The sequence below is a fragment of the Salmo trutta genome, chromosome 31 (genome assembly GCF_901001165.1).
Source record: "Salmo trutta chromosome 31, fSalTru1.1, whole genome shotgun sequence".
Taxonomy (NCBI): domain Eukaryota; kingdom Metazoa; phylum Chordata; class Actinopteri; order Salmoniformes; family Salmonidae; genus Salmo; species Salmo trutta.
Genome location: NC_042987.1, coordinates 35564090 through 35636178, shown reverse-complemented (window position 1 = coordinate 35636178; position 72089 = coordinate 35564090). Strand labels below are relative to the sequence as shown.

Genomic DNA, 72089 nt, shown 5'->3' with positions numbered 1-72089 from the left:
CTCAATCTCACACAAATTATTAATGAACCCACCAGGTACAACCCCAAAGCCGCAAACACTGGCACCCTCATAGATATCATCCTAACCAATGTGCCCTCTAATTACACCTCTGCTGTTTTCAACCAAGATCTCAGCGATCACTGCCTCATTGCCTGCACCCGTAATGGGTCAGCGGTCAAACGACCTCCACTCATCACTGTCAAACGCTCCCTGAAACATTTCAACGAGCAAGCCTTTCTAATCGACCTGGCCCTGGTATCCTGGAAGGATATTGACCTCATCCCGTCAGTAGAGGATGCCTGGTTATTTTTTTTAAATGCCTTCCTCTCCATCTTAAATAAGCATGCCCCTTTCAAGAAATTTAGAACCAGGAACAGATATAGACCTTGGTTCTCCCCAGACCTGACTGCCCTTAACCAACACAAAAATATCCTGTGGCGTTCTGCATTAGCATCGAACTGCCCCCGCGATATGCAACTTTTTAGGGAAGTTAGAAACCAATACACACAGGCAGTTAGAAACGCCAAGGCTAGCTTTTTCAAACAGAAATTTGCTTCGTGCAACTCCAACTCTAAAAAGTTCTGGGACATTGTAAACTCCATGGAGAATAAGAACACCTCCTCCCAACTGCCCACTGCACTGAGGATAGGAAACTCTATCACCACCGATAAGCCCACTATAATTGAGAATTTCAATAAGCATTTTTCTACGGCTGGCCATGCTTTCCACCTAACTACCCCTACTGCATTCAACAGCACTGCACCCCCCACAGCTACTCGCCCATGCCTCCCCCATTTCTCCTTCTCCCAAATCCATTCAGCTGATGTTCTGAAAGAGCTGCAAAATCTGGACCCCTACAAATCAGCTGGGCTTGACAATCTGGACCCTTTCTTTCTAAAATTATCTGCCGAAATTATTGCAACCCCTATTACTAGCCTGTTCAACCTCTCTTTCGTGTCGTCTGAGATTCCCATAGATTGGAAAGCAGCTGCTGTCATCCCCCTCTTCAAAGGAGGTGACACTCTTGACCCAAATTGCTACAGACCTATATCCATCCTACCCTGCCTTTCTAAGGTCTTCGAAAGCCAAGTCAACAAACAGATTACCGACTATTTCGAATCCCACCGCACCCTCTCCACTATGCAATCTGGTTTCAGAGCTGGTCATGGGTGCACCTCAGCCACGCTCAAGGTCCTAAACGACATCGTAACCGCCATCGATAAGAAACAATACTGTGCTGTCGTATTCATTGACCTGGCCAAAGCTTTTGACTCTGTTAATCACCACATCCTCATCGGCAGACTTAGTAGCCTTGGTTTCTCAAACGATTGCGTCGCCTGGTTCACCAACTACTTCTCTGACAGAGTTCAGTGTGTCAAATCGGAGGGCCTACTGTCTGGACCTCTGGCAGTCTCTATGGGGGTACCACAGGGTTCAATTCTTGGGCCAACTCTTTTCTCTGTATACATAAATGATGTCGCTCTTGCTGCTGGTGAATCTCTGATCCACCTCTACGCAGATGACACCATTCTGTATACTTCTGGCCCTTCTTTGGACACTGTGTTAACAACCCTCCAGACGAGCTTCAATGCCATTCAACTCTCCTTCCGTGGTCTCCAACTGCTCCTAAACACAAGTAAAACTAAATGCATGCTCTTCAACCGATCGCTGCCTGCACCTGCCCGCCCATCCAGCATAACTTCTCTGGACGGTTCTAACTTAGAATTTGTGGACAACTACAAATACCTAGGTGTCTGGTTAGACTGTAAACTCTCCTTCCAGACTCACATCAATCATCTCCAATCCAAAGTGAAATCTAGAATTGGCTTCCTATTTCGCAACAAAGCATCCTTCACTCATGCTGCCAAACATACCCTCGTAAAACTGACCATCCTACCAATCCTCAACTTCGGCGATGTCATTTACAAAATAGCCTCCAAAACAGCCACTCAACAAGCTGGATGCAGTCTATCACAGTGCCATCCGTTTTGTCACCAAAGCCCCATATACAGCCCACCACTGCGACCTGTATGCTCTCGTTGGCTGGCCTTCACTTCATAATCGTCGCCAAACACATTGGCTCCAGGTCATCTACAAGACCCTGCTAGGTAAAGTCCCCCCTTATCTCCGCTCACTGATCACCATAGCAGCACCCACCTGTAGCACGCGCTCCAGCAGGTATATCTCTCTGGTCACCCCTAAAGCCAACTCCTCCTTTGGTCGTCTCTCCTTCCAGTTCTCTGCTGCCAATGACTGGAACGAACTACAAAAATCTCTGAAACTGGAAACACTTATCTCCCTCACTAGCTTTAAGCACCAGCTGTCAGAGCAGCTCACAGATCACTGCACCTGTACATAGCCCATCTATAATTTAGCCCAAACTACTACCTCTTCCCCTACTTTATTTATTTTATTTATTTTGCTCCTTTGCACCATATTATTTATATTTGAACTTTGAACTTTCTTCAAACTACAAATCTACCATTCCAGTGTTTTTCTTGCTATACTTTATTTACTTTGCCACCATGGCATTTTTTTGCCTTTACCTCCCTTATCTCACATCATTTGCTCACATTGTATATAGTCTTATTTTTTTTCTACTGTATTATTGACTGTATGTTGTTTACTCCATGTGTAACTCTGTGTTGTTGTATGTTGTCGAACTGCTTTGCTTTATCTTGGCCAGGTCGCAATTGTAAATGAGAACTTGTTCTCAACTTGCCTACCTGGTTAAATAAAGGTGAAATAAAAATAAATAAATAAATAAAAATAACAAAATGTGGAAAAAGGGGTCTGAATATTTTTCCAAATGCACTTTATGCCAGGTGGAGAACATTCAGTCATATTGTTATTCTGTTTACAAATGCTCAAGTTAGTGGTTTGTAACAAATTCAACATGTAGATTGCAGTCTCTCCACAACTCCACAAAACTAGTTGTCCCTTTAACAGGTAGGAGGAATATGTTTTTCTTCAAGTTTCACTTTCACATTTATCTGTCCAGTGCAGACATTTGAAGGATGAAATGGCGGACGCTGCATCATTCAGAGACGAAGGTAAGAGCAGTAAAACCTCAACAATATATATATTGGCCTGATGTTAATACAATCTTGTAACGTATCATTCATATTGTTGGCCTACATTTCTAACTCAATTTGCCGAACTGGCTAAATATATTTTTTTGTTGGCTCATCTTGGGCAACTGCTCTTCGTCTAGTATGGCCTACAACAATCTCTATGCTGTATCTTTGGAAAATCATTTACAGGAAATATCTGAAACATGGGGTTCTGGAGAAATGCACCAGGCAGGCGCCATATTATTGTTTTCCAGTTTATAAAAATGTAATACCTGAATTTTAATAATGTAAATAATGTCACGGGTCTGTGTCAGAACTGATATGATTGTCAAGGGTCTCGGGTATGTGTAATTTTAACTGACTTGTCGGGAAGGGTCCATACAGATCCGCACACGACTGCTGCAGTAGAGAGAGAGAAATGTTTTCATTTATGCTGACAATCATACATCAAAGCGGCAATAGGCTACAGTCAAAGAGCCTCCGCTTGTGGCAAAAGTTAGGAGATATATAATAAATGGAAGATGGAATTAAAATGACGAATGTAGGTTAGGCAGCACCCACACCTTTCTGATTCAGATGGGTTGGGTTAAAATGCGGGAAGACACATTTCAGTTGAATGCATTCAGTTGTGCAACTCCCTATGTCACTAGCTCATAGTACGGCTAAAGACAGTTCAATATAAAGATGGGCTAAAACTGCTTCTCCAGTAGAAATCCCTGATCACACTTGTAGGAGATGTCATGGCAAGCTAAGCTCATGCTCAGCTCACGTCATTGGGTCTAAAGGTCGTCCCGCGCCAAACTGCGCATGTGCAGGCCGTCAAATCAAAGGCACTCCTTAGATATAAAGTCGTTTTTGGCTAAAATAAAAACGTGTCAGTTTGTCACTTAATAACATGATCAGCTACTTAAGACATTGGCTCAAATCTAGGTTGTGCCTTTAGATTTTGAGAAAATGAACAACTAAGGAATACTTTTTCACGTCTCTCATTAACTTCTCAAAGCCCAAACCCCAGCTTGTTCCACATAGTCTCCTTCGCAAGCTTTCCCCAAAGTCTTGCAATGTTGTATCTCTGGGTTTAGAAACTCTGCGGTACGGCCCCTCCCCTGCCTGCTAGAGCTTCAACAGCTACGGTTAATAAAGTGAGTATCCACATGAGTTAATGATCAATAGGCATGACTTGCACTTTACATTTTCAACATAGTTGGGAGTTAAATTGGTGGCGAAATTTACTGTGTTGGATAATCACTGTTAAAATATCCATCATTAACTAATTTACTGGAGTGCCGATGACAATAGTACAGTAACCGTGGCCTAGCTAGTTGGCTGTGGCTGCAGTGCCGTGGTCTGGAATGTGGAAAAGGGTCATGGGTACAGGGTTCGCCTCTCCCGAGTCCGTATGGGAGTTGCAGCGATGGGACAAGACTGTAACTACCAATTGGATATCACGAAATTGGGGAGAAAAAGGGGGTAAAAAGTAGCAAAAAAAATCATAACAAAAAATAACAAGTTAATTATTGCGAGTTTAAGAATATGTTGCAAGAGAAAAGATAAATCGCCCTTATTAAACTCTCCAGATAATTTTCCATCAATGGATGTTAATTTAACTTGTTTTGACTGCTATGATTAAGCAATAAGGCCCGAGGAGTTGTGCTATATGGCCAATATACCACGGCTAAGGGCTGTTCTTAGGACATAGCCCTTAGCCGTGGTATACTGGCCATATACCACAAACCCCTGACGTGCCTTATTGCTATTATAAACTGGTTACCAACATAATTAGAACAGTAAAAAGTATGTTTTTGTTTTTCCCATGGTACACGTCTGATATACCAATGTCTTTCAACCAATCATCTTTCAGGGCTCAAACCACCCAGTTTATAATTGGGAATAAATCCCTTTTGTGCATGTGCATAACTATAGATAAATCCGACAGGAGAGTTTGAGTGATGAAAGTTGGACAGAGGATCTCGAAATCTCTGTGCAAGAAACACTTGAACGAACTTCTAAAAATGAATGTTATGCTATTTTCTGACAATTGTGCCGTGATTATGTGACAGATGTTAAGACTACAAACCGTTATAAATGGCCTATTTGCGAGATTGACTTATTTCAATGGGCATAGAATACTGACTAAAATCTTGGTTTATAATTGCAATTCAATTTTGCCATGGTTTTCTGAGCTAGATGCAGGTAGCCTATTACACAACGCTACGACAACAAACTGAGTTATCGTATTTAATGGTAGGTTACAGTAGCCTGCAATGGCATTGAAATGAATAGCCTACTTGATGGCCAGCAGATGCAAATATAGCCTATCATCCTCCTGTCACACCCTGACCTGAGAGAGACGGTTTATTTCTCTATTTAGTTAGGTCAGGGTGTGGGGTGGGCATTCTATGTTATTATATTTCTATGTTTTGGCCGGGTATGGTTTCCAATCAGAGGCAGCTATCTATCGTTGTCTCTGATTGGGAATCATACTTAGGCAGCCTTTTCCCACCTGTGTTTGTGGGTAGTTGTTTTTTGTTTTGTGCTTCTGTACCTGACAGAACTGTGCGCTTTCGTTTCCCTTTGTTAGTTTTGTTCGGGTGTTTGTTTGATTCAAATAAACAATCATGAACACGTGCCACGCTGCATCTTGGTCACCTCTCTACGACGATCGTTACACCTTACATTTAATGTAATTTTCATTGTGGACTTTTTCCCATAACACAAGCACGTGAGGGAGTTCCATAACTTCAATTAAAAATGTCCACCCGTGCAGCGCTCCAGACCTTAGAACTGAGCATGAGTAAAACCCTTAACTTGATACTGTTATCCATAAGAACAGTGGACATTAGAATGCAGTTGACTTTAAACCACCTCTGAGCTAATTTATCTAAAGTAGGTTTCCAGTGCTTTGTCTCTGTTATATCAGTTCTAGCACTTTAATGTTTTATGGAAAAGGAGTGTCTCCATAATCAACAATCTAAGTAGCCTACCTGCCTCTGCTGCAGCACTCTCTCAACCAGTGTACTTTGAGCACACATACCCCTCCGGCCCTCCCCCTCTCCACCACTCACTCACTCACTCACTCACTCACTCACTCACTCACTCAGTAACAGCCTTCTCACTGCCTGATAGTCAGCAGCACAGTGAAATACAGTACCAGTCAAAAGTTTGGACACACCTACTCATTCCAGGGTCTTTCTTTATTTTGACTATTTTCTACATTGATGATTAACAGTGAAGACATCAAAACTATGAAATAACACTTATGGAATCATGTAGTAACCAAAAAAGTATTGTATGTAACATATATTCTAAAATAATTGTATACAATAGTTTTCATGTTGGTACCTACTTTCATTCAGAAATGATGGCTTGGTAATAATAAAAATGGTGCTCTGGTAGGCTACCCCAAAAAAATACCACTTCACCACTGGTTATAATAGATGCAAAGGAATTACCATGTATGGCCAACTGATAATTAAAGCACCGTTTTTATTGCGACAGCGTCATTGAGCTGCTTTGAGACAAGCATGGCAACTCATCTTGATAAATAAATCAATGTCAGATTTTTGTTTTCACTGAATCTCCGTTTGGATATTTGGTTACAATTAGAATGGGAATTGTTAGCTAAGTTGAGGTGAGTACTCATGATCATTAGTCAAGCAATTGAAAGCAATGCAGATCTTCTCTCTACACACACACACATTAGGCCTATTACTTGATGAGTTTCCCTGAACCAATACTTTTCTGATGCAATTCAGTCACTTAGCCTACTGATGAGAATACACATTTGTACACTTTTCCCATAGGCTATTCAAGTCATTTTACATCTTTTTTTTATTGTTTAAAAAGGTAATAAGGCCTACATCATTTCAATGACAATAGAGCTGAGACCGCTATTGGCTTCATTGACGTAAATCAAAATGAAATAAAATGTTATTTGTAACATACACATGTTAAGCAGATGTTGTTGCGGGTGTAGCGAAATGCTTGTGTTTCTAGCTCCAACAGTGCAGTAATATCTAACAATTCACAACAATACACATAATATCCTAGAGGTCGACCGATTATGATTTTTCGATGCCGATACCGATGCCGATTATTGGGGGGCCAAAAAAGCCGTTACCGATTAATCAGCCCTTTTTTTTTTTTTTTTTTTAATAATGACAATTACATAATGACAATTACAACAATACTGAATGAACACTTATTTGATCTTAATATAATACATCAATAAAATCAATTTAGCCTCAAATAAATAATGAAACATGTTCAATTTGGTTTAAATAATGCAAAAACAAAGTGTTGGAGAAGAAAGTAAAAGTGCAGTATGTGCCATGTAAAAAAGCTAAAGTTTAAGTTCCTTCCTCAGAACATGAGAACATTTGAAAGCTGGTGGTTCCTTTTAACATGAGTCTTCAATATTCCCAGGTAAGATGTTTTAGGTTGTAGTTATTATAGGACTATTTCTCTCTATACGATTTGTATTTCATATACCTTTGACTATTGGATGTTCTTATAGGCACTTTAGTATTGCCAGTGTAACAGTATAGCTTCCGTCCCTCTCCTCGCTCCTACCTGGGCATGAACCAGGAACACATCGACAAAAGCCACCCTCGAAGCAGCGTTACCTATGTAGAGCAAGGGGAAACAACTACTCCAAGTCTTAGAGCGAGTGATGTTTGAAATGCTATTAGCGCGCACCCCGCTAACTAGCTAGCCATTTCACATCGGTTACACCAGCCTCATCTTGGGAGTTGATAGGCTTGAAGTCATAAACAGCGCAATGCATTGCGGCGAAGGGCTGCTGGGAAAATGCACGAAAGTGCTATTTTGAATGAATGCTTACGAGCCTGCTGCTGCCTACCACCGCTCAGTCAGACTGCTCTATCAAATCATAGACTTAATTATAACATAATAACACACAGAAACACAAGCCTTAGGTCATTAATATGGTCGAATCCGGAAACTATCATCTCGAAAACAAAACGTTATTCCTGTTACATTGCACAACCTTCAGTGTTATGTCATAATTACGTAAAATTCTGGCAAATTAGTTCGCAACGAGCCAGGCAGCCCAAACTGTTGCATATACCCTGACTGCGTGCAATGAACGCAAAATGACCCAATTTCACCTGGTTAATATTGCCTGCTAACCTGGATTTCTTTTAGCTAAATATGCAGGTTTAAAAATCTATACTTCTGTGTATTGATTTTAAGAAAGGCATTGATGTTTATGGTTAGGTACAGTCGTGCAACGATTGTGCTTTTTTTTCAAATGCGCTTTTGTTAAATCATCCCCGTTTGGCGAAGTCGGCTGTCTTTGTTAGGAAGAAATAGTCTTCACAGTTCGCAACGAGCCAGGCGGCCCAAACTGCTGCATATACCCTGACTCTGTTGCAAGAGAAGTGACACAATTTCCCTAGTTAAAAGAAATTCATGTTAGCAGGCAATATTAACTAAATATGCAGGTTTAAAAATATATACTTGTGTATTGATTTTAAGAAAGGCATTGATGTTTATGGTTGGAGCAACATGTACCTAAGCGGTTATATGCAACGCAGGACAGGCTAGATAAACTAGTAATATCATCAACCATGTGTAGTTAACTAGTGATTATGATTGATTGATTGTTTTTTATAAGATAAGTTTAATGCTAGCTAGCAACTTACCTTGGCTTCTTACTACATTCGCGTAACAGGCAGGCTCCTCGTGGAGTGCAATGTGAAGCAGGTGGTTAGAGCGTTGGACTAGTTAAGCGTAAGGTTGCAAGATTGAATCCCCGAGCTGACAAGGTAAAAATCTGTCGTTCTGCCCCTGAACAAGGCAGTTAACCCACTGTTCCTAGGCCATCATTGAAAATAAGAATGTGTTCTTAACTGACTTGCCCAGTTAAATAAAGGTAAAACATTTTTTTTTTTAAACGGCCAAATCGGCGTACAAAAATACAGATTTCCGATTGTTATGAAAACTTGAAATCGGCCCTAATTAATCGGTCATTACGATTAATCGGTCGACCTCTACAATATACCCAACCTAAAAGTCAAATAATGGAATTAAGGAATATATCAATATTAAAATGAGCAATGTCAGAGTGGCATTGACTAAAATACAGTAGAAAAGAATACAGTATATACATATGAGATGAGTAAAGCAAAAATGTGTAAACATTATTAAAGTGACTAGTGTTCCATTATTAAGTGGCCAGTGATTTCAAGTCTATATATATGGGGCAGCTACCACTAAGGTGCAGGGTTACGTAACCGGGTGGAAGCCGCATTGTGATGGCTGTTTAAGAGAGTTGGGCCTGTAACCGAAACGTTGCTAGTTTGAATCCCCGAGCCAGCAAGGTGGCAAAATCTGTCGTTGAGCAAAGCAGTTAACCCCCCAACAACACTCACTCACCGGGTGCCGATGACATGGATGTCAGTAAAGCAGCCCCCCGGACCTCTCTGATTAGAGGTTGGTTATGTTAGGTTCTAAATATCAGAGTAAGAACTCGACAAACACTATGAAAGCTTAAACCAAGTTTATTCACCCCAAAGGGCCGAACAGCTGAACAGACAAAGACACATTTCAAATAGTGGTAATATATATACCCCAGTTTGGGTGGAGTCTCCTAATTCTCGCTAAACATTACATCTCTGTTGCTAGGCAGGAAATTAAGTGACATCACAACTATGAAATAACACATGGAATCATTCTTATTTACAAGGACAGCCTACTCCTTCCTCCCTGTCGGTCTCCCGTGTTCCTGCAATATGAAAGACTATCAAATGCTTCTCAAAGATGCCCTCTGGTGGTCAAACTAGCAAAAACTTGCATTAACAGAAGAAATTGCTGACAAATAGATAACGTTCCACAGAATGCTGCAGCAGCCCGCAAGGTGTGCCGCAGTATGACACAACTTTTAAAGGAGGAACCACTGTATACGCCTATGTAGATATTACATAAAAAATCTGCAGTTTCCAGCTACAACAGTCATTTACAACATTAGCAATGTCTACATTGTATTTCTGATCAATTTGATGTTGATTTAATGGACATTCTTTTTTGCTTTTCTTTAAAAAACAAGGACATTTATAAGTGACCCCAAACTTTTGAACGGTAGTGTATATAGTCATTGGTTTTGAGCTACAGACTTCCTGGATGTGTAATTGCCTCATCTATTTGTTCTGGATCGGCCCATAGCAGCCATTCACCTCTGCGGTAGACGGGAGCTACGTTACAACAGAGTTTGTGAGACAAGACAACATCCTGAAAACGGTTCTTCTCACGAAAACGTCTCTAAACTGAACGGTTTAAGCTACAGACTGTTATGACCCCATAATGAAAAGCTTAGACTGTTTTGCTCACAAGCCGCACAGTCAATCAATCAAATGTATTTTGAAAGTTTATTTTGTGCTTTATCCAGGTAGCCGGAAAGTAGAGAATTGCAGTAGTCTAATCCAGAAGTGACAAAAGTATGAATTCGCTTTTCTGCATTATTTTTGGACAAAAAGTTTCAGATTTTTGCAATGTTACGAAGATGGAAAAAAAGCTGTCTTTGAAATATTCTTGATATGTTTGTCAAAAGAGAGATCAGGGTCCAGAGTAATGCCGAGGTCCTTCACAGTTTTATTTGAGAAGACTGTACAACCCATGAAGCTAAATTGTCAGATCCAACAGAAGATCGCTTTGTTTCTTGGGACCTAGAACTAGCATATCAGTTTTGTCTGCATTTAAAAGTAAAAACATGTATTCCATTCACTTCCTTATGTCTGAAACACAGGCTTCCAGGGAGGGCAATTTTGGGGCTTCACCATGTTTCATCGAAATGTCCAGCTGTGTACCGTCCACATAGCAGTGAAATTTAACATTATGTTTCCGAATGACATCACCAAGAGGTAAAATATATAGTGAAAATAGTGGTCCTAAAACAGAACCTTGATGAACACCGAAACTTACAATTGATATGTGTTTGAGGACAAACCATCCACAGTGACGAACTGATATCTTTCCGACAGATAAGATCTAAACCAGGCCATAACTTATCCGTGTAGACAAATTACGGTTTCCAGTCTCTCCAAAATAATGTGGTGATGTCAGAATTCGTGTATGTAGGTGGCAGGGAAGTCAGGCGCAGGAGAAACCAAAGTGGTTAAAAATGGAGTATTTATTAAAGAAAACAAACTACAAAACCAACATACTAAATAATCTGGGTAAAAAAATAACCCGTCGTACACCGATACATAATCAACACGTACATAACATAACAAACAATCACCGACAAGGATATGAGGGGAAACAGAGGGTTAAATACACAACATGTAATTACTGGGATAAGAAACAGGTGTGTAAGGAGACCAGACAAAACCAATGGAAAATGAAAAAACTGATCAATGGTGGCTAGAAGACCAGTGACGTCGACCGCCAAGCACCACCCGAACAAGGAGGGGCATCGACTTCGGCAGAAGTCGTGACAGGTGATCGATGGTGTCAATAGCTGCAGGACAGATGCCAAACCTTGGTCTGACGGCATCAAAAGATAATTTACCACCTTCACGAGTGCAGTCTCAGTGCTACGATGGGCTATCAACAGCTTTTCCAAACAATTTTAAGAGGAATGGGAGATTCGATATATGCCAATAGTTTTTTAGATTTTCTGAGACAAGGTTTGGCTTTTTCAAGAGAGGCTTTATTACTGCCACATTTAGTGAATTTGGTACACATCCGGTGGATAGGGAGCCATTTATTATGTTCAACATAGGAGGGCCAAGCACAGGAAGCAGCTCTTTCAGTAGTTTAGTTGGAATAGGCTCCAGTATGCAGCTTGAAGGTTTAGAGGCTATGACTATTTTCATGATTGTTGTGTTGAGATGGGATTTAAAAACTTGAGTGTCTCCATTGATCCTAGGTCCTGGCAGTGTTGTGCAGACTCAGGCACACTTAGCTTTGGAGAAATAGGCAGATTCAAAGAGGATTCCGTAATTTGCTTTCTAATGATCATAATCTTTTCGTCAAAGAAGTTAATGAATTCATCACTGCTGAAGTGAATCTTCTCTTGGGGAATGCTACTTTTTAGTTAGCTTTGTGACAGAATCAAAAATACATTTTGGATTTTTCTTATTCTCCTCAATTAGTTTGAAAAAATAGGATGATCGATATTGCACAGTAATATCTTTCCAAGCTAGTCGTAAGACTTACAGTTTGGTGGAGCGCCATTTCCGTTCCAATTTTCTGGAAGATTGATGCAGGGGTCGGGTATTTTATGTATACCAGGGAGCTAGTTTCTTGTGACAAATGTTTTTTTGTTTTTAGGGGTGCGACTGTATCGTGGGTATTACGCAAGATTAAATTTAGTTCCTCTGTAAGGTGGTTAACCAATTTTTGTACTCCGACGTCCTACATAGAAGATCATAAAGAAGTATTGCATTGTGATAATTTCTGATAACTGTCAGACAGATGTGGGAATTGTAATGTGGCACATTTATCGAGACTCGCTAAACTGCGAACGACAGGGAGGGGAAGGAAGTGAACCTGGGTCACTGGCGTGAAAGGCCAACACTCTATGCATTGCGCCTATAGGGTTAGTCCACTTGGTGGAAATTGTAAAATGTAAAAACTGTTTTCAGAGAATTGCGGGTAATATATATATTTTTTACATTACAATACTTTTACACAATGTTGTATGCATGTTTGAAGAAAGAAAAGCACATTTGTATATCACTATCAAACAGTTTGTTGTGCAATGGATCATGATGAACGGATAGCAAAACCGTTGGGAAAGATTAAGTAGATCTAATGTACAATAACAGTTCTGGATTTGATACAATTAAGTTAGATCTTAGCCATTGTTTTATGCTGGACTTAATATATTAGTGTTTGAGAAACATTGAAAGTTAAATATATTATACCTAAAAATACATCATCTTGAGAATACCCGAAAAGCTGATGCAAATAATTGCAATTTGATTTTGAAGTGTAACCAGCACAATATTTTATGAATTATTTGATCAATTGTTCACAATAATGTTGATATGACATTAAATTAGCTTAGCAAAAACCTACATAGCTACTCAACAAAAAATTATTTCAGAAGAAAGTAGCAGGAGCACTTCAAGTATTCCACATGAACCACAGGTGTTCTAAGAGGGGAATCAGGGTGTCTGACCTGATGGAGCTGATATGTGTTGGTGTATTTAATAATGTTTTATCCCATACTGACCTGATGGAGCTGATATGTGTTGGTGTATTTAATAATGGTTTATCCCATACTGACCTGATGGAGCTGATATGTGTCGGTGTATTTAATAATGGTTTATCCCATACTGACCTGATGGAGCTGATATGTGTTGGTGTATTTAATAATGGTTTATCCCATACTGACCTGATGGAGCTGATATGTGTTGGTGTATTTAATAATGTTTTATCCCATACTGACCTGATGGAGCTGATATGTGTTGGTGTATTTAATAATGGTTTATCCCATACTGACCTGATGGAGCTGATATGTGTTGGTGTATTTAATAATGTTTTATCCCATACTGACCTGATGGAGCTGATATGTGTTGGTGTATTTAATAATGGTTTATCCCATACTGACCTGATGGAGCTGATATGTGTTGGTGTATTTAATAATGGTTTATCCCATACTGACCTGATGGAGCTGATATGTGTTGGTGTATTTAATAATGGTTTATCCCATACTGACCTGATGGAGCTAATATGTGTTGGTGTATTTTAATAACGTTTTATCCCATACTGACCTGATGAAGCTGATATGTGTTGGTGTATTTAATAATGGTTTATCCCATACTGACCTGATGGAGCTGATATGTGTTGGTGTATTTAATAATGGTTTATCCCATACTGACCTGATGGAGCTGATATGTGTTGGTGTATTTTAATAACGTTTTATCCCATACTGACCTGATGAAGCTGATATGTGTTGGTGTATTTAATAATGGTTTATCCCATACTGACCTGATGGAGCTGATATGTGTTGATGTATTTAATAATGTTTTAGCCCATACTGACCTGATGGAGCTGATATGTGTTGGTGTATTTAATAATGGTTTATCCCATACTGACCTGATGGAGCTGATGTGTTGGTGTATTTAATAATGGTTTATCCCATACTGACCTGATGGAGCTGATATGTGTTGGTGTATTTAATTATGTTTTAGCCCATACTGACCTGATGGAGCTGATATGTGTTGGTGTATTTAATAATGGTTTATCCCATACTGACCTGATGGAGCTGATATGTGTAGGTGTATTTAATAATGGTTTATCCCATACTGACCTGATGGAGCTGATATGTGTTGGTGTAATGGTTTATCCCATACTGACCTGATGGAGCTGATATGTGTTGGTGTATTTAATAATGTTTTAGCCCATACTGACCTGATGGAGCTGATATGTGTTGGTGTATTTAATTATGTTTTATCCCATACTGACCTGATGGAGCTGATATGTGTTGGTGTATTTAATAATGGTTTATCCCATACTGACGTGATGGAGCTGATATGTGTTGGTGTATTTAATAATGTTTTATCCCATACTGACCTGATGGAGCTGATATGTGTTGGTGTATTTAATAATGGTTTATCCCATACTGACCTGATGGAGCTGATATGTGTTGGTGTATTTAATAATGGTTTATCCCATACTGACCTGATGGAGCTGATATGTGTTGGTGTATTTAATAATGGTTTATCCCATACTGACCTGATGGAGCTGATATGTGTTGGTGTATTTAATAATGGTTTATCCCATACTGACCTGATGGAGCTGATATGTGTCGGTGTATTTAATAATGGTTTATCCCATACTGACCTGATGGAGCTGATATGTGTCGGTGTATTTAATAATGGTTTATCCCATACTGACCTGATGGAGCTGATATGTGTCGGTGTATTTAATAATGTTTTATCCCATACTGACCTGATGGAGCTGATATGTGTCGGTGTATTTAATAATGGTTTATCCCATACTGACCTGATGGAGCTGATATGTGTTGGTGTATTTAATAATGTTTTATCCCATACTGACCTGATGGAGCTGATATGTGTTGGTGTATTTAATAATGGTTTATCCCATACTGACCTGATGGAGCTGATATGTGTTGGTGTATTTAATAATGTTTTATCCCATACTGACCTGATGGAGCTGATATGTGTTTTAGCCCATACATTAGTGGGTTTTTAATTTTCAAACTCTCACGAGTGCCTGGACTTTGACTTTTTTTATGCCACTTTGCACCTATTTGTGGTTATAATTGTTCCTTTTTGATTTTCAAAAAATGATTTCAGTTAGTCTTTAAATCGCTCATGTAATACTGCACTGCATCACACACATTCAACTCAATCAACATTAACATCTTTACAAAATACTGATGCTTGTTAATTGGATGTTTTCAGTCTCGAACCCAGAGGCCCAGAGACGCAGCAGTATGGAACTATTGCCCCCAATGAGTGAGTGATTAATAAAATATCAAGCAGATTTTTTAAAACGGATTTTTTTTCTCTGTCTAGATTGAAGAGTTGTATATTGATGTTGTTTTGTTGTAATATGGTGCATAATCTTCACGGTGCTATCCTGAAAGAAAAGCAAACCAAAATGTTAGTGTCAACATTTTAAACAATGTTTTACAGCAGACATTTTAAATAATGTTGTGGGGGTGTTTATGTTACAGTGTCTGAAAGTCCTACAGAGATAAGGATTGTGCTGCTCGGCAAGAATGGCTCTGAGAAGAGTGCTGTTGGAAACTTCATCCTGCAAAGAGGGGCATTTGACTCCAAATATGTACAAAACCACTGTGAGAGAGCCAGGGGTCAGGTGGAGGGAAGACACATAGCTGTGATCAACACTCCAGACCTGTTAGATCCTCACATCTCACTTGACAAACTCTCAGAGGATCTGCGTTGGTGTGTCACTCTGTCTGACCCGGGACCTCATGTGTTCCTATTGGTGATGCAGCCTGAGGAGTTCACACAGGAAGAGGGAGACAGAATCAGGAAAATCCTAGACACCCTCAGTGGCCGGTCCTTTAACTACTCAATGGTACTGACAACTCATGAAGACAAGAGGGGACACATGGATGAGGATCACCCTCTGAATCAGATGGTCAGAGACTGTAGAGGGAGGCAGCACCTCAGTGACCGCACTCAGCTTATGGCAGATGTTGACAGGATTGTAAAGGAGAATGGAGGAGACTATCTCACCTGTGATGTATTTGAAGATAGTACAAGTGACATGGTACAAGGGAAAGAGGAAATCCACAGAAGTAAAACTGATTGGAGCCTCAAGTCTTCCTCTGAGGAAGAACTTGGAAAGGATGTTTTGGAACAAGGTAAATCAGCACAATTTGACAATTGGGAGAAAATTAGAGAAATATATAAGTATACAGCACACTGACAAAAGTTATAATGAGATGAGCATTGAATGCAACTGACAATTAACTTTTGTTTCATTATGACTGGTTTAAATGGACTGCGAAGAGGAAGTCACTGAAATTGATTATGTCCACTTTTCTTCAAGACTGGTATCACTTAAGCAAGAAAGACGCAATCCATCAAGTAGACATGACAAATGTGGGTAAAATTAAGTAGTTATTAATGTAACTATTTGTTATTTAAGAGGGAGGGCTACAGCTCAGAAGGATTTGTCATGGGGCACGTTTTCATTATTTTTGATTTTGTTTTCAAAATGTCTATCCTGATGATATCCTGTAGGCAGATGTGACCTATGAAAGAAAATATAAACTCAGCAAAAAAAGAAACATCCTCTCACTGTCAACTGCATTTATTTTCAGCAAACTTAACATGTGTAAATATTTGAATGAGCATAACAAGATTCAACAACTGAGACATAAACTGAACAAGTTCCACAGACATGTGACTAACAGAAATGGAATAATGTGTCCCTGAACAAAGGGGGGTCAATATCAAAAGTAACAGTCAGTATCTGGTGTGGCCACCAGCTGCATTAAGTACTGCAGTGCATCTCCTCCTCATGGACTGCACCAGATTTGCGTTGGAAGACCCCACTCTTCCACCAAGGCACCTGCAAATTCCCAGACATTTCTGGGGGGAATGGCCCTAGCCCTCACCCTCCGATCCAATAGGTCCCAGACGTGCTCAATGGGATTGAGATCCGAGCTCTTCGCTGGCCATGGAAGAACACATCCTGTCTTGCAGGAAATCATGCACAGAACGAGAAGTATGGCTGGTGACATAGTCATGCTGGAGGGTCATGTCAGGATGAGCCTGCAGGAAGGGTACCACATGAGGGAGGAGGATGTCTTCCCTGTAACGCACAGCGTTGAGATTGCCTGCAATGACAACAAGCTCAGTCCGATGATGCAGTGACACACCGCCCCAGACCATGACGGACCCTCCACCTCCAAATCGATCCCGCTCCAGAGTACAGGCCTCGGTGTAACGCTCATTCCTTCAACGATAAACGCAAATCCGACCATCACCCTGGTGAGACAAAACCGCGACTCGTCAGTGAAGAGCACTTTTTGCCAGTCCTGTCTGGTCCAGCGACGGTGGGTTTGTGCCCATAGGCGACGTTGTTGCCAGTGATGTCTGGTGAGGACCTGCCTTACAACAGGCCTACAAGCCCTCAGTCCAACCTCTCTCGGCCTATTGCGGACAGTCTGAGCACTGATGGAGGGATTGTGCATTCCTGGTGTAACTCGGGCAGTTGTTGTTGCCATCCTGTACCTGTCCCGCAGGTGTGATGTTCGGATGTACCGATCCTGTGCAGGTGTTGTTACACGTGGTCTGCCACTGCGAGGACGATCAGCTGTCCGTCCTGTCTCCCTGTAGCGCTGTCTTAGGCGTCTCACAGTAGGGACATTGCAATTTATTGCCCTGCCCACAGTCCCCCTGCAGTCCTCATGCCTCCTTGCAGCATGCCTAAGGCACGTTCACGCAGAGATGAGCAGTGAACCTGGGCATCTTTCTTTTGATATTTTTCAGAGTCAGTAGAAAGGCCTGTTTAGTGTCCTAAGTTTAATAACTATGACCTTAATTGCCTACCGTCTGTGTATGTTCAATAAGTGTTTATGGTTCATTGAACAAGCATGGGAAAGAGTGTTTAAACCCTTTACAATGAAGATCTGTGAAGTTATTTGTATTTTTACGAATTATCATTGAAAGACAGGGTCCTGAAAAAGGGACCTTTCTTTTTTTGCTGAGTTTATAAAAGGTTTCTTATTCACTTATTCACCATTTCAATATTCTGCCGAGCTCCATTCCAAACGTGTTTGTATCTGAGGTTGTATACTGTTCTTTATAGTCTAGTACTTACTCAATATTACTGAATAGTACTGTCAAGCTTTTTGTTCACAAGTATTGGGAGAATAGCTTTGTTAATTCGCAACAGGGACAATCATTCAGTGCGAATATTTGGTAAAAAGGTAAACTACATTGTTTCATATGCATATCCTTATATTAATCAATGTGTACATGTGTTTTACAGTGTCTTCACTCAGGATTGTGCTTCTGGGGAAGAGTGATGACAAGAAGATTGCAGTGGGTAACATGATCCTACAGAAACAGGCTTTTTTCAACTATAAACAGCCATGTGAGTCAGCCAGTGGGAAGATGAACGGCAAGTCTGTTACTGTTGTAAAGACTCCAGACTTCTTTGCTCCACATCTGCCTATGGAGTCCCTGATGGAGAAGATGGAGAAATGTAAGTCCCTCTCTGCTCCTGGGCCTCATGGGGTCCTGCTGGTGTTGAAGCCTGAGAAGTTCACAGAGGAGAACAGAAACACATTCAAGTTTATCCTGAGCATATTTGGTAAAGAGGCCTTCAAGCACTCAATGGTGATCATTACTCACCGCAAGGGAGTCACAAGAAATCCTCATCTGAGACAAATGATCAAAGAATGTGGAGGAAGGCATCATGAAATGTACAAACAAGGAAGTGACCACAAAGAGTTAATTGAAAAGATAGAAAAGATGGTAGAGGAGAATGAAAGGAGATACCTCACCTCCAATGAAGAGACGACACATGATACCATGACACCAAAGGCTCAGAGACTGAACGTGGTGCTGTGTGGCAGAAGAGGAGCTGGGAAGACTTCTACAGCCCATGTCATACTGGGTCAGACAGAGTCCAGTCCAAAATCCAGCTCCTCCTCAGTGTGTGTGAAGAGAGAAGGAGAGGTGTGTGATCGGCTGGTCACCCTCATCGAGCTGCCTGCTCTGTATGGAACACATCTCACTCAGGAGGAAGTGATGCGTGAGACTTTCCACTGTGTCTCTCTCTGTGACTCTGGAGTCCATGCTTTCCTCCTGGTCGTACCTTTGGGTCCACTCACTGATGAAGACAAAGGAGAGTTGGAGACCATCCAGAAGATTCTCAGCTCACGAGTCAATGACTTTATCATGGTCCTGTTTAGACAGGATTACATTACAGTTGATAAAACTGCAGTTGACTTTGTGGAACAAAATGCAGACACAAAGCAACTGACCAAGATATGCGGAGGGAGATATAAAATCTTTGATGCTATGAAGATTGATAACGCCGAGCAGACGACAGAACTTGTAACAGAAATAGTGAAAATGATGGATCAGAACAGAACCTGCTACACTCTGTACATGTACATGGAGGCTAAACACCAATCAGAACTGGAGGAAAAGAACATAAGAATCAAGGATTTAGAGGAGAGAATCAGGAACTTGTCACCAGGTGAGTTTGTTGAACACAGGGAGGAACAAATATTGGGGGGTGGTTGGGAAAGCAATGATTTAACACTGAACCTTCTGTGTTGATTTCAATATCAATTCATGCAGTAATTAACATTCTTATCTTATCATTTATTGCTTAATTTCTAGGTGCTGAATTGGAGTGTTCCAGCACAGAGTGCATAAGGGTGGTGCTGATTGGGAAAACTGGAAATGGGAAGAGCGCCTCCGCAAACACTATCCTGGGCAGAGATGAATTTGAGTCTGAATCCAGCCCTGATTCTGTGACAACAGTTTGCAAGAAGGCAGTCGGCAAAGTTGATGGAAGAACGGTTGCTGTGGTGGACACACCTGGACTTTTTGACACAACATTGTCTAATAAAGATGTTCAGCAAGAGATAGTGAAATGTGTTTCCCTGTCAGCTCCTGGACCCCATGTGTTTATCATAGTGTTGAGTATCGGGAGAATCACACAAGAGGAGCTGGACACTTTGGACCTCATAGAGACAACCTTTGGTCCACGGGCCGGAATGTTCTGCTTAGTTCTGTTTACTAGAGGCGATGACTTGAAAGATAAATCAATTGAAGATTACATTGGGAACAGCAAGAGTGCTAAACTGAAAAAACTGATCAGAGATTGTGGAGACAGAGTCCATGTCTTCAACAACAGAATTGGAGAAGACCGTACACAGGTCACTGAGCTTCTTAAGAAGATTAACAAAATGGTGTCCATGAACAAGGGCAGTTTCTACACCAATGAGATGTTCCAGGAGGCAGAGGCAGCCATTAAACAAAAACAGGAAGCAATACTGAAGGAGAGAGAGATGGAGATAAAGGCTGACATGGAGAAACTGAAGGTCAACCATGAAACAGAAATGGAAAAGATGAAATCAAAGTTGGAAGAGGAGAGATTGAAAGTTCAGGAGGAAAGACAGCTGAGAGAAAACATGTTGAGAGAGAGAGAGGAAGCTATTAGAAAAGAGCATGTAGAAAAGGAGAAAGCAGAGAAGGAAGAAAGAGAGTTGGAGGACAAAAAAAGGAAAGAAGATGAAAAGTTGAAAAAAGCAATATGGGACACAGAAAAAGAGAAGATGGAAAAAGAGATAAAAACTCAGGAAATAAAGTTGAAAAACCTCCAAAGAGAAAAGGAAGAAGAATATAAAATGAGGATTGAAAAACTGAGAAAAGAAGAGAAAGACAGAGAAGAACAGCTTCAAAATCAAGAAAGGAAGTTTGATAAACTTAAAAGGGAACAGGAGGAAGAAATTAGAAGGAGAGAGAAGGAAGAGGATGAGAGGAGAAAGAAGGAAGAGAAAGAAAGACAAGAGTGGCAAAGCAAAATAGAGGAAGCAGAGAAAGGTCAAACAGAACTCCAAGAGGTCATGCGTAGAGAAAAAGAGGAATGGGAGGAACAGTTGAACAAAGAAAGAGACAGACAACAGGAAGTAGAAAGGCTAAGGAGACAGAAGGAGGTAGAAGTTCTTGGAGAACAAGAGGAAAAACAGAGGAGATTGAGAGAGCAGTTTGAAAGAGAGAGAGAACAAGAGAGAATAAAGATGAAGGAATCAGAAGAGCAGAGGAGAGAAACCGAGCAGAAAGAAAGAGACCGAATAGAAAAAGACTTTGAAGAAAAGAGGAGAGAGTTGACAGACAAAATGACAATGCAACAAGAGCAGTGGGAGAGAGAACGTAGAGAGGAACAGGAAAGAAGACAAAAAGAGGATGAAAATAGAAAAATGGAGGAGGAGCAAAAAATCAAAAAAATGCAGGAAGAAGAGAAAATAAAGAAGGAGAAGGAAGATACAGCCAGGAAAGAACAAGAAGAGAATAAATTGAAGGAAATGAGGGCAGAGCATGAAAGAGAAACAAAAGAAAATATGGTAAAATATGAACAAGAGGCCAGAAGACATGCTGAGGAAATTAATACCTTTCAAGAGAAATATCAAAATGACTTCCAAAAACTATTGGATCAACATAAAGAAGAGAAGGAGAAACTAAAACAAAAGCACAAAAAGGAGACTGATGAATTAAAGAATCAATATGGTCATAATGAAAAAGAACTGACTGATAAAATGAAGGAATTGGAGGAAAAACAGAAAGAAGAGATAGAAAACATGACAACGGTAAAGGGAATCGCTAAACAAGTGGTGAACAAATGTACTATGCAGTGAGAGTCTTAACTACATGACAATGTGAATTAATTATACTTGTCCCATACAAATATGGCTTAACTCTCTGAGACTGAAGGGTTTTCCCTATGATATTTAGTTTTAAAATAGTAATAACATGCACCCCCTAACAACATTACTGATGGAAATGAATATGTATATACTGTATGTAAATACAACATAGTACATAAAATGTCAATACCTACTGGACAGTAATGATGAAGATGAGGAGGAGGATGAAGATAGTGTAAAAGCTGAAATAGTATAAAATTAAGATCTTTGCTCCACATTCCTTTAACAACAGTGTTGTAAATCACATGTTTAAACTGCTATAGCTATAGAACGATAACTATAAATGTGCAGAATGTTCACCTGTACTATCCCAGAAAAATTGGCAGAGTCCGGACACCTGTACCTGCTTTCTAAATAGTAGGCTGTTTGGGTATGCAAAAATAGGAAGTTATATAGTAGCCTATGTGAAATTTCTTGCCTACTAATTACTAAAACGACATACTGTGTACTAATCATACTACATACTAGATAGAACGTACCGTTTAGTAAAAACACATTCAGAAAGCAACAAATGTCAACATACTTATCCATACTGAGAAGGCTTCATCTAATGCGCAATCGCGATTGTCCCGCTCCCTTGGTTTATTTTTGTAGAGTGCGTCCCCTATTCTGATTACCAGCTGTTGTCAAACACACTTGTGAGAAGACGATTGTCTTCCTCAATAGGGTGCAGTGAATTCTACTAGATGAAAGGCCAAATGAGTATGATGAGCATCCTGGCATTTAAGCATACTCGATGTTTGAAATTTCAACATACTATAAAACTCTCTTCACATACACAAAAAGCCTACTATGTAGAACGCAAGTGTGGGTATTCAGTCACGGCAAATGTTTTAAATGCAAGGATGTCATTCTCATTTCGGCTAAGAATTCACTGCATGCTATTGTGGAAGAGAGTTATCTTTTCAGACCCAGTTGAGTTTGACAACAGCTGCAAATAAGATCAGGGGACGTGTTGTACCAAAATGAATGTATGGCAGTAAACAACGCAATTGGGCATTAGACCAGTTTCCCAACCCCAGTCCTCCAGTACCCCCAAGAGCACACATTTTTATTGTAGCCCCGGACAAAAACACCTGATTAACACTTGTCAATGGCTTGATGATTAGATGACAAATAGAATAAGGTGTACTTGTCTGTGGGCCACAGAAATATGGTCCTATTTCTGGTTGTACTTGAGGACCAGAATTGGGAAACATTGCATTAGATGACACATTCTCAGTATGTATGATCCTAGAACGTTTATATTTGTTGCTTACTGCATTCATGTTTTACTTAACAGTACATTCTAAATAGTATTTAGTATGATTACAGATTTCGTACACACCCATTGCCTTCCTGGCCTGTACTAACAGCCACTGCCTTGCTTTTATTTGTTGATTTCATATGTTTAACTTTTATATACGTGACTGTGCTTTATATATCCTGATGCTATTTCTGCCTTTGTGCTGTTCAAACCAGAGAATAACAGACAAAAAAAGACATATCAGTCCCGTGTAGCTCAGTTGGTAGAGCATGGTGTTTGCAACGCCATGGTTGTGGGTTCGTTTCCCACTGGGGACCAGTACGGAGAAGAACAATTTTTTTATGAAATGTATGCATTCACTACTGTAAGTTGCTCTGGATAAATGACTAAAATGTAAAAAATATCAACACATCTGTTAATTATTGATTTATTTCATTCAGTTAACAACTGTTCCCAGATCTCAATTTCTTGTAGTCCAGGGGCATGTCTGAATACCCGTTCTTGCATTCTAAATATTTAGACTGATTGGGTGTGTGAAAATAGAATGTTTTATAGTAGACTATGTGAAATGTATAGTAGACTATGTGAAATGATTATTAAAGGTCCAGTGCACTACAAAAAAAATAAAAATAAATGGTTGTTTATAAAAAAAAACATTTGTTTTCTGATTTTTCAGGGGGTGCTCCAGCACCCCTACTTCCTGCAGCTATGGCTGCAGATAACCAGCTAATAAAGCATGGCATGGGTTAGGGTTAGGCAATTCTACTTCCTTTTACATGACTGGCGACATTAGCAAAATATTTTTAAATACCTCACAAATGAGAGAAAGTACATGGTTAGTATATAGTTGTAATAGGGCAAATTTGGAATAATAATATAGGCTGACCTTATAGAGTATCTTACCACTTCCATTGCATTTTCTCTCGCTCTGCTTTATAACTTTCTCGAGCGGGTAGAGACGTGCAGAGAGAGGGGCTCTCAACAGTTTAATGAAATAAGGTTACTTGTGAAAACATGTCAATATCGATGTTCCCGAACAGATTTGGTTGGTTTTAGATATTGTGGCTTAAGTGGGCTAGGCCTACTGTCCAAAAAGTAGATGTGTTCCTGCCTGTGCTCTACCGCCTACAATGTGTCATATATTTAGAAAATAAAGTTGCATATCTAACATAACAGTGCAATTATATAACAAGGAAATAAATAAAACAAAGGGGCATATTTAATTATTTTAAATAAATGATGAAGTGTAATGCTGGAGAGATGGAGACAGAGTTGCAGGCTCATCTCTTTCAGAGCAGAGAGAGGGAGAGCGATCACAATAGAATCTAATTCTAGTTCCGTGAGATTGTCAGGTATACTCCCTCTCCGGCCTCTAGGTCACCAGGCTGCTGATTTTCCCGCACCCCTGTCACGACTTCCGCCGGAGTCGGTCCCTCTCCTTGTTCGAGCGGCGTTCGGCTGTCGACGTCACCGGCCTTCTAGCCATCACCGATCCACTTTTCTGGTAGCACCATAGTATTGTGTTTATACTGGTGTTTTCTTGAATTAAATACCTTGTCCACGCATCTCAGCTCTCCTTTCACCAGTTACTGACAGCCTTGACACCATCGTCTTGCGCACCAGCCCTTCATGAAACTCACCTGGACTCCATCACCTCCTTGATTACCTTCCCTATATCTGTCTCTCCCCTTGGGTTCTTTCTTCAGGTGTTATTGACTCTGTTCCATGTCAGTGCGTTGTTTGTGTTCTGTTTATTTATTAAAGACTCACTCCCTGTACTTGCTTCCCCACTCTCAGCTCATTCGTTACAGAGATGGCCTCTACATGGCATGCTTCTCTCTCTCACCATAACAATGGTCATACATCGGTCAAACATGCTCAAACTTAAACCCAGGCTCTGCCCAACCTGAATCAATTATCACAATATCAAGCTTGGGCTGAAAATCTACATTTACAAAATATGTTTTTTAGTGGGCAGGATAATTAACAAGGAGGCAACTTGATATAGCCCAACTCTGATCGCTTTTATTTGAATTATTACATTACTAACAGTGACAATGATTTGTCATGCCAGGAGAGGTACCGGATCCAGGCAAATAGTTCCCGGAATTCCAAAACTGAGAGGTTTCGGATCCTGTTCCGGCAGGATTCGGCTCAAATTAAGAACTGATCTCAGCAAATATCATAATTGACTGATAGCTCTCTTATCCATGTAGGATCTGTGATCTACATCTGTGATCTACATCTGTTTCTAATAGTTACTATGCTGTTACTAAGCAGTAATATATGACGGCAGTGTTACGTTACTTCACCTAATAGGAATTGCACATGTGCACTATTGTGTCGGGGGCTGTAGAGCACGAGGGGTTTTGACTAAAGCAAACTAACTGTACTCCCGTCTCCTGCCTAGTCATTTCTCCACAACACAAATATTACAGTGGCGACGAGGTGATTAAGATTCTTAAACGGACTTTGCTTGAAGGGAAGAATGTTGCGTGAGTAATGAAACTCAAAATAATTATGTAATTTGTCAGTTATTTTTATTTTCTTTCGCCAGTAGAAAAGGCCTGAGCACTGCTAGTATGTACAGTGTTCAGGAGCTGCCAAGTAGCGAGACTGTTGGAGTCCAGAATAGAGACACTGCCCTCTGGTGGTTAAATAAATTTAAAAAACATTGAACCCATTGAAATTAGACGATCTCAGTGGAGAAACATTTTTTTAAAAAGGGGAAAAAAGGAAGAAGAAGCGTAACACAGTGTGTACATTATTACAAATGAGTGCAGTGAATGAAGTAATTGCAGAAACTTCTGAAATGAAGAAAGTGAAGAATTAGATGATATCTGAAAATTAAGGAATACAAGGAATAAGGAAACAATTAACTGTGAAAATCGAGTACCAGAGTTTGAGGCTACAAAAGAGGATTTTGGTTCCTATTTAGAGTGTTTTAAGCATTGGCTGGCTGCAAATGAAATCAAAGATGAAAAGAAAGCAGACGTATTTCTCAGTGTTTTGGGTCCAACTGAGTATGGATTGCTGAAAGGTCTCATTGAACCAATAAAAGCAGTGGAGTTGACCTATGCAGAAGTGACTGAAACTCTTTCAAGGCATTTCAAGCCTAAGCGAATTCTCATTGCAGAACGTTTCAGATTTTACCAACGTCACCAGAGTCAAGGGGAAACCGTGGCAGACTACATCCTTGCATTGAAAAGGCCAGCAAGTACATGTGAGTTTGCACGATTTCTTGATGATGCTCTCCGAGACAAATTTGTATGTGGTCTCACAGATGAAGCATATCACAGAAGGCTTCTGTCAGAGAAGGACCTGACCTTTAAGAAAGCCTGTGATATCGCACTTGGACTCGAGCTTGCCCACAGGGATACTATTGAGCTATCAGGACATGCAGAAAGTCAGAAAGGTGTTCACATGGTCAGTGATGCACGTGGTGAAAAAGGCTCACAAAAGTCACACTTTTCTCAGTCCCGTCCTCAAGGTTACACAACAAAAAAGCAGCCCACATCACAAAGGTCTAAGCCAAGTTGCTACAGATGTGGGGGAGATAATCATCAGCACAGTGAATGTCGATTCCAAAATGAAAAGTGCCACAATTGTGGAAAGGTTGGACATCTACAGTGAGTGTGTAAAGCTCCAAAACGCACGGCAAAGTGTCAGACGCAGCACAAGAAGAGAAAGGTACAACTGAATCAGTATTGGAACTGTTCACAGTGTACACAGCTCAACAACAAAAATATGGAATCTATCTCAGCAGGTAAACCAGTAAAAATGCAGCTGGACACCGGAGCGTCTGTATCGCTTGTTCCAGAAAGACTCTACAAAGAAAAACTGTGAGTGCCCTCTTCAGCCAGCGTTCATCCGCTTTTCTTCATACACTGGTGACACTATTCCTGTGTTAGGGCAGATCCAGGTACCAGTCCGGTATGAGGGGAAGGAGTGGACGCTACCGCTTGTCATTGTTAAAGGAGAAAAATCAGCCTTGCTAGGCAGAAACTGGCTACAAAAGATCAAGTTGAACTGGGGAGAAATCTTCAGTCTGAGAAATGACAAACCAGTGAGTCAGTCTACACTCACTAACATGCTGGAGAAGCACAAAGAACTTTTCAAAGATGGCTGCGGCAAAATACAAGACTTCACAGCAAAAGTCAGAGTGCAAGAAGGAACCAAGACTATCTTTCACAAACCACGTCCAGTTCCCTATGCTCTTAAGGAAGCAGTAGAGAAGGAACTGGACTGCTTACAGAAGAATAACATCATCATGAAAGTAGTGAGGAGCGACTGGGCCGCTCCGATCGTTGTAGTGCCAAAGAAAGACAAGACCGTCAGAATGTGCGGAGACTACAAGGTCACAGTAAATCGCTGCATACTACCAGAGGAATATCCACTACCAAACGCTGAAGATCTGTTTGCCACTCTAGCTGGTGGGAAGGTTTTCAGTAAGCTGGACCTGGCATTCGCTTATCAGCAACTGAAGCTGGATCCAGAGTCAGAACAGAATCTGACCATCAAAACACTTAAGGGGCTAATCAGATTCAATCGCTTGGCCTATGGAATCTCGACAGCTCCAGCGATATTCCAACACACAATGGATCAGATCTTGGATGGTTTAGACAATGTTGTGTTCTTCATAGACAACATCCTCGTGTCAGTACTAACCATTGGAGAGCACCTTGTAGTGCTGGACAAAGTGATGTCAAGACTGGAGAAATACGGAGTGAAAATAAAACGCAGAAAGTGTGAGTTCCTCCAGGACTCAGTGGAGTATCTCGGATACAAGATTGATGCACAAGGCCTGCACCCAACCAACAGCAAGGTGGAAGCAATCGTAAACGCACCAGCACTCACAAATATCTCAGAGCTGAGGTCCTATTTGGGGCTCCTGAACTATTACGGGAAGTTTGTGGCAAACTTGTCCACATTGTTGCATCCCCTTCACCAACTGCTGCAGGTCGAAACAAAGTGGAATTGGTCCCCACAATGCGAAGAAGCATTAAAGACTTGCAAACAGCGTCTGCTAAAGAGCAAGTGGCTTGCCCACTACGACACAGAGATGAAGCTGAGACTCAAGTGTGATGCATCTCCATACGGAGTAGGAGCCGTCATCTCACATGTTCTACCGTCAGGCAAAGAACACCCTATTGAATTTGCATCACGTACTCTGTCACCAAGTGAGAAAAATTATGCTGAAATTGAGAAGGAAGCCCTGAGCATAATATTCGGAGTGAAGAAGTTTCACAAATACCTCTACGGAAGGAAGTTGCTGCACTTCGAATGCAACGTTGGGGTCTGATATTGCTAGCCTACGACTACGAGATCGAGTACAGACAATCCAGTGATCACGCAAATGCAGATGCACTATCAAGACTACCATGCAATAGTGACTCCGACAGTGAAGATGATAGAGCAGTCTTCCAGATCTCTCTCATCGACGAACTGCCCATATCTACTTCAGACATAGCAGAGGAAACGAGGAAAGACCCAGTGCTTTCCAAAGTCTTGGACTTAACATTAGGCGGTTGGCCAACCTTCGTAAATGAAGATTACCTTCGTCCGTTTATTGACAAGAAAGACCAGTTGTCCACTGATCAAGGATGTGTTCGGTGGGGATCAAGGGTAGTGGTACCTCACACATTTCAGAGGAGACTGCTATCTGACCTGCATTAGGGACATCCAGGGATCACTCGAATGAAAGCACTCGCCCGCAGTTATCAGTGGTGGCCTGGACTGGATCAGGACATTCAACAGCATGTAGGCCACTGCTCACCTTGTGAAGCTGTTCACAACAAGCCTGCTGCTGCACCTCTTCATCCATGGTCCTGGGCTGCTACACCATGGGAATGCATCCATGTGGATTACGCCGAGATTGACAAGCAACATTTCCTTGTTGTCGTCGATGTCCATTCCAAGTGGATGGAAGTGTTCCCTACTCAACTGACCACAGCTGAGAAGACCATAAATCTTCTCAGACACCTGTTCTGTCACTTCCTGACCAGTATAGGGGTCTATTTATTATTATAGCTTGGTCAGGACGTGGCAGAGGGTATTTTGTTTTTGTGTATATGTTTAGATAGAGGGATATTGTGTGTGGAGTGTTTCTGGGGTTTATTGGTGTGTGTGGATTGTAGAGGGGTTATTTGATTTATGTGTTCCGGGGTGTTGGGTATGTTCTTGTGTTTTTGTATTTCTAGGGGCTGGTCTAGTTTTTGTAATTCTTTGTTGGCCTGGTGTGGCTCTCAATCAGGAACAGCTGTACATCGTTGTTCCTGATTGAGAGTCATATTTAGGGAGCTTGTTTTCACCTGTCGTATTATGGTTAGTTGTATTTGCACTGCTGTTTGTTTAGCCTGCAAAACTGTTTACTGTCGTGTTTTTCTATTTTCTTGTTTTTCCGTGTTCACGTTTTAGAATAAAATATAATGTTGAGCACGCAACCCGCTGCTCCTTGGTCTCATCTATACGACAGCCGTGACATGTTCGCATCCTTTGGACTAGTCAAGGAGCTCGTATCGGACAATGGCCATCCTTTCATCTCAAACAATTTTGAAATGTTTCTCAAGAACAACAGAGTAAGCCACATCCTGTCACCACCTTACCATCCGGCACCAAACGAAGCAGCGGAGAGAGCCGTGCAAACCTTTAAGAAGGCCTGAACAGTCTGTGCCCACCCACCAAAGTCTGTGCCCACCCACCAAAGGCTTCCCTGGTTCCTGTTTACTTACCGTAAAACACCACACAGAGTAACGGAATGTACACCAGCTGAAATATTTCTGAAACGCCAACCACGTACCCACCTGACATTGTTGAAACCAGACTTGTCAAGCACTGTGGCAAAGCACCAGCTACAGCAGAAGAAAGCTCATGACAGACACTCAAAGACTGTCAGAGAATTCAAAGAGGGAGAGAGGGTGATGGTACGTGATTTCAGACACCCCAAGCACCTATGGAACTCAGGTGTGATCTTGCAACGTGGAGGACCTTTGACTTACCAAGTCCAAATTGGTCAACGCCATGTCAACGTTCATGTGGATCATCTGCTACGGTCCAACTCCCCAGCAGAGACATGCCGAGAGAACAAGAGAACAAGAACAATTACGACCCCCCAGGACTATTCTCCTGACAGAGCCTGACCTTCCTCTTCTCCTGACAGAGCCTGACCTTCCACCCGAACCTGGCCCACCACCGGAAGCCCAGGAGGAGCGGAGGTATCCTATTCGACAGCGAAGGGCACCTCAAAAGCTTGACCTGTGAGTTGAGCTGTTTCAGGAGGTAACAGACAGTAAAACAAACAAACACTTTAATATGTCCTAGATAAAAGGAAAGAAAAAGGACATTACCTGGGTTAGTTATTAGGACACAAAGTCCATCTTCGGGGCAGAATAATCCCCTGGATTTGTGCTGGGCTCTGAAAAGTCTGCTTCAACACAGTAGTTGAAAAATGTTTAAGAATGCATTGTTCAGATATTGCATTAGTAGTTCCCTAACATATTTACCTTGTTCTCTGGGAGTTAAACACTATGCGGGAGGAGTGTAGTATCTGTGATCTACATCTGTTTATATTAGTTACTATGCTGTTACTACGCAGTAATGTATTACGGCAGTGTTACGTTACTACACCTAATAGGAAATGCACATGCGCACTATTGTGCCGGGGGCTGTAGAGCACGAGGGGTTTTGACTAAAGCAAACTAACTGTACTCCCGTCTCCTGCCTGGTCATTTCTCCACAACACAAATATTACAATCCAAAGATTCTTTAATGATAAAGATCAGTGACCAAACCCTTTGAGTAACCATGTCTGTCTAATATTCTATGCAGTTTGTTGTGGTAGCGATAGATGCCATATGCCCACATGCTGATCTTAAATTTAGATTAAATTGATTTTAAATTTTAACATGTAATGAATTTTTGAAAAAACAAATAAATTGACCTTAAACGTATTAAGGAAAAAAGACGCACGCACCAGGTAATTTATATTTAGCCATTAGGTCAGCGCAATACAATAAGAATACACACATAATACAAAAAGTTTTTAAAAAACTAGAAATTACAAAATGTCAGAATGAGCAATATGAGAATGAGCAATATATGCATTCGAAAAGTATTGAGACCCATTGACCTTTTCCACATTTTGTTACATTACAGCCTTATTCTAAAATGGATTAAAAAAAAATTCCCCCCTCATCAATCTACACATAATACCCCATAATGAAAAAGTGAAAACTGGTCTTTAGACATTTTTGCAAATGTAAAAAAATGAAATAATACTTATTTACATTTACAAGTATTCAGACCCTTTGCTATGAGACTCGAAATTGAGCACAGGTTCATCCTGTTTCCATTGATCATCCTTGAGATGTTTCTACAACTTGATTAGAGTCCACCTGTGGTAAATTCAATTGATTGGACATTATTTGGAAAGGCAAACACCTGTCTATATAAGTTCCCACAGTTGACAGTGCATGTCAGAGCAAAAATCAAGCCATGATGTCAAAGGAATTGTCCGTAGAGCTCCGAGATGGGATGGTGTCGAGGCACAGATCTGGGGAAGGGTACCAAAAAATGAAGAAAAAAAAACAACTTTTTTTTGCAGCATTGAAAGTCCCCAAGAAAACTGTGGCCTCCATCATTCTTAAATGGAAGAAGGTTGGAACCACCAATACTCTTCCTAGAACTGGCCAGCAATCGGGGGAGAAGGGCCTTCGTCAGGGAGGTGACCAAGAACCCGATAGTCACTCTGACAGAGCTCCAGAGTTCCTCTGTGCAGATGGGAGAACCTTCCAGAAGGACAACCATCTCTGCAGCACTCCACCAATCAGACCTTTATGGAAGATGGGCCAGACGGAAACCACTCTTCAGTAAAAGGCACATGACAGCCCGCTTGTAGTTTGCCAAAAGACACCTAAGGACTCTTGAGAAATCATGAGAAACAAGATTCTCTGGTCTGATGAAACCAAGATTGAACGCTTGGCCTGAATGCCAAGCGCCACGTGGAGGTAACATGGCACCATCCCTACGGTGAAGCATGGTGGTGGCAGCATCATGCTGTGGGGATGTTTTTCAGTGGCAGGGACTGGGAGACTAGTCAGGATCGAGGGAAAGATGAACGGAGCAAAGTACAGAGAGATCCTTGATGAAAACCTGCTCAAGAGTGCATAGGACCGCAGACTGGGGTGAAGGTTCGCCTTCCAACTCGATAACGACCCTAAGCACACAGCCAAGACAACGCAGGAATGGCTTTGGGACAGAGCCCGGAAGAGACATCTCTGGAGAGACCTGAAAATAGCTGTGCAGCAACCCTCCCCATCCAACCTGACAGAGCTTAAGAGGATCTGCAGAGAAAAATTGGAGAAATTCCCCAAATATAGCTGTGCCAATCTTGTACCGTCATACCCAAGAAGACTGGAGGTTGTAATCGCTGCCAAAGGTGCTTCAACAAAGTACTGAGTAAAGGGTCTGAATACTTATGTAAATGTGATATTTCTAAAAACCTGTTTTTGCTTTGTCATGATGGGGTATTGTGTGCATATTGATTAGTAAAAAAAACTATTGAATCCATTTTAGAATAAGGCTGTAACGTAACAAAATGTGGAAAATGTCAAGGGGTCTGAATACTTTCCAAAGGCACTGTAATAGTGCAGGTTACAATTTTGTTAATATTGTTATTGTTAATGTTAACAGTAAAAAGTACAGGACCTTGAATCAACCCCTGTGGGAAAACTTTCGTAATATCCAGGATATACAAACAATTGCACATACTATAAAACGTTCTATTTTCGCACACCCAATCAGTGTACTATTTAGAATGCAAGTAGGGATAATCGGACATGGCCATGCTTTCAGTGAGCAGTAAATCTATAGTAGCCTTAGTAGTCCAATCTTAACGGAGATGACTCTAACTCTTTTAACGAGCAGGATCACACCAGAAACCAAACGTTTACAAGAAGACAACTGCAATTTAGGGCATATTTCCACAGGTTTCCAGAAGCACACTTTGGGTCCAGAGTTCTGTCTTACTATCCAGGTCTGTGCCCAAACAATTTGAGCTTCTACTTTTAAAAATCCACCTTTCCAGAAACAAGTCTCTCACCATTGACGCTTGCTATAGACCACCTTCTGCCCACAGCTGTGCCCTGGACACCATATGTGAATTGATTATCCCCCCATCTATCTTCAGAGCTCGTGCTGTTAGGTGACCTAAACTGGGACATGCTTAACACCCACCCATCCTACAATCTAAGCTTGATGCCCTCAATCTCACAGAAATTATCAATGAACCTACCAGGTACAACCCCAAAACCGTAAACACGGGCACCCTCATAGATATCATCCTAACCAACCTGCCCTCCAAATACACTTCTGCTGTCTTCAACCAGGATCTCAGCGATCACTACCTCATTGCCTGTGTCCGTAATGGGTCTGTGGTCAAACGACCACCCCTCATCACTGTCAAACGCTCCCTAAAACACTTCAGCGAGCAGGACTTTCTAATCAACCTGGTCCGGGTAGCCTGGAAGGATATTGACCTCATTCCGTTAGTAGAGGATGCCTGGTTATTCTTTGAAAGTGCTTTCCTCACCATCTTAAATAAGCATGCCATATTCAAAAAATGTAGAACCAGGAACAGGTATAGCCCTTGGTTCACTCCAGACCTGACTACCCTTGACCAGCACAAAAATATCCCGTGGCGTGTTGCATTAGCATCGAATAGCCCCCGCGATATGCAACATTTCAGGGAAGTTAGGAAGTTAGGAACCAATATACACAGGCAGATAGGAAAGCAAAGGCTAGCTTTTTCAAACAGAAATTTGCATCCTGTAGCACAAACTCCAAAAAGGTTCTGGGACACTGTAAAGTCCATGGAGAATAAGAGCACCTCCTCCCAGCTGCCCACTGCACTGAGGATAGGAAACACTGTCACCACCGATAAATCCACGATAATTGAGATTTTCAAAAAGCATTTTTCTACGACTGGCTTTCCACCTGGCTACCCCTACCCCGGTCAACAGCCCTGCACCCACCACAGCAATTTGCCCAAGCCTACCCCATTTCTCCTTCACCCAAATCCAGATAGCTGATGTTCTGAAAGAGCTGAAAAATCTGGACCAATACAAATCAGCCAGGCTAGACAATCTGGACCCTCTCTTTCTAAAATGATCTGCCGAAATTGTTGCAACCCCTATTACTAGCCTGTTCAACATCTTTTTCTTATCGTCTGAGATCCCCAAAGATTGTAAAGCTGCCGCGGTCATCCCTCTCTTCAAAGGGGGAGACACTCTAGACCCAAGGTCTTCGAAAGCCAAGTTAACAAACCATTTCGAATCCCACCGTACCTTCTCCGCTATGCAATCTGGTATCCAAGCTGGTCATGGGTGCACCTCAGCCACGCTCAAGGTCCTAAACGATATCATAACCTCCATCGATAAGAGACAATACTGTGCAGCTGTATTCATCGACCTGGCCAAGGCTTTCGACTCTGTCAATCACCACATTCTTATCGGCAGACTCAACAGCCTTGGTTTCTCAAATTACTGCCTCGCCTGCTTCACCAACTACTTCTCAGACAGAGATCAGTGTGTTAAATCGGAGGCCCTGTTGTCCGGAACTCTGGCAGTCTCAATGGGGGTGCCACAGGGTTCAATTCTCAGGCCTACTCTTTTCTCTCTATACATCAATGATGTCGCTCTTTCTGCTGGTGATTCTTTGATCCACCTCTACGCAGACAACACCATTCTGTATACTTCTGGCCCTTCTTTGGACACTGTGTTAACTAACCTCCAAACGAGCTTCAATGCCATACAACTCTCCTTCCGTGGCCTTCAACTGCTCTTAAATGCAAGTAAAACTAAATGCATGCTCTTCAACCGATTGCTGCCCACCCGTCCAGCATCACCACTCTGGACGGTTCTGACTTAGAATATGTGGACAACTACAAATACCTGGGTGTCTGGTTAGACTGTAAACTCTCCTTCCAGACTCACATTAAGCATCTCCAACCCAAAATTAAATCTAGAATTGTCATCCTATTTCGCACAAAGCATCCTTCACTCATGCTGCCAAACATACCCTTGTAAAACTGACTATCCTGCCGATCCTTGACTTCGGCGATGTCATTTAGAAAATAGCGTCCAACACTCTACTCAGTAAATTGGATGCAGTCTATCACAGTGCCATCCGTTTTGTCCCCATAGCCCCATATACTACCCACCACTGCGACCTGTATGCTCTCGTTGGCTGGCTGTCGCTTCATATTCGTTGCCAAACCCACTGGCTCCAGGTCGTCTATAAGTCTTCGCTAGGTAAAGCCCCGCCTTATCTCAGCTCACTGGTCACCATAGCCGCACCCACCTGTAGCACGCGCTCCAGCAGGTATATTTCGCTGGTCACCCCCAAAGTCAATTCTTCCTTTGGCCGCCTTTCCTTCCAGTTCTCTGCTGCCAATGACTGGAACCAATTGCAAAAATCACTGAAGCTGGAGACTCATATCTCTTTCACTAACTTCTAGCACCAGCTGTCAGAGCAGCTCACAGATCACTGCACCTGTATATAGCCCATCTGTACATAGCCCATCCAATCTACCTCATCCCCATACTGTATTTATTTATTTATCTTGCTCCTTTGCACCCCAGTATCTCTACTTGCACATTCATCTTCTGCACACCCTACCATTCCAGTGTTTAATTGCTATATTGTAACTATTTCGCCACTATGGCCTATTTATTGCCTTACCTCCCCTCATTTGCACACACTGTATATAGACTTTTTCTATTGTGTTATTGACTGTATGTTTGTTTATTCCATGTGTAACTGTGTTGTTGTTTGTGTCGCACTGCTTTGCTTTATCTTGGCCAGGTCACAGTTTTAAATGAGAACTTGTTCTAAACTAGCCTACCTGGTTAAATAAAGGTGAAATTATTAAAAGATATTAAAAAAAGACTTGTTCTGACTTCCTGGGTACACCTAATGGATTCCACTGCTGACACCACTGGTGAATTCAGGAGATGACCAGCACTGAGTATTCTTACCTCTAAAATGCTGAACATGTTTGCTAATATGACATACATTTCAGCCAGCAATGGCTTTTTACTGTGTTTTCATGTGTTTTCACACGTTATCAGAACCACTGTGATATATCGGTTATGTCGTTATGTAGTGTGGGTATTAATTAATGTTTCCATAAGAAAATGGCAGCTTATTTCAATTTTTTTTATTTGGAACTGACCAGAGGAAGGGTTTGAGGTTGACAGGCTTTAGAAATACTATGAAAACAACATTAAATTCACTCAGGAGAGACTGTTCACAAAACACTGGAAATGGACAATGTACAACCACAGAAAACATAAAAACACATTGACACAAATTTAGATTATACCATCTTCAAGTATGATAGCTACCCCCTATTTTACAAACACAATACAGATGATTTCTTCTACAGGCAAACCTAGTATTTAATGCGCACATTTCACATAGACTTCTATGGGACCATAAAACCTAGAGGATATCACAGCCGGTATATGTGACACACCACCTGGATTCAGTCTTATGTAGCAAAATTTGAAATTGTGTTTTTTACATTATATAAAAGTAGAGATTCAGAGCTACAAAATGGTATATCATGCACTGCGTTTGAGGAACAATGCGAAAGTAATTCTGCTTTGAAAATTCATCAACATGTAAACTCATTTTTGAGAAAATCGCATTTGAATGTTTTGCTATCTATCAAATTAAATCTAATTTGTCACATGCAAAGAATACAACAGGTGAAATTCTTACTTACAAGCCCTTAACCAACAATGCAGTTTTAAGAAAATACAAAAAAAGAGATAAGAATAACAGATAATTAAAGAGCAGCAGTAAATAACAATAGCGGGGTTATATACAGGGGGGTACCGGTACAGAGTCAATGTGCAGGGGACCGGTGTCGAGGTAATATGTACATGTAGGTAGAGTTAATAAAGTGACTATGCATAGATAATAACAGAGAGCAGCAGCAGCGTAGAGGGGGGGGGGGCAATGCAAATAGTCTGGGTAGCAATTTGATTAGATGTTCAGGAGTCTTAAGGCTTGGGGCTAGAAGCTGCTTAGAAGCTTCTTGGACCTAGACTTGGCGCTCCGGTACCGCTTGCCATGCGGTAGCAGAGAGAACAGTCTATGACTAGGGTGGCTGGAGTCTTTGAAAATGTTCAGGGCCTTCTTCTGACACCGCCTGGTTTAGAGGTCCTGGATGGCAGGAAGCTTGGCCCCGGTGATGTACTGGGCCGTATGCACTACCCGCTGTAGTGCCTTGCGGTCGGAGGACGAGCAGTTGCCATACCAGGCAGTGATGCAACCCATCAGGATGCTCTCGATGGTGCATATGTCAAACCTTTTGAGGATGTGAGGACCCATGCCAAATCTTTTCAGTCTGCTGAGGGGGAATAGGTTTTGTTGTGCCCTCTTCACGACTGTCTTGGTGTGCTTGGACCATGTTAGTTTGTTGGTGTTGTGGATTCCAATGAACTAGAAGCGCTCAACCTGCTCCACTATGGCCCTGTCGATGTTAATGGGGGCGTGCTCGGTCCTCCTTTTCCTGTAGTCCACAATCATCTCCTTTGTCTTGATCACGTTGAGGGAGAGGTTGTTGTCCTTGCATCACACGGTCAGGTCTCTGACCTCCTCCCTATTGGCTTTCTCAGTGATCAGGCCTACCACAGTTGTGTCATCGGCAAACTTAATGATGGTGTTGTAGTCGTGCCTGGCCGTGCAGTCATGAATGAACAGGGAGTACAGGAGGGGACTGAGCACGCACCCATAAGGGGCCCCCGTGTTGAGGATCAGCGTGGTAGATGTGTTGTTACCTACTCTTACCACCTGGGGGTGGCCCGTCAGGTTGTCCAGGATCCAGTTGCAGAGGGAGGTGTTTAGTCCCAGGGTCCTTACCTTAATGATGAGCTTTGAGGGCACTATGGTGTTGAACACTGAGTTGTAGTCAATGAATAGCATTCTCACGTAGGTGTTCCTTTTGTCCAGGTGGGAAAGGGCAGTGTTGAGTGCAATAGAGATTGCAGCATCTGTGGATCTGTTGGGGCGGTATGAAAATTGGAGTGGGTCTAGGGTTTCTGGGATAATGGTGTTGATGTGAGCCATGACCAGTCTTTCAAAGCATTTCATGGTTACAGACGCGAGTACTATAGGTCGGTAGTCATTTAGGCAGGTTACCTTAGTGTTCTTGGGCACAGGGACTATGGTGGTTTGCTTGAAACATGTTGGTATTACAGACTCAGACAGGGAGGGGTTGAAAATGTCAGTGAAAACACTTGCCAGTTGGTCAGTGCATGCTCGGAGTACACGTCTTGGTAATCCGTCTGGCCCTGCGGCCTTGTGAATGTTGATCCATTTAAAGGTCTTACTTAGATCAGCTGCGGAGAGCGTGATCACACAGTGGTCCGCAACAGCTGATGCTCTCATGCATGTTTCAGTGTTTTTTGCCTTGAAGCGAGCATACAAGTTATTTAGCTCGTCTGGTAGGTTTGTGTCACTGGGCAGCTCTCGGCTGTGCTTCCCTTTGTAGTCTGTAATAGTTTGCAAGCCCTGCAACATCCGAACGCGTCGGAGCTGGTGTAGTACGATTCGGTCTTAGTCCTGTATTGATGCTTTGCCTGTTTGATGGTTTGTCTGACGACATAGCGCGATATCTTATAAGCTTCCGGGTTAGAGTCCCACTCCTTGAAAGCAGCAGCTCTACCCTTTAGCTCAGTGCGAATGTTGCCTTTAATCCATGGCTTCTGGTTGGGTTATGTACATACAGTCACTGTGGGGACGACGTCATTGATGCACTTATTGATGAAGCCAGTGACATATGTGCTGTACTCTTCAATGCCATCGGAAGAATCCCGGAACATATTCCAGTCTGTGCTAGAAAAACAGTCCTGTAGTTTAGCATCTGCTTCATCTGACCACTTTTTTATTGACAGAGTCACTAGTGCTTCCTGCTTTAATTTTTGCTTGTAAGCAGGAATCAGGAGGATAGAATTATGGTCAGATTTGCCAAATGCTGGGTGAGGGAAAGCTTTGTATGCCTCTCTGTGTGTGGAGTAAAGGTGGTCTAGAGTTTTTTTCCCTCTGGTTGCACATTTACCATGCTGAAAGAAATTAGTGAAAACTGATTTAAGTTTCCCTCCATTAAAGTCCCCAGCCACTAGGAGCGCCACCTCTGGATGTGCATTTTCCTGTTTGCCTATGGCAGTAAACAGCTCATTGAGTTCGGCTTTAGTGCCAGCATCGGTCTGTGGTGGTATGTAGACAGCTACGAAAAATACAGATTAAAACTCTCTAGGTAGATAGTGCGGTCTACAGCTTATCATGAGATACTCTACCTCAGGCGAGCAAAACCTTGAGACTTGCTAAGATATCGTGCACCAGCTGTTGTTTACAAATAAGCATAGGCCCCCGCCCCGTATCTTACCAGAGGCTGCTGTTCTATCCTGCCGATAGAGTGTATAACCTGCCAGCTGTGTGTTATTAATGTCGTCGTTCAGCCACGACTTGCTGAAACATAAGATATTACATTTTTTTTATTTCATTTTTATTTATTTTACCTTTATTTAACTAGGCAAGTCAGTTAAGAACAAATTCTTATTTTCAATGACGGCCTAATATCAATTAACAGAGCCCGTGTGTCACAACCTCCCCTGGCTCTTTCGTATGTAACTATGGTTACTATCTCCATATCATTCTCAATGTATCACATATATCCATAACATTCAACTTTTATAATTGAAATACTGTAGCAGATGGTTTGGTTAGTATCAGTACTACCTTCCTGAAATCTGTAGGCTACTGTCAGTCCTGACCTAGAAATGCCTTGTGTTTTCTGGATCAGTGGTATTGACAGTGTTCCTGGAGTAGGTGGCGTTGTGGCGTGGGTTCTCGGGTCCGCCATGGTAGGGATGGACCATTTTATTACAACACTATATAGAGGTACTGTACCTGGAGATTTTTGAATTCTGTCTTTACAGTTTTGTTTTGCCTAACCTGATCTACCTCACCAACTGAAATCACTTCAGAGTAACATCAAACCAAGTAATTTAGCTAATTACTTTGATGTGGGATTGGAGATGTGTATGCCCAATATCAATCAAATATAACATTTATTTGAATTGTACAATAAAAACATTTTTTATTGTTGAACAATGTTTGCTAAAAGACTCAATAACTTCAACTAGAAAGGGGCAGAATGTTTGTATGTGTTTTTTTTCAACTGCAAGCTGGCTAAATGAGCTCGGTTTAATTCACTGAGATGACTTGGGTATGCAATTTAAAGTAGGGTGCATTTGTAAAGTATTCAGACCCTTTGACTTTTTCCACATTTTGTTACGTTACAGCCTTATTCGAAATTGGATTCAATAGTTTTCCTCCCTCATCAATGTACACACAATACCCGGGTGGCGCAGTGGTATAAGGTGCTGCATCGCAGTGCTAGCTGTGCCACCAGAAATTCTGGGTTCGAGTCCAGGCTCTGTCGCAGCCGGCTGCGACCAGGAGACCCATGGGGCGGCGCACAATTGGCCTAGCGTTGTCTGGGTTAGGGAGGGTTTGGCCGGCAGGGATATCCTTGTTTCATCGCGCACTAGCAACTCCTGTGGCGGGCCGGGTGCAGTGCACGCTGACAAGGTCGCTAGATGTACGGTGTTCCCTCTGACACATTGGTGTGGCTGGCTTCTGGGTTGGATGGGCAATGTGTCAAGAAGCAGTGTGGCTTGGTTGGGTTGTGTTTCGGAGGACGCATGGCTCTCTACCTTCGCCTCTCCTGAGTCCGTACGGGAGTTGCAGCGATGAGACAAGTTTGTAACTACCAATTGGATACCATGAAAAGGGGGTGAAAATATATTTTTTTATATTATAATCATTCAAAAAAAGAAATATCACATTTACATAAGTATTCAGACCCTTTGCTATCAGACTTGAAATTGAGCTCAGGTGCATCCTGTTTCCATTGATCATCCTTGGAATGTTTCTACAACGTGATTGGAGTCCACTTGTGGTAAATTCAATTGATTGGACATGATTTGGAAAGGCACACACCTGTCTATATAAGGTCCCATAGTTGACAGTGCATGTCATTGCAAAAACCAAACCATAAGGTCGAAGGAATTGTCCGTAGAGCGCCGAGACACGATTGTGTCGAGGCACAGATCTGGGGAAGGGCACCAAAAATGTTTTGCAACATTGAAGGTCCCAGAGAACACAGTGGCCTCCATCATTCTTAAGTAGAAGTTTGAAACCACCAAGACTCTTCCTAGAGTGATGCTCCACATCCAACCTGACAGAGCTTGAGAGGATCTGCAGAGAAGAATGGGAGAAACTCCCCAAATTTGCAGGCATGACAAACTTGTAGCGTCATTCCCAAGAAGACTTGAGGCTGTAATCGCTTCCAAAGGTGCTTCAACAAAGTACTGAGTAAAGGGTCTGAATACTAACGTAAATGAGTTATTTCCGTTTTTTTTTTTTATAAAATTGACAAAATGTATAAAAACCTGTTTTTGCTTTGTCATTATGGGGTATTGTGTGTAGATTGATTGAGGGGGGCAACGATTTAATCCATTTTAGAATAAGGCTGTAACGTAACAAAATGTGGAAAAAGTCAAGGGGTCAGAATACTTTCCGAATGCACTGTATGCTGTATGCCAGAACATTCAGTCTTATTGTTATTCTGATTACAAATGCGCAAGTTCATGATTTGTAAACATATTCAACATGTAGATTGAAGTCTCTCCACAACTCCACAAAATGAATTGTCATTTTAACACGTAGGAGGCACATGTTTGGTGCAACTTTCACTTTCACATTTATCTGTCACAGTGCAGACATTTGAAGTATGAAATGGCGGACTCCGCATCATTCAGAGACGAAGGTAAGAGCAGTAAAACCTCAACAATATATATTGGCCTGATGTTCATCAAATCTTGTAACGCATTCGTATTGTTGGCCTACATTTCTCACTCAATTTGCCAAACTGGCAAAATATTATTTTTGGGGGCTCATATTGGGCAGCTGCTCTTCGTCTAGTATGGCCTACAACACTCTATGCTGTATCTTTGGAAAATAGTTTACCGGAAATATCTCAAACAAGGGGTTCTGGAGAAGGCCTTCATCAGGCAGGCACCATATTATTGTTTTACAGTTTATAAAAATGTAATACCTGAATGTTAATAATCTATATGTCACGGGTCTATGTCGGAACTGATAAGATTGTCTCGGTACTGTAAGTGTAATTTTAACGGATTTGTCCGGAAGCGCCCGTACAGGTCCGAACGCGACTGCTGCAGTATATAGAGAGAGAAATGTTTCATTTATGCCGCCAATTATACATCAAAGCGGCAACTGGCTACAGTCATTGAGCCTCCGCGTGTTGCAAAAGTTAGGAGATATATAATAAATGTAAAATGGAATTAAAATGACGAATATCGGTAAGGCAGCCCCCGCACCTCTCTTATTCAGATGGGTTGGGTTGAATGCATTCAGTTGAGTAACTCCCGGTGTCACTAGCTCATAGTACGGACAAAGACAGTATAGTATCAAGATAGGCTAAAACTCCTTATCCAATAGAAATCCCTGATCACACTTGTAGGCGACGTCATGGCGACGTTGGCAAACTAAGCTCATGCGCAGAAACAAGTCATTGGGGCTAAAGGTCTAATCTCTGTGCAAATAATTTAAAACAAATTAATGTTGGGCTATTTTCTGCCAATTGTGCCGTTATAATGTGACAGATGTTAAGACTACAAACCGTTATAAATGGTCTATTTGTGAGATTGACTTATTTCAATAGGAATAGGCTACTGATTAAAATCTGGGTTTATAATTGCAATTCAATGTTGTATCCTATAGCCCCTGATAGGCCAACTTCTCATTTCAGGGAAAAGTCCACAATGAAACTGACATTAAATGTGGAGAAATTATACATTTGTGATGGAGTTGTGACCATGATCACAATTCATTTCTTCCTATTTAATTAGCTAAACATGAATAATTGCATAATAACACAAGGCTACAACAACAAACGGAGTTATAGGCTATTCAATCCGTTTGCCAGGTCCAGGTAGGCTACACAAGTGGCACAGATTGATTTGCTATGCCTCCAGTGATAGCGTCATTTCTTTATATACTTATTGTATCAAATTGTAGGCTACACTAGCCTGCAATGGCATAGAAATTAATAGCCTACTTGATGGCCAACAGATGCAAATATAGCCTATCATCCTTCACATTTTATGTAATTTTCATTATGGACTTTTTTCATAACACAAGCACACGAGGGAGTTCCATAACTTCCATTTCAAATTTCTACCCGTGCAGCACTCCAGACCTGTCACGTCCTGACCAGCAGAGGGCGTATTGCTTAGTCTAGGTCAGGATGTGGCAGGGGGTTTGTGTTTGTTAAATGTTGGGTTGATGATTGGGACTTCCAATTGAAGGCAGGTGTGTATAGTTGCCTTTGATTGGAAGTCCTATATAGGTGTGTGTGTTTGTCTTTGGGGTGGTGGGGAATTGTTTTTGCACTTGCTTTGTGAGCCTGCAAAACTGTTTGTTGTCGTGAGTACTGTTTTTTGGTTTTCCAGTGGATACTTTACTTGTTTTGTTAATTAAAGAAACATGAGTGTCCACACTTCCGCTGCGCCTTGGTCCTTCTCTCTCATGTATGACATTTTCAACGATGAGTACGACTTATTCTGTGACAAGACCATAGAACTGAGCATGAGTAAAACCCTTAATACTGTTATCCATAAGAAAAGCCAACTTAATACTGTTATCCATAAGAACAGTGGACATTAGAATGGAGTTTACTTTAAACCACCTCTGAGCTAATTTATCTAAAGTAGGTTTCCAGTGCTTTGTCTCCGTTATATCAGTTCTAGCTCGTTAATATGTTTTATGGAAAAGGGGTGTCTCCATAATGACCAATCTATATATGTAACCGATGTGAAATGGCTGGTTAGTTAACGGTGGCGCGCGCTAATAGCGTTTCAATCAGTGACGTCACTCGCTCTGAGACTTGAAGTAGGGTTTCCCCTTTGCGTTGCAAGGGCCGCGGCTTTTGTGACGCGATGGGTAACGATGCTTCGTGGGTGTCAGTTGTTGATGTGTGCAAGGGTCCCTGGTTCGAGCCCGGGTTGGGGCGAAGAGAGGGACGGAACCTCCACTGTTACATATAGACTCCCTACAACTTCTAAAAAGTTGTCAGGACGTGCTGCTCTGTCAACGTGACTCAGCTGCCTGTGCTGCAGCACTCACTTTCAATTTAAGGGCTTTATTGGCATGGGAAACATATGTTAACATTGCTAAAGCAAGTGAAGCAGATAATAAACTAAAGTGAAATAAACAATAAAAATTAACAGTAAACATTACACTCACAGAAGTTCCAAAAGAATAAAGACATTTCAAATGTCATATTATGGTGGCTATATACAGTGTTGTAACGATGTGCAAATAGTTAAAGTACAAAAGGGAAAATAAATAAACATAAATATGGGTTGTATTTACAATGGTGTTTGTTCTTCACTGGTTGCCCTTTTCTTGTGGCAGCAGGTCACAAATCTTGCTGCTGTGATGGCACACTGTGGTATTTCACCGAATAGATATGGGAGTTTATCAAAATTGGGTATGTTTTCGAATTCTTTGTGGATCTGTGTAATCTGAGGAATATATGTGTCTCTAATATGGTCATACATTTGGCAGGAGGTTAGGAAGTGCAGCTCAGTTTCCACCTCATTTTGTGGGCAGTGTGCACATAGCCTGTCGTCTCTTGAGAGCCAGGTCTGCCTACGGCGGCCTTTCTCAATAGCAAGGCTATGCTCACTGAGTCTGTACATAGTCAAAGCTTTCCTTAAGTTTGGATCAGTCACAGTGGTCAGGTATTCTGCCACTGTGTACTCTCTGTTTAGGGCCAAATAGCATTCTAGTTTGCTCAGTTTTTTTTGTGAATTCTTTCCAATGTGTCAAGTAAATATCTTTTTGTTTTCTCATGATTTGGTTGGGTCTAATTGTGTTGCTGTCCTGGGGCTCTGTGGGGTCTGTTTGTGTTTGTGAACAGAGCCCCAGGACCAGCTTGCTTAGGGGACTCTTCTCCAGGTTCATTTCTCTGTAGGTGATGGCTTTGTTATGGAAGGTTTGGGAATCGCTTCCTTTTAGGTGGTTGTAGAATTTAACTGCTCTTTTCTGGATTTTGATAATTAGCGGGTATCGGCCTAATTCTGCTCTGCATGCATTATTTGGTATTTTACATTGTACACAGAGGATATTTTGCAGAATTCTGCATGCAGAGTCTCAATTTGGTGTTTGTCCCATTTTGTGAATTCTTGGTTGGTGAACGGACCCCAGACCTCACAACCATAAAGGGCAATGGGTTCTAAAACTGATTCAAGTATTTTTAGCCAGATCCTAATTGGTATGTTGAATTTGATGTTCCTTTTGATGGCATAGAAGGCCCTTCTTGCCTTGTCTCTCAGATCGTTCACAGCTTTGTGGACGTTACCTGTGGCGCTGATGTTTAGGCCGAGGTATATATAGTTTTTTTTTTGTGCTTTAGGCCAACAGTGTCTATATGGAATTTGTATTTGTGGTCCTGGTGACTGGACCTTTTTTGGAACACCGTTATTTTTGTCTTACTGAGATTTACTGTCAGGGCCCAGGTCTGACAGAATCTGTGCAGAAGATCTAGGTGCTGCTGTAGGCCCTCCTTGGTTTGGGAAAGAAGCACCAGATCATCAGCAAACAGTAGACATTTGACTTCAGATTCTAGTAGTGTGAGGCCGGTGCTGCAGACTGTTCTAGTGCCCTCGCCAATTCGTTGATATATATGTTAAAGAGGGTGGGGCTTAAGCTGCATCCCTGTCTCACCCCACGGCCCTGTGGAAAGAAATGTGTGTTTTTGGCCAATTCTAACCACACACTTGTTGTTTGTGTACATGGATTCTATAATGGGGCTGCAGGTAGCCTTAGTGGTTAGAGAGTTGGGCCAGTAATCAAAAGGTTGCTGGATCGAATACCCGAGCTGACAAGGCAAGAATCTGTCGTTCTGCCCCTGAACAAGGCAGTTAACCCACTGTTCCCCCAGTAGGCCATCATTGTAAATAAAAATTTGTTCTTAACTGACTTGCCTAGTTAAAGGTCACATTTTTCCCCAAAAATATTTCTTTCTTATTAGAATCTTTTCTTCACAATAATGTTGATATTATATTAAATCAGCTTACCAATAACCTACATAGCTACTCAATAAAAAATGATTTCAGAAGAAAATAAGTAGGAGGAGCACTTCAGGTATTCCACATGAACCACAGGTGTTTTTAGAGGGGAATCAGGGTGTCTGACCTGATGGAGCTGATATGTGTTGGTGTATTTAATAATGGTTTATCCCATACTGACCTGATGGAGTTGATATGTGTTGGTGTATCTAATAATGGTTTATCCCATACTGACCTGATGGAGCTGATATGTGTTGGTGTATTTAATAATGGTTTATCTCATACTGACCTGATGGAGCTGATATGTGTTGGTGTATTTAATAATGGTTTATCCCATACTGACCTGATGGAGCTGATATGTGTTGGTGTATTTAATAATGGTTTATCCCATACTGACCTGATGGAGCTGATATGTGTTGGTGTATTTAATAATGGTTTATCCCATACTGACCTGATGGAGCTGATATGTGTTGGTGTATTTAATAATGGTTTATCCCATACTGACCTGATGGAGCTGATATGTGTTGGTTTATTTAATAATGTTTTATCCCATACTGACCTGATGGAGCTGATATGTGTTGGTGTATTTAATAATGGTTTATCCCATACTGACCTGATGGAGCTGATATGTGTTGGTGTATTTAATAATGGTTTATCCCGTACTGACCTGATGGAGCTGATATGTGTTGGTGTATTTAATATTTGGTTTATCCCATACTGACCTGATGGAGCTGATATGTGTTGGTGTATTTAATAATGGTTTATCCCATACTGACCTGATGGAGTTGATATGTGTTGGTGTATTTAATAATGGTTTAGCCCATACTGACCTGATGGAGCTGATATGTGTTGGTGTATTTAATAATGTTTTATCCCATACTGACCTGATGGAGCTGATATGTGTTGGTGTATTTAATAATGGTTTATCCCATACTGACCTGATGGAGCTGATATGTGTTGGTGTATTTAATAATGGTTTATCCCGTACTGACCTGATGTAGCTGATATGTGTTGGTGTATTTAATATTTGGTTTATCCCATACTGACCTGATGGAGCTGATATGTGTTGGTGTATTTAATAATGGTGTATCCCATACTGACCTGATGGAGCTGATATGTGTTGGTGTATTTAATAATGGTTTATCCCATACTGACCTGATGGAGCTGATATGTGTTGGTGTATTTAATATTTGGTTTATCCCATACTGACCTGATGGAGCTGATATGTGTTGGTGTATTTAATAATGGTTTATCCCATACTGACCTGATGGAGCTGATATGTGTTGGTGTATTTAATAATGGTTTAGCCCATACTGACCTGATGGAGCTGATATGTGTTGGTGTATTTAATAATGTTTTATCCCATACTGACCTGATGGAGCTGATATGTGTTGGTGTATTTAATAATGGTTTAGCCCATACTGACCTGATGGAGCTGATATGTGTTGGTGTATTTAATAATGTTTTATCCCATACTGACCTGATGGAGCTGATATGTGTTGGTGTATTTAATAATGGTTTAGCCCATACTGACCTGATGGAGCTGATATGTGTTGGTGTATTTAATAATGTTTTGTCCCATACTGACCTGATGGAGCTGATATGTGTTGGTGTATTTAATAATGGTTTATCCCATACTGACCTGATGGAGCTGATATGTGTTGGTGTATTTAATAATGGTTTAGCCCATACTGACCTGATGGAGCTGATATGTGTTGGTGTATTTAATAATGTTTTAGCCCATACTGACCTGATGGAGCTGATATGTGTTGGTGTATTTAATAATGGTTTATGCCATACTGACCTGATGGAGCTGATATGTGTTGGTGTATTTAATAATGGTTTAACCCATACTGACCTGATGGAGCTGATATGTGTTGGTGTATTTAATAATGGTTTATCCCATACTGACCTGATGGAGCTGATATGTGTTGGTGTATTTAATAATGTTTTAGCCCATACTGACCTGATGGAGCTGATATGTGTTGGTGTATTTAATAATGGTTTATGCCATACTGACCTGATGGAGCTGATATGTGTTGGTGTATTTAATAATGGTTTAACCCATACTGACCTGATGGAGCTGATATGTGTTGGTGTATTTAATAATGTTTTATCCCATACTGACCTGATGGAGCTGATATGTGTTGGTGTATTTAATAATGGTTTGGCCCATACTGACCTGATGGAGCTGATATGTGTTGGTGTAGTTAATAATGTTTTATCCCATACTGACCTGATGGAGCTGATATGTGTTGGTGTATTTAATAATGGTTTATCCCCTACTGACCTGATGGAGCTGATATGTGTTGGTGTATTTAATAATTGTTTAGCCCATACTGACCTGATGGAGCTGATATGTGTTGGTGTATTTAATAATGGTTTATCCCATACTGACCTGATGGAGCTGATATGTGTTGGTGTATTTAATAATGGTTTATCCCATACTGACCTGATGGAGCTGATATGTGTTGGTGTATTTAATAATGGTTTATCCCATACTGACCTGATGGAGCTGATATGTGTTGGTTTATTTAATAATGTTTTATCCCATACTGACCTGATGGAGCTGATATGTGTTGGTGTATTTAATAATGGTTTATCCCATACTGACCTGATGGAGCTGATATGTGTTGGTGTATTTAATAATGGTTTATCCCGTACTGACCTGATGGAGCTGATATGTGTTGGTGTATTTAATATTTGGTTTATCCCATACTGACCTGATGGAGCTGATATGTGTTGGTGTATTTAATAATGGTTTATCCCATACTGACCTGATGGAGTTGATATGTGTTGGTGTATTTAATAATGGTTTAGCCCATACTGACCTGATGGAGCTGATATGTGTTGGTGTATTTAATAATGTTTTATCCCATACTGACCTGATGGAGCTGATATGTGTTGGTGTATTTAATAATGGTTTATCCCATACTGACCTGATGGAGCTGATATGTGTTGGTGTATTTAATAATGGTTTATCCCGTACTGACCTGATGTAGCTGATATGTGTTGGTGTATTTAATATTTGGTTTATCCCATACTGACCTGATGGAGCTGATATGTGTTGGTGTATTTAATAATGGTGTATCCCATACTGACCTGATGGAGCTGATATGTGTTGGTGTATTTAATAATGGTTTATCCCATACTGACCTGATGGAGCTGATATGTGTTGGTGTATTTAATATTTGGTTTATCCCATACTGACCTGATGGAGCTGATATGTGTTGGTGTATTTAATAATGGTTTATCCCATACTGACCTGATGGAGCTGATATGTGTTGGTGTATTTAATAATGGTTTAGCCCATACTGACCTGATGGAGCTGATATGTGTTGGTGTATTTAATAATGTTTTATCCCATACTGACCTGATGGAGCTGATATGTGTTGGTGTATTTAATAATGGTTTAGCCCATACTGACCTGATGGAGCTGATATGTGTTGGTGTATTTAATAATGTTTTATCCCATACTGACCTGATGGAGCTGATATGTGTTGGTGTATTTAATAATGGTTTAGCCCATACTGACCTGATGGAGCTGATATGTGTTGGTGTATTTAATAATGTTTTGTCCCATACTGACCTGATGGAGCTGATATGTGTTGGTGTATTTAATAATGGTTTATCCCATACTGACCTGATGGAGCTGATATGTGTTGGTGTATTTAATAATGGTTTAGCCCATACTGACCTGATGGAGCTGATATGTGTTGGTGTATTTAATAATGTTTTAGCCCATACTGACCTGATGGAGCTGATATGTGTTGGTGTATTTAATAATGGTTTATGCCATACTGACCTGATGGAGCTGATATGTGTTGGTGTATTTAATAATGGTTTAACCCATACTGACCTGATGGAGCTGATATGTGTTGGTGTATTTAATAATGGTTTATCCCATACTGACCTGATGGAGCTGATATGTGTTGGTGTATTTAATAATGTTTTAGCCCATACTGACCTGATGGAGCTGATATGTGTTGGTGTATTTAATAATGGTTTATGCCATACTGACCTGATGGAGCTGATATGTGTTGGTGTATTTAATAATGGTTTAACCCATACTGACCTGATGGAGCTGATATGTGTTGGTGTATTTAATAATGTTTTATCCCATACTGACCTGATGGAGCTGATATGTGTTGGTGTATTTAATAATGGTTTGGCCCATACTGACCTGATGGAGCTGATATGTGTTGGTGTAGTTAATAATGTTTTATCCCATACTGACCTGATGGAGCTGATATGTGTTGGTGTATTTAATAATGGTTTATCCCCTACTGACCTGATGGAGCTGATATGTGTTGGTGTATTTAATAATTGTTTAGCCCATACTGACCTGATGGAGCTGATATGTGTTGGTGTATTTAATAATGGTTTATCCCATACTGACCTGATGGAGCTGATATGTGTTGGTGTATTTAATAATGGTTTATCCCATACTGACCTGATGGAGCTGATATGTGTTGGTGTATTTAATAATGGTTTATCCCATACTGACCTGATGGAGCTGATATGTGTTGGTTTATTTAATAATGTTTTATCCCATACTGACCTGATGGAGCTGATATGTGTTGGTGTATTTAATAATGGTTTATCCCATACTGACCTGATGGAGCTGATATGTGTTGGTGTATTTAATAATGGTTTATCCCGTACTGACCTGATGGAGCTGATATGTGTTGGTGTATTTAATATTTGGTTTATCCCATACTGACCTGATGGAGCTGATATGTGTTGGTGTATTTAATAATGGTTTATCCCATACTGACCTGATGGAGTTGATATGTGTTGGTGTATTTAATAATGGTTTAGCCCATACTGACCTGATGGAGCTGATATGTGTTGGTGTATTTAATAATGTTTTATCCCATACTGACCTGATGGAGCTGATATGTGTTGGTGTATTTAATAATGGTTTATCCCATACTGACCTGATGGAGCTGATATGTGTTGGTGTATTTAATAATGGTTTATCCCGTACTGACCTGATGTAGCTGATATGTGTTGGTGTATTTAATATTTGGTTTATCCCATACTGACCTGATGGAGCTGATATGTGTTGGTGTATTTAATAATGGTGTATCCCATACTGACCTGATGGAGCTGATATGTGTTGGTGTATTTAATAATGGTTTATCCCGTACTGACCTGATGTAGCTGATATGTGTTGGTGTATTTAATATTTGGTTTATCCCATACTGACCTGATGGAGCTGATATGTGTTGGTGTATTTAATAATGGTTTATCCCATACTGACCTGATGGAGCTGATATGTGTTGGTGTATTTAATAATGGTTTATCCCATACTGACCTGATGGAGCTGATATGTGTTGGTGTATTTAATAATGTTTTATCCCATACTGACCTGATGGAGCTGATATGTGTTGGTGTATTTAATAATGGTTTAGCCCATACTGACCTGATGGAGCTGATATGTGTTGGTGTATTTAATAATGTTTTATCCCATACTGACCTGATGGAGCTGATATGTGTTGGTGTATTTAATAATGGTTTAGCCCATACTGACCTGATGGAGCTGATATGTGTTGGTGTATTTAATAATGTTTTATCCCATACTGACCTGATGGAGCTGATATGTGTTGGTGTATTTAATAATGGTTTATCCCATACTGACCTGATGGAGCTGATATGTGTTGGTGTATTTAATAATGGTTTATCCCGTACTGACCTGATGTAGCTGATATGTGTTGGTGTATTTAATATTTGGTTTATCCCATACTGACCTGATGGAGCTGATATGTGTTGGTGTATTTAATAATGGTGTATCCCATACTGACCTGATGGAGCTGATATGTGTTGGTGTATTTAATAATGGTTTATCCCGTACTGACCTGATGGAGCTGATATGTGTTGGTGTATTTAATATTTGGTTTATCCCATACTGACCTGATGGAGCTGATATGTGTTGGTGTATTTAATAATGGTTTATCCCATACTGACCTGATGGAGCTGATATGTGTTGGTGTATTTAATAATGGTTTAGCCCATACTGACCTGATGGAGCTGATATGTGTTGGTGTATTTAATAATGTTTTATCCCATACTGACCTGATGGAGCTGATATGTGTTGGTGTATTTAATAATGGTTTAGCCCATACTGACCTGATGGAGCTGATATGTGTTGGTGTATTTAATAATGTTTTATCCCATACTGACCTGATGGAGCTGATATGTGTTGGTGTATTTAATAATGGTTTAGCCCATACTGACCTGATGGAGCTGATATGTGTTGGTGTATTTAATAATGTTTTGTCCCATACTGACCTGATGGAGCTGATATGTGTTGGTGTATTTAATAATGGTTTATCCCATACTGACCTGATGGAGCTGATATGTGTTGGTGTATTTAATAATGGTTTAGCCCATACTGACCTGATGGAGCTGATATGTGTTGGTGTATTTAATAATGTTTTAGCCCATACTGACCTGATGGAGCTGATATGTGTTGGTGTATTTAATAATGGTTTATGCCATACTGACCTGATGGAGCTGATATGTGTTGGTGTATTTAATAATGGTTTAACCCATACTGACCTGATGGAGCTGATATGTGTTGGTGTATTTAATAATGGTTTATCCCATACTGACCTGATGGAGCTGATATGTGTTGGTGTATTTAATAATGTTTTAGCCCATACTGACCTGATGGAGCTGATATGTGTTGGTGTATTTAATAATGGTTTATGCCATACTGACCTGATGGAGCTGATATGTGTTGGTGTATTTAATAATGGTTTAACCCATACTGACCTGATGGAGCTGATATGTGTTGGTGTATTTAATAATGTTTTATCCCATACTGACCTGATGGAGCTGATATGTGTTGGTGTATTTAATAATGGTTTGGCCCATACTGACCTGATGGAGCTGATATGTGTTGGTGTAGTTAATAATGTTTTATCCCATACTGACCTGATGGAGCTGATATGTGTTGGTGTATTTAATAATGGTTTATCCACTACTGACCTGATGGAGCTGATATGTGTTGGTGTATTTAATAATTGTTTAGCCCATACTGACCTGATGGAGCTGATATGTGTTGGTGTATTTAATAATGGTTTATCCCATACTGACCTGATGGAGCTGATATGTGTTGGTGTATTTAATAATGGTTTATCCCATACTGACCTGATGGAGCTGATATGTGTTGGTGTATTTAATAATGGTTTATCCCATACTGACCTGATGGAGCTGATATGTGTTGGTTTATTTAATAATGTTTTATCCCATACTGACCTGATGGAGCTGATATGTGTTGGTGTATTTAATAATGGTTTATCCCATACTGACCTGATGGAGCTGATATGTGTTGGTGTATTTAATAATGGTTTATCCCGTACTGACCTGATGGAGCTGATATGTGTTGGTGTATTTAATATTTGGTTTATCCCATACTGACCTGATGGAGCTGATATGTGTTGGTGTATTTAATAATGGTTTATCCCATACTGACCTGATGGAGTTGATATGTGTTGGTGTATTTAATAATGGTTTAGCCCATACTGACCTGATGGAGCTGATATGTGTTGGTGTATTTAATAATGTTTTATCCCATACTGACCTGATGGAGCTGATATGTGTTGGTGTATTTAATAATGGTTTATCCCATACTGACCTGATGGAGCTGATATGTGTTGGTGTATTTAATAATGGTTTATCCCGTACTGACCTGATGTAGCTGATATGTGTTGGTGTATTTAATATTTGGTTTATCCCATACTGACCTGATGGAGCTGATATGTGTTGGTGTATTTAATAATGGTGTATCCCATACTGACCTGATGGAGCTGATATGTGTTGGTGTATTTAATAATGGTTTATCCCGTACTGACCTGATGTAGCTGATATGTGTTGGTGTATTTAATATTTGGTTTATCCCATACTGACCTGATGGAGCTGATATGTGTTGGTGTATTTAATAATGGTTTATCCCATACTGACCTGATGGAGCTGATATGTGTTGGTGTATTTAATAATGGTTTAGCCCATACTGACCTGATGGAGCTGATATGTGTTGGTGTATTTAATAATGTTTTATCCCATACTGACCTGATGGAGCTGATATGTGTTGGTGTATTTAATAATGGTTTAGCCCATACTGACCTGATGGAGCTGATATGTGTTGGTGTATTTAATAATGTTTTATCCCATACTGACCTGATGGAGCTGATATGTGTTGGTGTATTTAATAATGGTTTAGCCCATACTGACCTGATGGAGCTGATATGTGTTGGTGTATTTAATAATGTTTTATCCCATACTGACCTGATGGAGCTGATATGTGTTGGTGTATTTAATAATGGTTTATCCCATACTGACCTGATGGAGCTGATATGTGTTGGTGTATTTAATAATGGTTTATCCCATACTGACCTGATGGAGCTGATATGTGTTGGTGTATTTAATAATGGTTTATCCCGTACTGACCTGATGTAGCTGATATGTGTTGGTGTATTTAATATTTGGTTTATCCCATACTGACCTGATGGAGCTGATATGTGTTGGTGTATTTAATAATGGTGTATCCCATACTGACCTGATGGAGCTGATATGTGTTGGTGTATTTAATAATGGTTTATCCCGTACTGACCTGATGTAGCTGATATGTGTTGGTGTATTTAATATTTGGTTTATCCCATACTGACCTGATGGAGCTGATATGTGTTGGTGTATTTAATAATGGTTTATCCCATACTGACCTGATGGAGCTGATATGTGTTGGTGTATTTAATAATGGTTTAGCCCATACTGACCTGATGGAGCTGATATGTGTTGGTGTATTTAATAATGTTTTATCCCATACTGACCTGATGGAGCTGATATGTGTTGGTGTATTTAATAATGGTTTATCCCATACTGACCTGATGGAGCTGATATGTGTTGGTGTATTTAATAATGGTTTATCCCGTACTGACCTGATGTAGCTGATATGTGTTGGTGTATTTAATATTTGGTTTATCCCATACTGACCTGATGGAGCTGATATGTGTTGGTGTATTTAATAATGGTGTATCCCATACTGACCTGATGGAGCTGATATGTGTTGGTGTATTTAATAATGGTTTATCCCGTACTGACCTGATGTAGCTGATATGTGTTGGTGTATTTAATATTTGGTTTATCCCATACTGACCTGATGGAGCTGATATGTGTTGGTGTATTTAATAATGGTTTATCCCATACTGACCTGATGGAGCTGATATGTGTTGGTGTATTTAATAATGGTTTAGCCCATACTGACCTGATGGAGCTGATATGTGTTGGTGTATTTAATAATGTTTTATCCCATACTGACCTGATGGAGCTGATATGTGTTGGTGTATTTAATAATGGTTTAGCCCATACTGACCTGATGGAGCTGATATGTGTTGGTGTATTTAATATTTGGTTTATCCCATACTGACCTGATGGAGCTGATATGTGTTGGTGTATTTAATAATGGTTTATCCCATACTGACCTGATGGAGCTGATATGTGTTGGTGTATTTAATAATGGTTTATCCCATACTGACCTGATGGAGCTGATATGTGTTGGTGTATTTAATAATTGGTTTATCCCATACTGACCTGATGGAGCTGATATGTGTTGGTGTATTTAATAATGGTTTATCCCATACTGACCTGATGGAGCTGATATGTGTTGGTGTATTTAATAATGGTTTATCCCATACTGACCTGATGTAGCTGATATGTGTTGGTGTATTTAATAATGGTTTATCCCATACTGACCTGATGGAGCTGATATGTGTTGGTGTATTTAATAATGGTTTATCCCATACTGACCTGATGGAGCTGATATGTGTTGGTGTATTTAATAATGGTTTATCCCATACTGACCTGATGTAGCTGATATGTGTTGGTGTATTTAATAATGGTTTATCCCATACTGACCTGATGGAGCTGATATGTGTTGGTGTATTTAATAATGGTTTATCCCATACTGACCTGATGGAGCTGATATGTGTTGGTGTATTTAATAATGTTTTATCCCATACTGACCTGATGGAGCTGATATGTGTTGGTGTATTTAATAATGGTTTATCCCATACTGACCTGATGGAGCTGATATGTGTTGGTGTATTTAATAATGGTTTATCCCATACTGACCTGATGGAGCTGATATGTGTTGGTGTATTTAATAATGGTTTATCCCATACTGACCTGATGGAGCTGATATGTGTTGGTGTATTTAATAATGGTTTATCCCGTACTGACCTGATGGAGCTGATATGTGTTGGTGTATTTAATATTGGTTTATCCCATACTGACCTGATGGAGCTGATATGTGTTGGTGTATTTAATAATGGTTTATCCCATACTGACCTGATGGAGCTGATATGTGTTGGTGTATTTAATAATGGTTTATCCCGTACTGACCTGATGTAGCTGATATGTGTTGGTGTATTTAATAATGGTTTATCCCATACTGACCTGATGGAGCTGATATGTGTTGGTGTATTTAATAATGGTTTAGCCCATACTGACCTGATGGAGCTGATATGTGGTGGTGTATTTAATAATGGTTTATCCCATACTGACCTGATGGAGCTGATATGTGTTGGTGTATTAATATTGGTTTATCCCATACTGACCTGATGGAGCTGATATGTGTTGGTGTATTTAATAATGGTTTATCCCATACTGACCTGATGGAGCTGATATGTGTTGGTGTATTTATAATGGTTTATCCCATACTGACCTGATGGAGCTGATATGTGTTGGTGTATTTAATAATGGTTTAGCCCATACTGACCTGATGGAGCTGATATGTGTTGGTGTATTTAATAATGGTTTAGCCCATACTGACCTGATGGAGCTGATATGTGTTGGTGTATTTAATAATGGTTTTATCCCATACTGACCTGATGGAGCTGATATGTGTTGGTGTATTTAATAATGGTTTAGCCCATACTGACCTGATGGAGCTGATATGTGTTGGTGTATTAATAATGTTTTATCCCATACTGACCTGATGGAGCTGATATGTGTTGGTGTATTAATAATGGTTTTATCCCATACTGACCTGATGGAGCTGATATGTGTTGGTGTATTTAATAATGGTTTATGCCATACTGACCTGATGGAGCTGATATGTGTTGGTGTATTTAATAATGGTTTATCCCATACTGACCTGATGGAGCTGATATGTGTTGGTGTATTTAATAATGGTTTTATCCCATACTGACCTGATGGAGCTGATATGTGTTGGTGTATTTAATAATGGTTTATGCCCATACTGACCTGATGGAGCTGATATGTGTTGGTGTATTTAATAATGGTTTATCCCATACTGACCTGATGGAGCTGATATGTGTTGGTGTATTTAATAATGGTTTATCCCATACTGACCTGATGGAGCTGATATGTGTTGGTGTATTTAATAATGGTTTATCCCATACTGACCTGATGGAGCTGATATGTGTTGGTGTATTTAATAATGGTTTAGCCCATACTGACCTGATGGAGCTGATATGTGTTGGTGTATTTAATAATGGTTTATCCCATACTGACCTGATGGAGCTGATATGTGTTGGTGTATTTAATAATGGTTTATCCCATACTGACCTGATGGAGCTGATATGTGTTGGTGTATTTAATAATGGTTTTATCCCATACTGACCTGATGGAGCTGATATGTGTTGGTGTATTTAATAATGGTTTATCCCATACTGACCTGATGGAGCTGATATGTGTTGGTGTATTTAATAATGGTTTATCCCATACTGACCTGATGGAGCTGATATGTGTTGGTGTATTTAATAATGGTTTAGCCCATACTGACCTGATGGAGCTGATATGTGTTGGTGTATTTAATAATGGTTTATCCCATACTGACCTGATGGAGCTGATATGTGTTGGTGTATTTAATAATGGTTTAGCCCATACTGACCTGATGGAGCTGATATGTGTTGGTGTATTTAATAATGTTTATCCATACTGACCTGATGGAGCTGATATGTGTTGGTGTATTTAATAATGGTTTAAGCCATACTGACCTGATGGAGCTGATATGTGTTGGTGTATTTAATAATGGTTTTATCCCATACTGACCTGATGGAGCTGATATGTGTTGGTGTATTTAATAATGGTTTATCCCATACTGACCTGATGGAGCTGATATGTGTTGGTGTATTTAATAATGGTTTAGCCCATACTGACCTGATGGAGCTGATATGTGTTGGTGTATTTAATAATGGTTTATCCCATACTGACCTGATGGAGCTGATATGTGTTGGTGTATTTAATAATGGTTATCCCATACTGACCTGATGGAGCTGATATGTGTTGGTGTATTTAATAATGTTTATCCCATACTGACCTGATGGAGCTGATATGTGTTGGTGTATTTAATAATGGTTTATCCCATACTGACCTGATGGAGCTGATATGTGTTGGTGTATTTAATAATGGTTTAGCCCATACTGACCTGATGGAGCTGATATGTGTTGGTGTATTTAATAATGGTTTTATCCCATACTGACCTGATGGAGCTGATATGTGTTGGTGTATTTAATAATGGTTTATCCCATACTGACCTGATGGAGCTGATATGTGTTGGTGTATTTAATAATGGTTTATCCCATACTGACCTGATGGAGCTGATATGTGTTGTGTATTTAATAATGGTTTAGCCCATACTGACCTGATGGAGCTGATATGTGTTGGTGTATTTAATAATGGTTTATCCCATACTGACCTGATGGAGCTGATATGTGTTGGTGTATTTAATAATGGTTTATCCCATACTGACCTGATGGAGCTGATATGTGTTGGTGTATTTAATAATGGTTTATCCCATACTGACCTGATGGAGCTGATATGTGTTGGTGTATTTAATAATGTTTTATCCCATACTGACCTGATGGAGCTGATATGTGTTGGTGTATTTAATAATGGTTTATCCCATACTGACCTGATGGAGCTGATATGTGTTGGTGTATTTAATAATGGTTTATCCCTACTGACCTGATGGAGCTGATATGTGTTGGTGTATTTAATAATGGTTTATCCCATACTGACCTGATGGAGCTGATATGTGTTGGTGTATTTAATAATGGTTTATCCCATACTGACCTGATGGAGCTGATATGTGTTGGTGTATTTAATAATGGTTTAGCCCATACTGACCTGATGGAGCTGATATGTGTTGGTGTATTTAATAATGTTTTATCCCATACTGACCTGATGGAGCTGATATGTGTTGGTGTATTTAATAATGGTTTATCCCATACTGACCTGATGGAGCTGATATGTGTTGGTGTATTTAATAATGGTTTATCCCGTACTGACCTGATGTAGCTGATATGTGTTGGTGTATTTAATATTTGGTTTATCCCATACTGACCTGATGGAGCTGATATGTGTTGGTGTATTTAATAATGGTGTATCCCATACTGACCTGATGGAGCTGATATGTGTTGGTGTATTTAATAATGGTTTATCCCGTACTGACCTGATGTAGCTGATATGTGTTGGTGTATTTAATATTTGGTTTATCCCATACTGACCTGATGGAGCTGATATGTGTTGGTGTATTTAATAATGGTTTATCCCATACTGACCTGATGGAGCTGATATGTGTTGGTGTATTTAATAATGGTTTAGCCCATACTGACCTGATGGAGCTGATATGTGTTGGTGTATTTAATAATGTTTTATCCCATACTGACCTGATGGAGCTGATATGTGTTGGTGTATTTAATAATGGTTTAGCCCATACTGACCTGATGGAGCTGATATGTGTTGGTGTATTTAATAATGTTTTATCCCATACTGACCTGATGGAGCTGATATGTGTTGGTGTATTTAATAATGGTTTAGCCCATACTGACCTGATGGAGCTGATATGTGTTGGTGTATTTAATAATGTTTTATCCCATACTGACCTGATGGAGCTGATATGTGTTGGTGTATTTAATAATGGTTTATCCCATACTGACCTGATGGAGCTGATATGTGTTGGTGTATTTAATAATGGTTTATCCCGTACTGACCTGATGTAGCTGATATGTGTTGGTGTATTTAATATTTGGTTTATCCCATACTGACCTGATGGAGCTGATATGTGTTGGTGTATTTAATAATGGTGTATCCCATACTGACCTGATGGAGCTGATATGTGTTGGTGTATTTAATAATGGTTTATCCCGTACTGACCTGATGTAGCTGATATGTGTTGGTGTATTTAATATTTGGTTTATCCCATACTGACCTGATGGAGCTGATATGTGTTGGTGTATTTAATAATGGTTTATCCCATACTGACCTGATGGAGCTGATATGTGTTGGTGTATTTAATAATGGTTTATCCCATACTGACCTGATGGAGCTGATATGTGTTGGTGTATTTAATAATGTTTTATCCCATACTGACCTGATGGAGCTGATATGTGTTGGTGTATTTAATAATGGTTTAGCCCATACTGACCTGATGGAGCTGATATGTGTTGGTGTATTTAATAATGTTTTATCCCATACTGACCTGATGGAGCTGATATGTGTTGGTGTATTTAATAATGGTTTAGCCCATACTGACCTGATGGAGCTGATATGTGTTGGTGTATTTAATAATGTTTTGTCCCATACTGACCTGATGGAGCTGATATGTGTTGGTGTATTTAATAATGGTTTATCCCATACTGACCTGATGGAGCTGATATGTGTTGGTGTATTTAATAATGGTTTATCCCATACTGACCTGATGGAGCTGATATGTGTTGGTGTATTTAATAATGGTTTATCCCATACTGACCTGATGGAGCTGATATGTGTTGGTTTATTTAATAATGTTTTATCCCATACTGACCTGATGGAGCTGATATGTGTTGGTGTATTTAATAATGGTTTATCCCATACTGACCTGATGGAGCTGATATGTGTTGGTGTATTTAATAATGGTTTATCCCGTACTGACCTGATGGAGCTGATATGTGTTGGTGTATTTAATATTTGGTTTATCCCATACTGACCTGATGGAGCTGATATTTTTTGGTGTATTTAATAATGGTTTATCCCATACTGACCTGATGGAGTTGATATGTGTTGGTGTATTTAATAATGGTTTAGCCCATACTGACCTGATGGAGCTGATATGTGTTGGTGTATTTAATAATGTTTTATCCCATACTGACCTGATGGAGCTGATATGTGTTGGTGTATTTAATAATGGTTTATCCCATACTGACCTGATGGAGCTGATATGTGTTGGTGTATTTAATAATGGTTTATCCCGTACTGACCTGATGTAGCTGATATGTGTTGGTGTATTTAATATTGGTTTATCCCATACTGACCTGATGGAGCTGATATGTGTTGGTGTATTTAATAATGGTGTATCCCATACTGACCTGATGGAGCTGATATGTGTTGGTGTATTTAATAATGGTTTATCCCGTACTGACCTGATGTAGCTGATATGTGTTGGTGTATTTAATATTTGGTTTATCCCATACTGACCTGATGGAGCTGATATGTGTTGGTGTATTTAATAATGGTTTATCCCATACTGACCTGATGGAGCTGATATGTGTTGGTGTATTTAATAATGGTTTAGCCCATACTGACCTGATGGAGCTGATATGTGTTGGTGTATTTAATAATGTTTTATCCCATACTGACCTGATGGAGCTGATATGTGTTGGTGTATTTAATAATGGTTTAGCCCATACTGACCTGATGGAGCTGATATGTGTTGGTGTATTTAATAATGTTTTATCCCATACTGACCTGATGGAGCTGATATGTGTTGGTGTATTTAATAATGGTTTAGCCCATACTGACCTGATGGAGCTGATATGTGTTGGTGTATTTAATAATGGTTTATCCCATACTGACCTGATGGAGCTGATATGTGTTGGTGTATTTAATAATGGTTTAGCCCATACTGACCTGATGGAGCTGATATGTGTTGGTGTATTTAATAATGTTTTATCCCATACTGACCTGATGGAGCTGATATGTGTTGGTGTATTTAATAATGGTTTAGCCCATACTGACCTGATGGAGCTGATATGTGTTGGTGTATTTAATAATGTTTTATCCCATACTGACCTGATGGAGCTGATATGTGTTGGTGTATTTAATAATGGTTTAGCCCATACTGACCTGATGGAGCTGATATGTGTTGGTGTATTTACTAATGTTTTGTCCCATACTGACCTGATGGAGCTGATATGTGTTGGTGTATTTAATAATGGTTTATCCCATACTGACCTGATGGAGCTGATATGTGTTGGTGTATTTAATAATGGTTTAGCCCATACTGACCTGATGGAGCTGATATGTGTTGGTGTATTTAATAATGTTTTAGCCCATACTGACCTGATGGAGCTGATATGTGTTGGTGTATTAATAATGGTTTATGCCATACTGACCTGATGGAGCTGATATGTGTTGGTGTATTTAATAATGGTTTAACCCATACTGACCTGATGGAGCTGATATGTGTTGGTGTATTTAATAATGGTTTATCCCATACTGACCTGATGGAGCTGATATGTGTTGGTGTATTTAATAATGTTTTAGCCCATACTGACCTGATGACCTGATGGAGCTGATATGTGTTGGTTGTATTTAATAATGGTTTAACCCATACTGACCTGATGGAGCTGATATGTGTTGGTGTATTTAATAATGTTTTATCCCATACTGACCTGATGGAGCTGATATGTGTTGGTGTATTTAATAATGGTTTAGCCCATACTGACCTGATGGAGCTGATATGTGTGGTGTAGTTAATAATGTTTTATCCCATACTGACCTGATGGAGCTGATATGTGTTGGTGTATTTAATAATGGTTTTATCCCCTACTGACCTGATGGAGCTGATATGTGTTGGTGTATTTAATAATTGTTTATCCCATACTGACCTGATGGAGCTGATATGTGTTGGTGTATTTAATAATGGTTTATCCCATACTGACCTGATGGAGCTGATATGTGTTGGTGTATTTAATAATGGTTTATCCCATACTGACCTGATGGAGCTGATATGTGTTGGTGTATTTAATAATGGTTTATCCCATACTGACCTGATGGAGCTGATATGTGTTGGTGTATTTAATAATGGTTTATCCCATACTGACCTGATGTAGCTGATATGTGTTGGTGTATTTAATAATGGTTTATCCCATACTGACCTGATGGAGCTGATATGTGTTGGTGTATTTAATAATGGTTTATCCCATACTGACCTGATGGAGCTGATATGTGTTGGTGTATTTAATAATGGTTTATCCCATACTGACCTGATGGAGCTGATATGTGTTGGTGTATTTAATAATGGTTTATCCCATACTGACCTGATGGAGCTGATATGTGTTGGTGTATTTAATAATGGTTTATCCCATACTGACCTGATGGAGCTGATATGTGTTGGTGTATTAATGATGGTTTATCCCATACTGACCTGATGGAGCTGATATGTGTTGGTGTATTTAATAATGGTCTATCCCATACTGACCTGATGGAGCTGATATGTGTTGGTGTATTTAATAATGGTTTATCCCATACTGACCTGATGGAGCTGATATGTGTTGGTGTATTTAATAATGGTTTATCCCATACTGACCTGATGGAGCTGATATGTGTTGGTGTATTTAATAATGGTTTAGCCCATACTGACCTGATGGAGGTGATATGTGTTGGTGTATTTAATAATGGTTTAGCCCATACTGACCTGATGGAGCTGATATGTGTTGGTGTATTTAATAATGGTTTATCCCATACTGACCTGATGGAGCTGATATGTGTTGGTGTATTTAATGATGGTTTATCCCATACTGACCTGATGGAGCTGATATGTGTTGGTGTATTTAATAATGGTTTATCCCATACTGACCTGATGGAGCTGATATGTGTTGGTGTATTTAATAATGGTTTATCCCATACTGACCTGATGGAGCTGATATGTGTTGGTGTATTTAATGATGGTTTATCCCATACTGACCTGATGGAGCTGATATGTGTTGTTGTATTTAATAATGGTTTATCCCATACTGACCTGATGGAGCTGATATGTGTTGGTGTATTTAATAATGGTTTATGCCATACTGACCTGATGGAGCTGATATTTTTGTTGGTGTATTTAATAATGGTTTAACCCATACTGACCTGATGGAGCTGATATGTGTTGGTGTATTTAATGTTTTATCCCATACTGACCTGATGGAGCTGATATGTGTTGGTGTTTTTAATAATGGTTTATCCCATACTGACCTGATGGAGCTGATATGTGTTGGTGTATTTAATAATGGTTTAGCCCATACTGACCTGATGGAGCTGATATGTGTTGGTGTATTTAATAATGGTTTATCCCATACTGACCTGATGGAGCTGATATGTGTTGGTGTATTTAATAATAATTTCAAACCCTCACGAGTGCCTGGACTGTTTTTTTCATGCCACTTAGCACCTATTTGTGGTTAGAATTGTTCCTTTTTGCTCTTCACATTTTATTTTTTTCAGTTAGTCTTTAAATCACAAATTTAATACTACCCTGAGTTACACAAATTCAATTCAAGCAACAATCAACATTAACAACTTTACAAAATACTGATGAATTTGATTGTGTTAATTTGATATGTTTTCAGTTTCGAATCCAGTGGCCCAGAAACGCAACAGTCTGGAATTATTGCCCCCAAAGAGTGAGTGATCAATAAAATATCAGCCTGATTTATTTCAACTGATTTTTGATTTCTCTAGATTGTAGAGTTGTGGATTTATGTTGTTCTGTTGTAATATGGTGTGTAATGTTCATGGTGTTATACTGAAAGAAAAGCAAACAATAATGTTAGTGTCAACAATGTTTTCCAGCAAACATTTTAAATACGGTTGTGATGGTGTTTATGTTACAGTGTCTGAAAGTCCTACAGAGATAAGGATTGTGCTGCTCGGCAAGAATGGCTCTAAGAAGAGTGTTGTTGGAAACGTCATCCTGGACAGAGGGGCATTTGACCTTAACTGTGTACAAAACCAATGTGAGAGAGCCAGGGGTCACGTGGAGGGAAGACACATAGCTGTGATCAACACTCCAGACCTGTTAGACCCTCACATCTCACATGACAAACTCTCAGAGGAACTGCGTTGTTGTGTCACTCTGTCTGACCCGGGACCTCATGTGTTCCTGTTGGTGCTGCAGCCTGAGGAGTTCACACAGGAAGAGGGAGACAGAATCAGGACAATCCTAGACACCCTCAGTGATCGGTCCTTTAACTACTCAATGGTACTGACAACTCATGAAGACAAGAGGGGACACATGGATGAGGATCACCCTCTGAATCAGATGGTCAGAGACTGTAGAGGGAGGCAGCACCTCAGTGACCGCACTCAACTTATGGCAGATGTTGACAAGATTGTAAAGGAGAATGGAGGAGACTATCTCACCTGTGATGTATTTGAAGATAGTACAAGTGACATGGTACAAGGGAAAGAGGAAATACACAGGAGTAAAACTGATTGGAGCCTCAAATCTTCCTCTGAGAAAGAATTTGAAAATTATATTTTTGAACAAGGTGAATCAGCAAAATTTTACAGTTTGGAGAATGTTAGAGAAATTGGTAAGTTTACAGCACATTGACAAAAGTTATAATGAGATGAGCATTGAATATAAGTTGACAGTATTAAAGGGATAGTTCCCCCACATTACCCTGTCAGCACTCTTTGGACAAGGTAAGACAGCAACCCATGCTTTGGTTTTGTTTACCTGGCCACTGTAACCAAGATTAAAATCATGTTAAAGTAACTTCATTGAACTACAATCCATTTCAGACAGTTTAGGATGATTTGGACTTGAAACGTGAAAAATGCTATTGAACTATAGCATTAATACTGTCAACCTATATTCACTCCTCATTAAGGATGACTGCTTTTTTGATTCATCATGCTTGGTTGAAAGGGACTGCAAAGATAAAGACACTGGTATTGATTGTCAACTCTTTTTTTCAGGCTTGACGTTGCTTAAGGGAAAAGTGTGGGAGCAATCACGCAGTGGAGAGAAATGTGGTGGGTAAAATTCAGTCTCATTTACACCATGTTGACACGTCTATATTAAAGTGGGATGGCTACGGCTCAGTTAGGATTTGTCCACATTATCATTATTTTGGAAGCTCTGTTTTCAAAATGTCTAACATCTGTGTAGGCAGAATTTACATGTGAAAGTAAATAGATAACCGTTTTCTTATTCACTTGACTAACTATGATGTACTCATCTTGCAGAGCAGGACTTCAAAAGGTTTATTTTTGATATTAGTAATTAGATTATGTTTGTAAAATTCTGAACAATTGTGAAAACATTCCCAAGAGGGACATTGGTACATGGGTCATGTAATTTGTTGTAATAGTAGTACATCAAATTAGATTAACTGAGGATTTAATCCACAGGTACTTATTTAATATTACTGACTATTGCTGTCAAGCTTTTTAATCACAAGAAAAGGGCCCATTTTAATTTGCAGCAGGGACAATCCAGTATGTAAATTGATAAACTACATCGTTTTATCTGTTCTATATGCATATCTTTATATCAATCAATGTGTACATATGATTTACAGAGTCTCAACTCAGGATTGTGCTCCTGGGCAGGAGTGACGACAAGAAGAAAACAGTGGGTAACATTATCCTACAGCAAGGGGCTTCTCCAGGAATAGGCCTTCCTGCTGGTTTCTTGGGCAAAAAAAAGCAATGTGAGTCAGCCAGTGGAAAGATGAATGGCAAGTCTGTTACTGTTGTAAAGACTCCAGACTTATTTGCTCTGCCTGTGGAGTCCCTGATGGAGGAGATGGAGAAATGTAAGTCCCTCTCTGCTCCTGGGCCTCATGGGGTCCTGCTGGTGTTGAAGCCTGAGGAGTTCACAGAGGAGAACAGAAACACTTTCAAGTTGATCCTGAGCATATTTGGTAAAGAGGCCTTCAAACACTCAATGGTGATCATTACTCACCACAAGGGAGTCACAGGAAATCCTCATCTGAGTCAAATGATCGAAGAATGTGGAGGAAGGCATCATGAAATGTACAAACAAGGAAGTGACCACAAAGAGTTAACTGAAAAGATAGAAAAGATGGTAGAGGAGAATGAATGGAGATACCTCACCTCCAATGAAGAGACGACACATGATACCATGACACCAAAGGCCCAGAGACTGAACGTGGTGCTGTGTGGCAGAAGAGGAGCTGGGAAGACTTCTACAGCCCATGTCATACTGGGTCAGACAGAGTCCAGTCCAAAGTCCAGCTCCTCCTCAGTGTGTGTGAAGAGAGAAGGAGAGGTGTGTGGTCGGCCGGTCACCCTCATCGAGCTGCCTGCTCTGTATGGAACATCTCTCACTCAGGAGGAAGTGATGCGTGAGACTTTCCACTGTGTCTCTCTCTGTGACTCTGGAGTCCATGCTTTCCTCCTGGTCGTACCTTTGGGTCCACTCACTGATGAAGACAAAGGAGAGTTGGAGACCATCCAGAAGATTCTCAGCTCACGAGTCAATGACTTTATCATGGTCCTGTTTAGACAGGATAACATTCCAGTTGATAAAACTGCAGTTGACTTTGTGGAACAAAATGCAGACACAAAGCAACTGATCAAGATATGCGGAGGGAGATATAAAATCTTTGATGCTTTGAAGATTGATAACACCAAGCAGACGACAGAACTTGTAACAGAAATAGTCAAAATGATGGATCAGAACAGAACCTGCTACACTCTGTACATGTACATGGAGGCTAAACTCCAATCAGAAGTCGACCAAAACAGAAGAATCAAGGATTTAGAGGAGAGAATCAGGAACTTGTCACCAGGTGAGTTTGTTGAACACAGGGAGGAACAAATATTGGGGGGTGATTGGGAAAACAATGATTTAACACTATGAACCTTACTTGTTGATTTCAATATCAATTCATGCGGTAATTAACATTCTTATCTTATCATTTATTGTTTAATTTGTAGGTGCTGAAATGGAGTGTTCCAGCACAGAGTGCATAAGGGTGGTGCTGATTGGGAAAACTGGAAATGGGAAGAGCGCCTCCGCAAACACTATCCTGGGTAAAGATGAATTTGAGTCTGAATCCAGCACTGATTCTGTGACAACAGTTTGCCAGAAGGCAGTCGGCAGAGTTGATGGAAGAACAGTTGCTGTGGTGGACACACCTGGCCTTTTTGACACAACATTGTCTAATAAAGATGTTCAGCAAGAGATAGTGAAATGTGTTTCCCTGTCAGCTCCTGGACCCCATGTGTTTATCATAGTGTTGAGTATCGGGAGAATCACACAAGAGGAGCTGGACACTTTGGACCTCATAGAGACAACCTTTGGTCCACGGGCCGGAATGTTCTGCTTAGTTCTGTTTACTAGAGGAGATGACTTGAAAAAGAAATCAATTGAAGATTACATTGGGAAGAGCAAGAATGCCAAACTGAAAAAACTGATCAGAGATTGTGGAGACAGATTCCATGTCTTCAACAACAGAGTTGAAGATGACCGTACACAGGTCACTGAGCTTCTTAAGAAGATGAAAAAAATGGTCTCCATGAACAAGGGCATTTTCTACACCAATGAGATGTTCCAGGAGGCAGAGGCAGCCATTAAACAAAAACAGGAAGCAATACTGAAGGAGAGAGAGATGGAGATAAAGGCTGACATGGAGAAACTGAAGGTCAGACATGAAACAGACATGGAAAAGATGAAGTCAAAGTTGGAAGAGGAGAGATTGAAAGTTCAGGAGGAAAGACAACTGAGAGAAAACATGTTGAGAGAGAGAGAGGAAGCTATTAGAAAAGAGCATGAAGACAAGGAGAAATCAGAGAAGGAAGAAAGAGAGTTAGAGGACAAAACAAGGAAAGAAGATGAAAAGTTGAAAAAAGAAACATGTGACAGAGAAAAAGAGAAGATGGAAAAAGAGATAAAAACTCAGGAAATAAAGTTGAAAAACCTCCAAAGAGAAAAGGAAGAAGAATATAACATGAGGATGGAAAAACTGAGAAAAGAAGAGAAAGACCGAGAAGAACATCTTCAAAATCAAGAAAGGAAGTTTGATAAACTAAAAAGGGAACAGGAGGAAGAAATTAGAAGGAGAGAGAAGGAAGAGGATGAGAGGAGAAAGAAGGAAGAGAAAGAAAGACAAGAGTGGCAAAGCAAAATAGAGGAAGCAGAGAAAGGTCAAACAGAACTCCAAGAGGTCATGCGTAGAGAAAAAGAGGAATGGGAGGAACAGTTGAACAAAGAAAGAGACAGACAACAGGAAGTAGAAAGGCTAAGGAGACAGAAGGAGGTAGAAACTCTTGTAGAACAAGAGGAAAAACAGAGGAGATTGAGAGAGCAGTTTGAAAGAGAGAGAGAACAAGAGAGAATAAAGATGAAGGAATCAGAAGAGCAGAGGAGAGAAACCGAGCAGAAAGAAAGAGACCGAATAGAAAAAGACTTTGAAGAAAAGAGGAGAGAGTTGACAGACAAAATGACAATGCAACAAGAGCAGTGGGAGAGAGAACGTAGAGAGGAACAGGAAATAAGATTTCAAGAGAATGTAAATCGAAGAGTGGAGGAGAGACTAAGACTAAGAAAACTGGAGGAAACATTTCAACAAGAACGTGAAGAAGAAAACATGAGGAAGGAGAAGGAAGATAAAGTCAGGAGAGAACAAGAAGAGAATAAATTGAAGGAAATGAGGGCAGATTATGAAAAGAAAACAAAAGAAATTATGGATAAATATGAACAAGAGGCCAGAAGACATGCAGAGGAAATTAATAACTTTAAAGAGAAATATGAAAATGACTTCCAAAAACTATTGGATCAACATGAAGAAGAGAAGGAGAAACTAATACAAAAGCACAAAAAGGAGTATGATCTTTTGAATGCTCTATATGGTCATGATAAAACAAAACTGACTGAGAAAATCAATGAATTGGAAGAGAAGCATCAGGAAGAGATAAAGCACCTGTACAGATGTGTTGTACAGTGATAATCTTGAGCCCTATTTGAATGGGACTGGTATAATTAAGCAATAAGGCCCAAGCGGGTGTGGTATATGGCCAATATAACACGGCTAAGGGCTGTTCTTATGTACGACAGAGTGCCTGGATACAGCCCTTAGCCGTAGTATATTGGCCATATGCTACAAACCCCTGAGGTGCCTTATTGCTATTATAAACTGGTTACCAACATAATTAGAACGGGTAAAATATTTTTGGGTCATACCTGTGGCATACAGTCTGATTTTCCACGGCTTTCAGCCAATCAGCATTCAGGGCTCAAAGCACCCAGTTTATTATAACTAATGAACATTGTAACTTAATACCTGAAATGTAAATATATTTTTAAATAGACTGTGGTGGTATGAACAGCAGTGTGAACCAAAGATAATTCAGAGTGAGCGTGGTGCAAGAGGTTAGACTCCCACACAGAACATCTGTGGCTGTGTGCTTGTGCATGGGAGTTCACTTCACTCTCCTGTGTTGTGATAGCTGCCTGATACTATTTTGAATAGATGTTCTCTGTCCTAGAACATCAGTACATTAAGGGGAATTGTCCAAACCTCCATTTATGGTTTCTAAAACTATTTGTTTATTGTTTATTATCCTTGTTCAAAGCCCTTTCTTTGGACAGATCAGACTGGTCATGACTCATGAAAGTAGAGATGTTGCTGGATTGTTGGTCATTTTTTATCGATGTGCTACGGTGTCATTTTCCTAAAGTCTGAAATTAGCATGTTGAGCCCTTTAGTTAGTCTCCATTCAAGGACACTGTCAGTTTCACTAAATACTACCATCCACAATATACACATGATAAAGCAGCAGTCTATTGAAGCCCTATTTGAATGGGACTGGTATAATTAAGCAGTAAGGCCAGAGGAGGTGTGGTATATGGACAATATACCACGGCTAAGGACTGTTCTTATGATTTCATATGTTTCATTTTTCTATCTGTGACTGTGCTTTATATGTTCTGATGCTATTTCTGTCTTTGTGTTGTAGAACCAGAGAATAAAAGACAAATCAACAAATGTGTTAAATCTTTATTTCTTCCTTTCACTTCATAGCTGTTCCCATAGCCTGGTTTAAAACACAGCTGAGTTCTTTTAAACTTGGAGGTCCTAAATATACATTCTCCATTGAAAATGTATTATAGTCCAGGACTAGGCTTAATGTATGTGAGGGAACTTGGCCCTATACGTGAAAACTAAGATTAAACTGCAGAGCTGTTTTACTCAAAGCTGTTTTAAAACCTTTTTGAGAAAAGAGATGGTTTCAGTGAGCAGCAAATCTGATTTATCCTCAGTAGTCCATTCCCTAGTGGAGATGGTTTCAGGGAGCAGTAAATCTGATTTATCCTCAGTAGTCCATTCCCTAGTGGAGATGGTTTCAGGGAGCAGCAAATCTGATTTATCCTCAGTAGTCCATTCCATAGTGGAGATGGTTTCAGTGAGCAGTACATCTGATTTATCCTCAGTAGTCCATTCCCTAGTGGAGATGGTTTCAGGGAGCAGTAAATCTGATTTATCCTCAGTAGTCCATTCCCTAGTGGAGATGGTTTCAGTGAGCAGTAAATCTAATTTATCCTCAGTAGTCCATTCCCTAGTGGAGATGGTTTCAGGGAGCAGTAAATC

At 40.3% G+C, this 72089-nt stretch overlaps 2 protein-coding genes across 4 annotated transcripts; both read left to right on the top strand.

Annotated features, from left to right (window-relative positions):
• The first annotated feature begins 2996 nt into the window (after window positions 1-2996).
• LOC115170116 (GTPase IMAP family member 8-like) lies at window positions 2997-22962 on the top strand. Of its 3 annotated transcripts, XM_029726414.1 has the most exons (5): window positions 2997-3053; window positions 15473-15526; window positions 15748-16404; window positions 18543-19760; window positions 19907-22962. In XM_029726414.1, the coding sequence occupies exons 1-5, from the start codon at window positions 3023-3025 to the stop codon at window positions 21925-21927; spliced, it is 3981 nt and encodes a 1326-aa protein (XP_029582274.1). In that variant the 5' UTR covers window positions 2997-3022; the 3' UTR covers window positions 21928-22962. The 3 variants fall into 3 exon arrangements, with proteins under 3 accessions (XP_029582274.1, XP_029582276.1, XP_029582277.1); XM_029726416.1 differs by lacking the exon at window positions 15748-16404; XM_029726417.1 differs by lacking the exons at window positions 15473-15526; window positions 15748-16404 and having other exon boundaries at window positions 3010-3053.
• Window positions 22963-42089: 19127 nt separating this feature from the next.
• LOC115170115 (uncharacterized) lies at window positions 42090-71486 on the top strand. The gene is made up of 6 exons (XM_029726413.1): window positions 42090-42143; window positions 65094-65147; window positions 65358-66059; window positions 66448-66504; window positions 67053-68288; window positions 68437-71486. The coding sequence occupies exons 1-6, from the start codon at window positions 42113-42115 to the stop codon at window positions 70443-70445; spliced, it is 4089 nt and encodes a 1362-aa protein (XP_029582273.1). The 5' UTR covers window positions 42090-42112; the 3' UTR covers window positions 70446-71486.
• The last annotated feature ends 603 nt before the right edge of the window (window positions 71487-72089 follow it).

What these genes read in the sequence shown, in the direction of transcription:
- LOC115170116 (XM_029726414.1), top strand. Translation starts at nt 3,023, where the DNA reads ATGGCGGACGCTGCATCATTCAGAGACGAAG. An exon ending in TGCATCATTCAGAGACGAAG is followed by an intron (nt 3,054 to 15,472) that starts GTAAGAGCAGTA and finishes GGATGTTTTCAG; the next exon opens with TCTCGAACCCAGAGGCCCAG. An exon ending in GGAACTATTGCCCCCAATGA is followed by an intron (nt 15,527 to 15,747) that starts GTGAGTGATTAA and finishes TTTATGTTACAG; the next exon opens with TGTCTGAAAGTCCTACAGAG.
- LOC115170115 (XM_029726413.1), top strand. Translation starts at nt 42,113, where the DNA reads ATGGCGGACTCCGCATCATTCAGAGACGAAG. An exon ending in CGCATCATTCAGAGACGAAG is followed by an intron (nt 42,144 to 65,093) that starts GTAAGAGCAGTA and finishes ATATGTTTTCAG; the next exon opens with TTTCGAATCCAGTGGCCCAG. An exon ending in AATCAGGAACTTGTCACCAG is followed by an intron (nt 68,289 to 68,436) that starts GTGAGTTTGTTG and finishes TTTAATTTGTAG; the next exon opens with GTGCTGAAATGGAGTGTTCC.